Source organism: Bufo gargarizans, chromosome 1, assembly GCF_014858855.1.
Source record: "Bufo gargarizans isolate SCDJY-AF-19 chromosome 1, ASM1485885v1, whole genome shotgun sequence".
Classification (NCBI taxonomy): domain Eukaryota; kingdom Metazoa; phylum Chordata; class Amphibia; order Anura; family Bufonidae; genus Bufo; species Bufo gargarizans.
This window is the reverse complement of record NC_058080.1, coordinates 355740998-355813086: the sequence shown is the minus strand read 5'-3', so window position 1 is coordinate 355813086 and position 72089 is coordinate 355740998.

The following is a 72089-nucleotide window of genomic DNA, read 5'->3' as shown; positions in this document are numbered from 1 at the left end:
CCCTTGCTCTTCACTTTATAGTGTTTCTGCTCATCAGGTTACTTATCTGTACTTGGTTGTGTTCTCCTCTCTTGGTAGGGTAACTGCAGGTTGCTCCCAGGAGGTGCTCTCCTACTACTGGGGTATCTCAACTGAGCTAATGCTTAGCCTCAGGAGCTTCAGGCTGACGAGGAAACTCCTCTAGTCCCCTGGAATACACTCGGTCTCCAAGCAGGCTGTACTCCTTCTAGCCTCTTGGTACAGCTAGGAACCAGGACTGTCCAGCTGCATGTCAGGAGGAGGCCCTCAGCATATCCTGGGCTGGTGCCTTCTCACTTCTGTCTCTACAGACTCCTGACTATGACCTAACCCCTCCCTGTCTGGGCCTGGACATTTATACTAGGGGCTCCCTATCTCCTTCTAGTGTCTGGAATGCTAAACTACACCCAACTAGGCCTGATAAACATATGACAGGGGAAACCATTGCATGTAAAAACACATAGAAAATGCATTTGTGTTCGGATCGGCTATCAGAAAGGTGTCCCTAACCTATCTAACCCTATCTTGCAACAAGCAGTAGAATTGTGCCGTAACTGCTGCTGTAGGGCAGCCTAAAGGGGCCAAAAAGCATAGACCTTATTTAGAGTAAACATATACATACCATTACGACACCCGCTTTGAACGCAGAAAACTCTACCCGATGAAGGTGCGGAATATACCGTACATATCAGCGACTTCTATATACCTTACCTCTTTGTCACGTGCCGTTGTTTTTGGAGGTAGCTAAAGTTGATGTTTTGAAAGAGCGGTCGGTAGTCAGAAACGATTTACCCCTATGTTGACGATCATATGAACATATTACAAGAAGGTCTGAACCCGGGAGCTGCAGACTTAAACAACAATGGTGAATGTGATGGAAGACTTAATGAAGTCCAACCATTCGCTAAGGGCCCTGCTCGGACACCAACTATTGCTGGTAGCAAATACTACACCTATACTTCCCCAGGCCACTGCTTAAATTATTTCTTATTATTAATAAAGGACCCAAAAATTAGAAGATGGCATATGCCGCTTAACTCTGATAATGGATCAGGACGTAATCGCCTGTAGTCGTGACAGGATTTCGTAATCGCCTGAAGACGTGACAGGACTTATTAACCTGTAGACGTGACAGGATTTCGTAATCGCCTGAAGACGTGACAGGACTTATTAACCTGTAGTCGTGACAGGATTTATTAACCGCCAGGCGTGAGAGACCCTAATGGCGGGGCCAGGCGCCAGCGAGGGAAGAAACGTAAACCTGAAGGAAAGCAGCTATGTTCATTAGGAGAACGGTATCAGAGCGGTGCACTGACTGCCCCAGAGAAAATACTGAGTAACCATGATGTAGCAATGAAAAGGAAAATGCGGCCTTAAGTGGAAGCCGAAGTGATGTATGAACCGCTGGGTGAACACAGCTGTGGATGTGAGTAGTGCCTGAAACATGGTATGGGCCCAGCTGTGAGCATGAAGAGCGCGGTATAACGCAGCTGTGAATGCAATCTGAAATGACAGGGTATCAATGTGATGCAACAGCAACGCATGAACGCAGCTCTAGTGGTGAACAGAGTATAAATTGTAAATGCAGACACATGGACATAGCTTTGAAGGTAACGCCTCCACATAATGCTGCAGGCTTTTTTTTTTCCTTCTCTGGGATGGTCACCACAGCACCACCCAAGAAACATAAACGTGTATGAACATGAACCTTGGAGCAACGACAATAAAGCAACATATAGTGCGCCTATACCCTAGCACAGAACCGCTGACACATGCGTGCCCATAACATACAGTTTATAGATAAACCACTCTTACCTATAGGAGCATCAGAACTCAAATGGGGGCGCCTCGACTGATCTGCATGGATCCCCACATGCAGATCCCTGGTATACATACCCCAACTCCTTGCATGTTTGGCGTTAGCTACGGATGTGCCCCTGCATGTTAAAAACACACTTTTTTTTTTTCCTAATAGAGGAAACCTGCGACCATACCTACACCAGGCGCCTGCTAGGCCAACAACTGTATGCAATGACCCCCAACGAGCCCCTAGACAGCCGAGCATTCACTAGACCGTTAGCACCCCACTCTGCTTTGAACCAGAGTACTGCGCATCGCATGCCGCCCTGTGGGCACCATGCCATCAAATGCAATACCACCGCATTTTTTTTTTTTTTTACCATTGATATAAAAACACAGCGTGCATGACTTAAACCAACTAACAACCATCATTCAACCGTTTAGCGCCCGACTCTGCTACATCTCAGAGCGCTACATGTCGCGGACCGCAGCGTTGGTCCCGTGCAAACCACTCCAATCCTACCGTGAATACCAGCGCCCTGCTAAGACATTCTGCCATCGCCCAGCCGTAAGGAGCCTCCACACCATGCTGCTGTATCCTAGAGCCGACTCACAGGTAGTGAAATCAGCTGAATCGTCGTCAGCCTAGGCCTACAGGAGCCTATAAATAGCCTAGTACCCAACCAGCCTGGGCTCACAGGTGCAAGTAAGTAGCCGTGTAATCAGCCTCTCCTCTTACAAATACAGCAAAATACTTTTGCTTAACACTAAAGTGCACAGTAAAATGTAACATCACTGTCCCTTGTGAGTAGAAGTAACACGCTACCCAATTGACCCTTGTGTAGTGCCCACTCCTACCTAGTGGGACACTACAATACTGCATACTGTGGGGTGCTGGGGTGCACTGTAACACTAGGGTGAGCCGAGCCCTGGTCTCCTTCCTGCAGAGCGGTGCCCACTTCCAGCCTGAGCCCAGCTGCCCAGAGCGCTGATCCTGAGCCGCTGGAGTCTTCAGAACTGGAAGCATTTACAGTCCTTCACTGTACTCTACCAGATGTGTGGATTTTTTGTGTGTGTGTTGTGGTGGAGGGCGTGATTGCCTGATAAGGTGTGGGAAGGCGGGATCCAGGGGGCCCAAGTAAATTTTTGCCCAGGGTCCAATCAATATTAAAGACGGCCCTGGAAACAGGGCAGACTCCTCCCAGTATAACCAAGTCAGCGAAAATACCGGGAGACATGGCGGGAGAACGGAGCGGCGCCCTGGAATAATAGTAACTGCAATGAGATCCCGGGGCACCACTAAAAACAGCCTGATCGTTATCTTACAATGTTTGGACCGATGAAAGGTCCTCTTTAAAACTGTCCACTGTTCCTGCTGTGACCAAGTCTATTCCACAGTTTTACAGTTCTTACGGTAAAGAAGCTTTGACGCTTCCGGAGAGTGAACTTTTTCCTCTCCAATCGGAGGCAGTCTTGTCTTTTGAGTGCATTTTAAATGGGACAGTTTTTCACTGTATTTTTTGTATGGCTTATTTATTTATATATTTGTATAGGTTAATCATGTGCCCCCCTTAGATGTCTCTTCTCAAGACTAAATAAATGTCATTCTTTTAATCTTTCTTCATAACTAAGACCCTCCATGCCCCTTATCATTTTAGTCGGTCTCCTCTGTACTTTTTCCAGCTGTAGTGCGTCTTTTCTATGGACTGGTACTCGGAACTAAACTGCATGTTCCGGATGAGGCCGCATCAACGCTTTGCAAAGTGGTAATACTACATCCCTGCACCGTGAGTCCATCCCTCGTTTAATGCATAACAATGTCCTGGTGGCCTTATAAGCAGCTCATTGACATTGCATGCTGTAATTTAATCTACCATCCACAAGGACACCCAAATCTTTCTCTATAAGTGACTCTCCCACCTCGGACATATGAAGCAAAGAAATTATTACTACCAAGATGCATAACTTTGCATTTGTCCACATTGGACCTAATTTGCCAAGTTGATGCCCAATCACTCAGAGTGTCAGCTTGTAGTATATGGACATCTTACATAGACTGTACAGTTCTACATAGCTTAGTATCATCTACAAAATTAGAAATGGTGCTATTAATCTTGTGCTCGATATCATTGATAAATAAATTAAATGATAAATTGCCCAGCACTGAACCTTGGGGTACACCCCTTATAACCCGGGACCATTCTGAATAGGAATCATTGACCACAACTCTCTGGACACGGTCCTTCAGCCAGTTTTCAATCCAATTACAAACTAGTCAAAATTTGCCAGGGGTATGAATAATTATGGGCAGCACTGTATCTAATGCCGTTACCACTCATTCCAGCATTACTTATCGTGAAGGTAGAAGTCTAAAAGATCAGCTTGTACACGGTCATTATACTGCCTCTTTGGGAATGGGTACATGCAGTGGTGTATCTTGGTTTTGTGCTGCCCTAGGCGAGACTAAACTCGGGCACCCCCCTAATATAAATTTGACCCACCCCTTCCTGTCACGGCCAAACCCCTTCCTCTGTAAACCCCACCCCTTCCTCTTTAGGCCCCACCCTTTCCCGTTTTGCATAACAATATTAAGAAATTTATTGCGATAACGATATATATCGCGATAAATACCCGTTTAAAAGAAAAAAAACACAAGGGGACGTTATATTGTATGGGGCAGTCTCATGGAGACGTTATACTGTATGGGACAGCTTCAAGGAGACGTTATACTGTATGGGGGCAGCCTCAACGAGACGTTATACTGTATGGGGCAGCCTCAAGGAGATGTTATACTGTATGGGGGCAGCCTCAAGGAGACGTTATACTGTATGGGGCAGCCTCAAGGAGATGTTATACTGTATGGGGGCAGCCTCAACAAGACGTTATACTGTATGGGGGCAGCCTCAACGAGACGCTATACTGTATGGGGCAGCCTCAACGAGACGTTATACTGTATGGGGCAGCCTCAAGGAGATGATATACTGTATGGGGGGTGGGGGCAGCCACAAGGAGACATTATACATACTGTATGGGGGCAGACATAAGGATACGTTATACTGTATGGGGGGTGGGGGCAGGGGCAGCCACAAGGAGACACTAAACTGTATGGGGGCTGCCACAAGCAAATAGTGCATAAATAAAGGTGGTATGTGTGTCAGACTGTCTATGGTGGCCCTGGCCTCTCCTTAAGGCTGCCCCATACAGTCGGGGCCACCATAGACAGTCTGACATACCACCTTTATTTATGACACAGTGCAGAGTGCACTATTTGCTTGTGGCATCCCCCATACAGTTTAGTGTCTCCTTGTGACTGCCCCCATAAATAAAGGTGGTATGTGTGTCAGACTGTCTATGGTGGCCCTGGCCTCTCCCTGAGGCTGTCCCATACAGTCTGAATGGGGCAGCCTCAAGGAGAGGCCAGGGCCACGAGACAGTCTCACATACCACCTTTATTTATGAGTCTCACTCTCACTCTCACAGTGCACTATTTGCTTTTTAACTCTCATCTCTGCCTGGACTGGACCTGGACATTCCTCGCAGGGCAGGCCAGGAGTCAGGCAAAGTGGATTCTGTTCTGTGACTGTGTGAGGAGAGAGGTATGTAGAGACTTTTCCCGTGGCTGCCGCTTGTGTTGTGAATATTCTGGCCCACTGCGCAGGCGCAGTAGTTGAAAATTCCGGAACACCTGAGGTCGGGAGAAAGTCAGGAGGACTCGGGAGGAGGGTCCCTGCTTCACTATGCGGCGCCGGCCGCATTGGCAAGTGCCGCCCTAGGAAAATGCCTTGTTTGCCTCGTGATAGATACACCTCTGGGTACATGGTTAGACCAGATACCATTAGGCATGTTCCGTTGTGGAACGTGCAAAGCATGTGAATATATTTCTACATAAAAAACATTCACCTGCTCCGTTACCAATCAGATATTTTCAGTTAAGGGGTTTGCTAACTGTAGAACTAAGCCGTGGTCTACATTTATAAAGGAACAAAAACACGTCCCACGGCGCGAATTACCGTCAGCCAGTCACCAGGATCAAGAAGAAATCTTTTTATTGCAGCGATACAACGCGTTTCGGGGAATCACTCCCCTTCATCAGGTACACAGAGCTAAATACAGGACCTTTCATGATGTCATGACCATGTGATCCTGTGTGGGAGGAGTCAGGCTCCAGACTGCTGCTAGACATTTGTCAATGTTTGTGTCCAAAAGACTATATTGGTAAAACAGTCAGAGAGCTTAGAAGGAGGGTGTGTGAATATATAAATGACATCTATAAGAAAAATACCACTCCTGTAGCTATCCTCGTGCTCTGAGATTCTTGGTTTTGAAAATCATCCCCCAGTCATCAAGAAAAGGTGACTGGGATAAGAGAATTCTCCAAAAAGAATCAGAATGGATGGTCTCAATCCCCCAGTGGTTTAAATGAGAGATTAACCTACAATTGTTTCTTGTGATGGTTGGTTGTTTTCTTCTCTTCATATAACTTTTGCTTTCCGTTATAAGAATAATTTGCCTTATACAGGTCCTTCTAAAAAAATTTGCATATTGTGATAAAGTTCATTATTTTCTGTAATGTACTGATAAACATTAGACTTTCATATATTTTAGATTCATTACACACAACTGAAGTAGTTCAAGCATTTTATTGTTTTAATATTGATGATTTTGGCATACAGCTCATGAAAACCAAATTTCCTATCTAAAAAAATTAGCATATTTCATCCGACCAATAAAAGAAAAGTGTTTTTAATACAAAAAAAGTCAACCTTCAAATAATTATGTTCAGTTATGCACTCAATACTTGGTCGGGAATCCTTTTGCAGAAATGACGGCTTCAATGCGGCGTGGCATGGAGGCAATCAGCCTGTGGCACTGCTGAGGTGTTATGGAAGCCCAGGATGCTTCGATAGCAGCCTTAAGCTCATCCAGAGTGTTGGGTCTCTCAACTTTCTCTTCCCAATATCCCACAGATTCTCTATGGGGATCAGGTCAAGAGAGTTGAGCACAGTAATACCATGGTCAGTAAACCATTTACCAGTGGTTTTGGCACTGTGAGCAGGTGCCAGGTCGTGCTGAAAAATGAACTCTTCATCTCCATAAAGCTTTTCAGCAGATGGAAGCATGAAGTGCTCCAAAATCTCCTGATAGCTAGCTGCATTGACCCTGCCCTTGATAAAACACAGTGGACCAACACCAGCAGCTGACATGGCACCCCAGACCATCACTGACTGTGGGTACTTGACACTGGACTTCAGGCATTTTGGCATTTCCCTCTCCCCAGTCTTCCTCCAGACTCTGGCACCTTGATTTCCAAATGACATGCAAAATTTGCTTTCATCCGAAAAAAGTACTTTGGACCACTGAGCAACAGTCCAGTGCTGCTTCTCTGTAGCCCAGGTCAGGCGCTTCTGCCGCTGTTTCTGGTTCAAAAGTGGCTTGACCTGGGGAATGCGGCACCTGTAGCCCATTTCCTGCACACGCCTGTACACGGTGGCTCTGTCCACTGCTTCCGCAGGTCCCCCAAGGTCTGGAATCGGTCCTTCTCCACAATCTTCCTCAGGGTCCGGTCACCTCTTCTCGTTGTGCAGCGTTTTCTGCCACATTTTTTCCTTCCCACAGACTTCCCACTGAGGTGCCTTGATACAGCACTCTGGGAACAGCCTATTCGTTCAGAAATTTCTTTCTGTGTCTTACCCTCTTGCTTGAGGGTGTCAATGATGGCCTTCTGGACAGCAGTCAGGTCGGCAGTCTTACCCATGATTGCGGTTTTGAGTAATGAACCAGGCTGGGAGTTTTTAAAAGCCTCAGGAATCTTTTGCAGGTGTTTAGAGTTAATTAGTTGATTCAGATGATTACGTTAATAGCTCGTTTAGAGAACCTTTTCATGGTATGCTAATTTTTTGAGATAGGAATTTTGGGTTTTCATGAACTGTATGCCAAAATCATCAATATTAAAACAATAAAAGGCTTGAACTACTTCAGTTGGTGTGTAATGAATCTAAAATATATGAAAGTCTAATCTTTATCAGTACATTACAGAAAATAATGAACTTTATCACAATATGCAAATTTTTTTAGAAGGACCTGTACTAGCCGGTGATGCGAGAAGCATCCAAATCTTTTTTGGTGCCATGGATTTTGCCATATTACTATTATCTTTGTTCTTTCTTTTGCAAACTCACATCTATCTAGTGGGCTTTTCCTGGTCAGTGTATTTATTTTTATGGTAAAATGATGACTACATTTTTCCCCCCATTTGAGAACAGTATGATATTTAATTATTTGTAAGCATCCCTACTGTATTTATCATCTATCATTGACTCTGACTCTTGTCTTCTTGTATATTTTAGACCATATGTTAAATTTGGTTTGGAAGTGTGCATATGTTTACCCCCATTATGGTCTATGTGCCGTATATCTACCTCCATTATGGTTTATTTTCTTTCAACTCTATGGAGGTTTCATTGGATTGTTGCATAGCCGGGCCGTCTACCGTAGGAACGCGATTTGTAGGGTTGGTATTTCCCACTGGCCAGCCGAGGAGTGTCAGGATCCGGACAATAAGTGCGCAATGCGTTTCACCGCTTGCATTCTATGGCTTTGACCGGAAGTTGAGATTGTGCTCCACAATGTGCGTTCCACGACTCCAGACGAGTTCTCCCCGCTGGAACACGCACTTTTGATGGCTCTCTATTTAAACATGGGGGTTTTGTACACATTATGCCTGCACCATCATTTATCGCTAGCTCAGTTATCCACACAGTGGCGTACCAGTACACGTAAGAAACGGACTGCAGTGTCGTTATTTGAGGCTTTAGTACTTGCTTCTTTAATTTTTTTTAAGTAGATTTTGTTTCAATCTTTTGTTCTAGGTGGAAGTGGTCATCTATATCCTCTGGAACTCTACCTTGTATACTGTCATCAACTCCCCTATTATCAATCTGTGCCATGAGCTATATAATAACCTTTTGTTTATATTGTACTGTTATCTATACCCTATATTTATTTAGCTTGGGCCATGGTGGCCTTTTTTCTTTTTTCCCATACAGACCCCCTGAAGAACTCTGTAGGGGGGAACGCGTCAGGGTATAAGGGAAATTCAACTAATTAGAGCATATCAAGGTATTCCAGGGTAGGCACGAGGACGGAGGGTCTTCACCATTAGGAGACGCTTCTGGGCTTTAGGGGAGAGAAACAGGGTCTCATTAGGGGGAAAAAAAACTTTGGGGTTGTTCTCCCCCTGTCTTTGCTGCTGACCTCCCTTATTGAGTTTTAGCATCAGTCTAGAAATTGTATCACTGACTGCGGTGCATATAAGGACATTGTGGCCAGTGTCCATAGGTCTTTTGACTGATTATAATAAAGATCAATGTTTTTAAGGATCTTTTTGGGGGATTTTGTTTAATTTATTTGTAGAAATAATGAAACTCATGTATATCATTGTGTAAAACTATTTACTGGTTCTGATGCATGATTTTTCTTTGCTTTACAGATCACAAAGGGGGCTCCCTAGGGGCAAAACCTGAAATCTTCCTTGCTGCTGGTACTGCTGAAGGACATCAGGGGTCGCTCCTGCCCTTGGTATGCCAGACGTACTGATGTGGCAGAGCTCCACTGCCCTCTAATGGAGGACCCTGGTGGTGACCTGTTGGTAAGACTGGCTATTGCTGCAGCTACGTCACACTTTAGGTTGCCGTAACCTCCTGCCAGGGCAGGAGGACTCAGGATCTCCGGCTGCAGGGGTTGTGGTAATCAAGGTTGCGTCTGTGGTGATGGGAACTGGAGACCTTTTGAAGCGATGGACACCATTTTCCAGGGAAGCTCGCAATTATCCACAGTGGGATGGTAGGAAAACACTGTAGTTACTTGTTACCCCAGCTGGGAGGTAGGTGGCGGTGGTAGACCTAACAGCAGTAGTTCCGGCTGCAGTTGTTGCTTGTCTTGGAAACAGAGGACTCCCTCTGTGGTCTCTTGGAGGCAGCGCACACAGCCTATGCCTGCTGGATGCTCCTGCCAGTGTTCAGCTACTGGCATGGAGACTAGGGGCTTGTTTAATAGGATCACCCTGGTGGAAAATCGTCCCATAGTAGAACCCATGGGGGTGTACTCCACATGATCGCCTGCATATAAACTATGGTGGGCCTGGGGAAGGTAGGGGTGCTTGACAGACATTACAGCGGACACCTCGGGCTTTTTTTCCAGGTTCTGCTGCACTTGGGAGACTCAAACTTCATTCAGGGCGGCCTCATACTGGCTTGCTCAGGGGGCAGATCCTGGTGGGCAGGGCTGCTGTATCCCGCACTTGGGCTGGGCGGTCCCTTGTTTTCCCGCTCTGGCTTTGCAAAAAGAACATATGCCATCACTGGTAAAGATGGCGGATTAACCCATCGGTAGCCAGTGCACACTTTGCGATGCCTGTCACTCCGCAAAATATAAAAAAATCAAGATGGCTGACATAAAATCATTATTTATAATAGAAAGCTCTGTTAAAATAATTATTTATTCTTCTATAGTGTATATTTATTCATCTATAGTAAGTGCTTGTGGTAGGAAGCCTGAATACTACTTATTTAGTATGTTTCGCTTTACTTATTTGAAACAGCACTATATTCTGCTTAAGTGGTAACTTTGGATGGGGTGTCTTTGGCTGTTATTCCCCTCCTGACACTCAGTAACATTTATCTTCACCCGAAGAACTCCTCTTGCTGATTTCTGTTATGGTGGCCCGAAGACCTTTTCTTCTGGCCCTTATGGCTTCCAGTCATTTTTCTTTATGGCCAGCAGAGCTTATGGTGCTCAGAGCTAGAACTCCCACTAACTGGAAACTCCTGCCACACCCTTCCAGCAGGAAGCAGGACTGTTACACTTCTGTTCAAAGGGGGGAGAATAGAATTGTAAGTTCCATTCTCTGTAACTATAGCTCTGCCTTTTGCACTGCCGCCTGCTGGTGAACCAGGCATATTTCATGAACATAACAGTTGCATAGTAATCATAGCATTGCATAATGTACAGGACCTGGACAGAAATACATACGGTAGATGGCATCGGTACTAGCCCATTAGAGACAGTAGCAGGATGGAGGAGTGATAACACCACTCTGGGGTGTTACATTTGCAAAAGTTTAACTGGAAAGAGACCCAGAGAGAGCTATTATACTGCCTACTCTTCCCTATATCCAGACTTGGGAAAACCTGTAAGGAATGTGTCTAATTTTGTACAGTACACCATCTGCTTCAGTAAAGTACAAGTGACCTGTATCCAGCCTAATCATTGTACTGCAACACCACCTGTATTGTCACTCCCACAACCCCTCCTGTCCTCTCACTCTCCACTTCTGGGCTTGCTGCAGAAGAAGTGGTACACCTTGTAGGTACAGGGACACAGAATTCAGGGTGCCCTGTGTGGCTGGCACTGTTTTTGGTAGGCCAGTTTAATTGGAATTAGTGCAACAGTTTTGCCCAGATGGCTCCTTGTAAGGAGTATCCTTATCTGAGACATTTATACCGTAGCATATCTGATAGGTTTAGCACTCCAGAGCGGGGAAGGTGATGCTTGTGTTTTGTTTGCTTGTAGTTAATGGGAATGGTGAAATGTGAAGCCATTTCTGTAAATGACATAAACTAGAAAAGGGATAGCCATATGCATGTGCACTCACCTTGTCTTTCTCTTGGGTGTGCTGAACAGCAGAGCAGGGAGCTATTATTCGCCCAACTGGATAAAAATTGCCAGAAGTGAACACCAACCTGACAAACATTTAGGGCAGATACTACCATTATTGTATAAATGTTTTAGATGGTGTAACAACTCTGGGTGAAGATTGCCGTCTTCTCACCTTAGTTGGTTGGCACACCACAAGAAGCCATTCCAACACTGCAGATTTGGGTGCAAACTAAACACAACCAGCTTTATTGTTGCTTTTACAGCAGTAAAAACATAAAACATAAACCCTAGGCCGTTTGGCCACTAACTACACATTAGTTTCCCCTCTCTATCGGGATCTGGGTCTACCACCCAGCTCCCCAAAACACAACTCAGTGTGCCTATCCCCATACAGGATCAGAAGGTCCTGGCTCCTGCAGGCCTTGGCACTACCTGTTTTTTCCCCAGACTGTGATCCCTGATTGAGGAGCTCAGCCCATACTTCATCAAGTTCCTCAGCTGGCTGCTAATTATCTTTATTACCAGCCTGGGTGATACACACAGAGGGAAAACCCTATTTCCCAGCCTTTCTTATTCTACCCCAGCTTTAATGGCCCTCATATGGTCCTCTGGCAGCTCCACTGCTACAGTGGAAATTCCCTTTTGGGCACTAAAAATTGATGTGAAACGCATTGGGGCGCCAGAGCATGTTGCGATTTATTTACACTGTTTATTTATTAAACTGATATATGATGTTAGCAGATGCAAGCAGAGGCTGTAGTCTACATCTGCACTGTGCTCTTCATGCATTGTTAACTTCCACCATAACACATAAGAGAAGCAACTCCACAGCTTCTGCTTCCCCTTGTGTCTAATTAGCTGCTAGGTGTCCAGATTTACGCCCTCTAGCTTTTTAGGTGTGTTCTGGGTCCGTTCCAGTTCAGTGAATTCAGAAAAGCTTTAGTAACCATTAACTGGCAAAGCTAAGAAACTATCAGACATAAGGAAATTAGTTGTTATTAAGCTGTTACACAAATAGAACAATGGTGAATACTGAAAATGTCTGATATTCCTGGCTAAACGTGCAGCAAGTCACCAGCAAACATTTACATGGCTGTTGCACTGAAAGATAATCTACTTTCCAGGAGAAAACTCTGCAGCTTATACAGTCAGCTCACTGCCCATAAAGCACAGAAGGTTTAGCATAAGTGACAAGCTCATTATGGAAACAATTTATAAATTCTGCTCCTGTTCTCTTCAGGCCAGTTTGAATGACATTGGGTGACCTTCTGGCATGGCACCTAGCTGTCCCACCAATGAGAGAGGTCTGTACAAAAAATAGCTCTGCTGATCCTCTGAAGCCACAAATAATCATTGATCACATTTTAGAATTTAGAAATGTGCAGTGTGAAGTCTACATGCTCGGCATTAAATGTTAAATGATGTAGAAAAGAGCCTGCTGCATAATAGCATTCTACCTGGAATGTGCCATTTTATGAGAACTCCAGTAGAAACCCGTTATACAAAAAAATTAATGAAGTGAAATGTCTGCATACGTAAGTAGACACCATTTTCTTTTTTCGACTTAGCAGCCTTTTAGTCATTAGCTGCTTGCAGTGAAATGTGTCACTTGATGCCCATAATGAAGGGGTGGAGTATACTCTGTTACACAGCGGTTAAAGATTAAGGTCAGATTGTAAGTGATAAGTACATTTTACTTTCACGCTTCAATTTTCCAGTTTGGGCACACAACCATTGCCTTTCCAGAGAGACAGGCATTATCCATCATATTAAAATTGACTGTTATATTCCATGCAGCTAAAGCCATAGAGAAGACAGCACGAGATATACATTAATGAGCCATAACACTGAAGGTACCTGCACACAAGTGTGTGGATTTCTGTGCGTTACTGCACTAGATCTGCATAACAAAAACGCATGTGTAATCAGATATTGATAACATATCCTTAGTATAGGTTTTCAATATTCTTCTCCTGAGAAAACCCATTTAAGGTGCCTATACACCTTCCCAAATCCCGCATAGAGATACACACTCAGCTGAGATGAGTGTGTAGATGTTTTCAATGCGGAGAAAGGAGAAAACTGCTTCCAAGCACCCTGATGAAATTCAATATGCCCTGTCCTTTACTCCTCCAACAATTAGACAAGAACTTGTACATAAACTGACAGAATGGAAATGCTATTGTTGCAATAAATCTGATTATTAGTGTTGATCAAGCACCAAAGTGCTCGGGTGCTCGGGCCGAACACCTCGGGATGCTCGGGTGCTCTCCCGGCACCTGAGCACAATGGAAGTCAATGAGAGAACGTGAGCATTAAACCAGGCACCCCCTGCTCTGAAGAGGGGAGGGTGTCTGGTTCACATGAAAAGGTCAGAAATTGATGGAAACACACCTGAAATGGTTCGGGAACAGCATGGGGAGGATGTCTGGATGCATCTTGGACGCCCAGGTTGCTGCTGGGAATGATGTTGTCCGAGTAGTATGCAACTTTTACAGACTGACAATAATATGCACAAAACTAAAGATAAAATCGATTTTACAGGGAAAATTGTTAGTAAACATTCTTTGCTGTATATTTACTTGTATATAAAGTGCAAGTGCTGCCAAAAATTACAAGAAAGAGGCACTTTGATACAACCTGTATATCACATAAAGGAGGGCCTCATTCACATTGTGGTACAATTGTTCAGGTAGTGGGGCTCCTACACTCATAACGCCTATGCACTATGCAAGTGAAAGGGCTGCCAAAAATTACAAGGAACCAGCATTCCAATAAACCCTTTATTACACATAAAGCAGGGCATCATACACCCTTGAAAAATTATGATTGATGGCCTGCTGGTGAGCTGGCCCTGTAAAAAATTATATGCAAGGGCCTACAGGTGAGCTGACCCTGTAAAGAAATTATATGCAAGGGCCTGCAGGTGAGCTGACCCTGTAAAACATTATATGCGAGGGCATTATATGTGACGAATAAGCATGTTGATATGATGGAAGAGGAGGATGAGAAAAGGAAGATTCAACCATATAACCTTGTTTGTGGTGGAAGGGGTGCATGGTAATACAGTGTATTCAGTACATTATAAACAACACATTTAAAGTGCCTTTATGTTAATCAGCTTTCCTCTGGTGGAGTCAAGAAGTCATGCTCAATCCAGACCTTGTTCATTTTTTATAAGAGTCAACCTGTCAGCATTTTCAGTTGACAGGCGGAAACGCTTATCTGTTATAATGCCACCAGCAGCACTAAATACCCACTCAGACAAAACACTGGCGGTAGGGCAGGCCAGCACCTCCAAGGCGTAGAGCGCCAGTTCGTGACACGTGTCCACCTTGGACACCCAATAGTTGTAAGGCACTGAGGGATCATTGAGGACGCTGACACAGTCTGCTATGTACTCCTTCACCATCTTCTAAAAATGTTTTACCTCCTTGTGACAGTAGGCCACGCTTTAGGGCGAGGGTGCTGGCGGGGTGTCATGAAACTGTCCCAGGCTTTGGAGAGTGTTGCCCTGCCTCTGTTGGAACTGCTGTGTGTTCCCCTTGTCTCCCCTCCTCGGTTGCCCCAGGAACTACAGACTCTGCTGCCAGCGTTGTCAGATGGAAATTTTTGGAGCAATTTTTCAACAAGGACTTTCTAGTATTGCACCATTTTGCTCGTCCTCTCCACCAGAAGAACTAGAAATGAGAAGTTCTCTTTGTAGTGGCAGTCGAGAAGGGTGAACAACCAATAATCTGTGTTGGAAAAATACTAGTGCTTCTGAATAAATTATTATGCTCCCGGAGTCAAAACCATAAAAGCAAATTGCCAAAGGGGAGTAAGAAGGGAGCTAAAACATAACCTTTACTTAGAGTAATAAAAAAAAGAAAACAGCACCATGGTCAGTAGATAATATACATATATATTAGTATAAAATGAAATCAGAACGACCTTACCAAATCAGATGTACCCCGAAACAGTAGGTCCAACATGGGTTAGGGCTTAGGACTAGTTCAGTGTACAGACACAGTAGGGAATCAATTTCCCTAGTTATCCCTATGCAAGGGGAGGGGGCATTGCTGATGTAACGCTACCTGTCTATACAGAGTACTTGCCCCGCAAGGGGTGACCCCGTCCGGATACCTGACCCTAGGATTGGACGGTACCCCTATTGTGCCCTAAAGGATAGTTACCGATGTGTCACGTTTCAAATTATTTCTCATCAGGGGAGGTAATCCAATAAGGTGAAAAAACATTGTAAAAAGAGGATACATTGGTATAAGGAACGGTTCAAATCATATAATTGAATTTAGAACACATAAATGAACAGATAAATAAACGGACAAGGAGCCTACCTTAGGTCAGTGGACCAAAAGGACAAATCAGCGGGACATCAGTGGTCCCTTTGGAATGGTACACCCCACTAAGTGAACGGGGAGCATTGGTGGAGCAGGTGTATACACCCTGGCAGCTGCATGCCGGTTCAAGATGCAGGGTGCCATATTTAAATAGACATTGCGTGCCCTGGATCACTCAATCCTGCCAACCCAGTCATGTGATCAGGGCACATGACCGGAATGACGAGGTTATATTCCAGGGTTATATACTGCTCCCATATTCAGTTATTAAACAAACACCCGTTTGGGCAAAATAAGTTTATTTGGCAGCCTTTGCTGCATATGTCATTGTGAGATACACCCTTTATACATTTGAGTTATATTCCTATATTTGAAATACTGTCATTTGGTGCATAAATCTTTAATCGAGGGCTAGTGTGGGTCAGGCCGTGTGAGATACACCGTGTATATACAGGGCTTATATTCTAATAATAAAACACCCTTTTTGGGGCAAAATGCACAACATTTCAGGCCTTGCAGCACCTTTACGTTTGAAATGCCAGGGTTTTATACTGCTGCCATATTCAGTTATTAAACAAACACCCGTTTGGGCAAAAAAAGTTTATTTGGCAGCCTTTGCTGCATATGTCATTTTGAGATACACCCTTTATACATTTGGATTATATTCATATATTTGAAATACCGCCATTTTGTGCACAACTCTTTAATTGAGGCCTAGTGTGGGTCAGGCCATGTGAGATACACCCTGTATATACAGGTTTTTTTCCTCTATTAATAAAACACCCTTTTTGGGGAAAAATACACAATTTTTCCTCCCTTGCAGCATCATGACGGTTCAAATTCCAGGGTTATATACTGCTACCATATTTATTTATTAAACAAACACCTGTTTGGGCAAAAAAAGTTTATTTGGTAGCCTTTGCTGCATACGTCATTGTGAGATACACCCTTTATACATTTGAGCTATATTCTTATATTTAAAATACCGCCATTTGGTGCACAAATCTTTAATTGAGGCCTAGTCTGGTTCAGGCCGTGTGAGATACAGCCTTTAAATACAGGGGTTTGATTCAGGTATTTGAAATACAGCCATTTGGGGCAAACAAATCTTTAATTGAGGCCTAGTCTGGTTCAGGCCGTGTGAGATACACCCTTTAAATACAGGGATTTGATTCAGGTAATTGAAATGCAGCCATTTTGGGCAAACAAATCTTTAATTGAGGCCTAGTCTGGTTCAGGCCGTGTGAGATACAGCCTTTAAATACAGGGGTTTGATTCAGGTATTTGAAATACAGCCATTTGGGGCAAACAAATCTTTAATTGAGGCCTAGTCTGGTTCAGGCCGTGTGAGATACACCCTTTAAATACAGGGGTTTGATTCAGGTATTTGAAATACAGCCATTTTGGGCAAACAAATCTTTAATTGAGGCCTAGTCTGGCTCAGGCAGTGTGAGATACACCCTTTAAATACAGGGGTTTGATTCAGGTATTTGAAATACAGCCATTTTGGGCAAACAAATCTTTAGATGTGGCCTAGTCTGGTTCAGGCCGTGTGAGATACACCTGTGGAGAAAGGGAGGTTTCTGCTTACTTTTACTTGTTCTATGGGAATTTAACTCTGTTTGTGAGTTCCTGCCCTGCTATTGCTACCATGTGGCTAATAGAGTCTGGCCTCTGTCCTTGGGAGATAAGTGGATCACTTCTCAATTGTCTCCAGGACAAAAGACTGTGTATAACTGGTTTTGGGCAGAAAAGGCATGAGTACGGCCAGGCCCAAGAGACTTTTTACAACTAATTTGTGCTATGTTGGGATGTTAAATGTCTATGTGTATTGTAAAGGGTGGGACATTGCATACGTTGAGTAGTAAGGTCTGTTCCATTGTCTCTCTGCGTGTATTGGCAATTGCCCTCTGTCCTGAGAGATAATTGAATTACAACTCGGTTGTCTCCAGGACAGAGGACATTGTGTATTATCATGCCTGTGGTGATTATGTTAACCATGGTGTACCATGATTATATCACAGGCAGAGGGGAGGATTCTATGTGGGTTGTAGCCGTTGCGTTATTGGTTAATATATATTTGTTGTGGGTGTCTCCCTTGCATTGGAGCAGGGAATAAAAGAAATGATTCAACTGCTAATAAAGTGTCACTGAATTTACCCCTTCATGTAGTCTCGGCGCATGTTTCGGGGACTGGGATCTTCTATTCGCTTTATTGCTGATTATCGGCTGTTTGTTCGGGAGTAAGCTGCATAAGGGCTCATCTGTATTATATGGGATCCTTTACAACACCCTTTACATACTGTCCCGTGTAAATAAACGAGGGGGCACACTCAAGAGGGAAACACTGACTGGATGTGTCAAGTTATTTAATGTATTAAAAATATATTAAAAACAAACCCTTAAAATACACATAAAACATACATCAAATGGTAAAATATGTGATATGCAGCAATAGCAAATAGAAACAATATCTCGTTTGTGGTCAATATAGCAGCCGACGCACTGCTGTATGTGTAGAGGGACAAACACAATAGTAACAGCAGTGTCCAAATTCCAATTGAGATGAATGTAGCAATTCTATAGTAGATAATGTTCCAATTTAGATGGTATGGTATGGACGTCAGAATCGACAACTCTATAGATAGTGCTCCAATTAGAAAATATGGTGTGAATGTCAGGGTCGACAGCTCAAATGTCCCGTACCTTTCCACAAATGAGGCACTATACCACTTAAGGTAATGATTCCGCGACTTATATGGGGCGCAGATTTTATGCCAGTGTCCGGTACTCAAAATATGTGGAGATGCGTGTAACAACCTCCAAGTTACTCACAATTTCTAGCCGCTGTAGTGTTCCAGTCTCCCCCTTCCTTGCTGCGTAACTGCAGCGTTGATCTCCCAGATAGCCGTGGCGTCCCACGTGACCTGGTCTCTTGGGTTCCGGGTTGGCGCTTGTATGACGTCACTACTATGCGGCAGTGGCTTTGCGGCGGTAACTTTGATTATGGAGGTGAATCGTTGAACTTTCAAAGTATGCTAGTATATAGCTTTTATTCTTCGCTTAGAATCCACGCACTCTGAATTGCCAGACGCGTTTCAGGGTCTTGCACCCCTTCCTCAGTGGCCCTCAGGGTGAGCACCTATCCATACAAAACAGGGGTGAGCCGCTGTACTCCATTCTTTACATACTGTCGTTCTATTCTACAATTAATTAAACAACCATTTAGGGCAAGATCCTAAATTTGAGAAATATGAGGAGAGCGTCAAATAAGGGACGTGGCCCAGGTCGTGGTGTGGCTGGTGGAGCTCCTGTTGCAGGGAGAGTATGTGGTCGATCTGTGCCAGCTACACGCACAAGTGAAAACCCTTCCTCAGGTGCGGGTAGGCGACAGAACCTGCAGCAGTATTTGGTCGGGCATAATGCGGCTCGACGAATGGTGAGGCCTGAACAAGTACAGGCGATAGTAGATTGGGTTGCTTACAGTGGATCCAATTCCTTCACACTGTCTCACACCCAGTCTCCTGCTGAAAGACCACAGTTGGCACCTGCAGCCGATATCCATCAGTCTTTCACCTCACCCCCTTGCAAATCAGACAAGCAGTCTGAGCCCCAAGTCATGCACCAGTCTCTTCTGCTTTTTGATGACTCTGTTAGCAGGGTTTCCCAGGGACATCCACCTAGCCCTGCCCCAGAAGTGGAAAAGATTGAGTGCACCAATGCCCAACCGCTTATCTTTCAAGATGAGTACATGGGAGGACCATCGCTGCAAGTCTCGGATGATGACGAAACACAGGTGCCAACTGCTGGAGCTTTCGAAAGTGCGCAGACCGACAAGGAAGGCAGGGGAGAAGACGGGGTGGAAGATGATGTGGAGGACGATGAGGTCCTCGACTCCACATGGAATCAAGGTCATGCGAGTGACCTATGTAGTTTGGAGGAAGAGGTGGTGGTTGCACAGAGCCACCAGCACAGCAGAAGAGGGAGCAGGGTGAAAAAGCATAGTGGCCATCCTCTAGAAAGTACGCCTGCTACTGCCCACCGCAGCAAGGGACCGAGCACACCAAAACCAGCTCCAAGGAGTTCCCTGGCATGGCAGTTCTTCAGACAATGTGCAGACGACAAGACACGAGTGGTTTGCACGCTGTGCAATCAGAGCTTGAAGCGAGGCATAAACGTTCTCATCCTGAGCACAACCTGCATGACCAGGCATTTAAGTGCTAAGCATGAGCTGCAGTGGAGTAGACACCTCAAAAACCAAGAAAGGTCTCTGGCTCCTCCTGCTTCCTCTTCTGCTGCAGTCGTGGCCTCTTCATCCACCTCTGGAGTGACAGTGCAACCTGCCACCCCACAAACAGAGGATCTTCCAGCAACACCAACACCTGGATCACCAAGCATCTCCACAATGTCCCACGGAAGCATTCAGCTCTCCATCTCCCAAAAGCTGGAGAGGAAGAGGAAGTAACCCCCTACCCACCCGCAATCCCTAGCCCTGAATGCCAGCATTTCTAAATTACTGCCCTTTGAAATGCTGTCATTCCGTCTGGTGGAGACGGATAGTTTTAAAGGCCTTATGGCGGTGGCTATCCCACAGTACGTCGTGTCCAGCCGCCACTACTTTTCCAGGCGTGCCATCCCTTCCCTGCACAACCAAGTAGGGGACAAAATCAGGTGTGCGCCTCACTACGAATACGTGGACTAGTAAGCACGGTCAGGGACATTATATCTCCATAACAGCATACTGGGTAAATGCAGTGGGCCTGAGGCGGATAGCAGTTTGGCGGATGTCCTTACACCACTGAGGATTGCAGGGCGCTTCAGTTTGCCTCCTGTTGCTTCCTCCTCCTACTCCGCTTTCTCATCCTCTACTGATTCCTCATCCGGTCGGCTTAACACCTTCACCACCAACTTCAGCACAGCCAGGGGTAAACGACAGCAGACAGTTTTAAAACGTATCTGTTTGGGGGACAAACCCCACACAGCGCAGGAGCTGTGGACCGGCCTCGAACAACAGACCGATGAGTGGTTTGTGCCAGTCAGCCTCAAGCCCGGCCTGGTGGTGTGTGATAATGGCGGAATCTCGTAGCAGCTCTGGGACTAGCCGATTTGACACACATCCCTTGCCCGGCGCATGTGCTGAATTTGGTGGTGCAGAGATTCCTTAAAAATTACCCCGATATGTCAGAGCTGCTGCATAAAGTGCAGGCCGTCTGTGCGCGCTTTCGACGTTCTCACCCTGCTGCTGTCGCCTGTCAGTGGAGTTTCAGCTGCAGCACGCACGGGTGAGTCGCTCGGTGGAACAGCACCACTTCACCACCAATGACTGAGCCTCCATGCGAGACCTGTGTTCCTTGTTGCACTGTTTCGAGTACTCCACTAACATGGCCAACGCCGTTCTCAGCATTACTATCCCACTTCTATGCCTCCTGGCGATGATAAAAGAGGATGTGGCACAGGAGGAGGAGGCTGGGGGGATACAGAGGACACAGGGTATACACCTCCCACAGAGGACAGCTTTTTGTTGCCTCTGGGCAGCCTGGCACAATGAGCGATTACATGCTGCAGTGTCTCCGCAACAACTCCCGAGTTGCCCACATTCTAACTTGTGCTGATTACTGGGTGGCCACGCTGCTGGATCCCCATTGCAATGACAATGTACCATCCTTAATTCTGTCACTGGAGCGTGATCGTAAGATGCGCGAGTACAAGCACACGCTGGTAGACGCGCTGCTGGTTGCATTCTCACCTGACTGCGGGGGCACAGTGGAAGCACAAGGCAGAGGAAGAGGTCGCCAACGCAGCTGGGGCACCGCCAGCACCTCAGAAGGCAGGGTTAGCACGGCTGAAATGTGGAAAAGCTTTCTCAGCATGCCACGACAACCAGCACCACCAGCTGATATGGAACGTCTTAGCAGAACGCAGCATTTCACCAACATGGAGGAGCAGTATGTGTGCACACGCCTACACGTACTGAATGACGGATCTGCCTCCTTCAACTTCTGGGTCTCTAAATTGGGCACATGGCCTGAGCTTGCCCTTTATGCCTTGGAGGTGCTGGCCTGCCCTGCAGCCAGTGTATTATCTGAACGTGTGTATAGCACGGCATGGGGCGTCATCACAGACAAGCGCAGCCGCCTGTCCACAGCCAATGTGGACAAGCTCACGTTCATTAAAATGAACAAGGCATGGATCCCTCAGGACTTATCCGTACCTTGTGCAGAATAGACATGTATACCGGCCTTAACCAGCCATTGTTATACTGCAGCGCTATTGCTCATTGTTGTATTTTGGATATTTCACACTCTTTTGGAGTGTACCTTAATTTAAAAAAAAAATATTAAAACCAAAAACCTGTGTTGGCTACCTCTTCCTCCTCCACCGCCGCTTCCACCTACATCGCTACGTCCACCGCCTGCTCAAACTCCTACTCCATATGGAACTCCACCTCCTAAATCCAAATTTTTTTTTATTTGTATGTATTTTATTTAATGTCATTTCACTACTTTGTCAGTTACATTTTCGGGTGAAATTCACAAATTTTTGGGTGTGAAGTACCACTGCTATACATAGTAGACCGGAATTTTTTTTTTAATTGTCAGTTACATTTTCTTGTGAAATTCACCAATTTTTGGGTGTATAGTACCACTGCTATACCTAGTAAACAGGTTAAAAAAAATATATTGTCATTTAGATTTTTGTGTGTATAATACCACTGCTATACCTAGTAGACCGGTAAAAAAAAAAACATTTTCTGTTGAAATTCACCAATTTTTGGGTGTGAATTACTAATGCTATACCTAGTAGACCGGTAAAACATAAAAAATAAATTGCCATTTAGATTTTCGGGTGAAATTCACCAATTTTTAGGTGTGATGTACCACTGCTTATACCTAGTAGGCTGGTTAAAAATAAAATAAAATTGTCATTTACATTTTCAGTTGAAAGTCAACAATTTTTGGGTGTGAAGTACCACTGCTATACCTAGTAGACCGGCTAAAAAAAAAAAATAATAATTGCCAGTTACATTTTCTGGTGAAATTCAAAAAAAATTGGGTGTGAAGTACCATTGCTATACCTAGTAGACCAGTAAAAAAAATAATAATAATTAGTTACATTTTCAGTCGAAATTCAACAATTTTTGTGTGTGAAGTACCACTGCTATACCTAGTAGACCGGTACAAAAAATAAAAAATTATTGTCAGTTACATTTTCTGTTGAAATTCTACAATTTTGGGGTGTAAAGTACTACTGCTATACTTAATAGACCGGTTAAAAAATAAATAAAAAAATTGTCATTTACATTTTCTGATGAAATTCAACAAATTTTTGAGTGTGAAGTACCACTGCTATAGAGAGTTTAAACAATTAAAAAAATTGTCTGTTACATTTTCAATTGAAATTCTAAAATTTTGGGGTGTGAAGTACCACTGCTTTATGTAGTAGACCGGTAAAAAATAAATAATATAATTGTCATTTACATTTTCAGTCGAAATTCAGCAATTTGTTGGGTGCGAAGTACCACTGCTATAACTATTAGACCCTTTTTGGGACACATTTGTCAGTTACATTTTAGGGTCAAATTCACCAATGTTTGGGTGTAATATACCCCTCCTCTACCTAGTTGACAGCTTAATAAATTTCAATATTTTTTTTTTTTTTTCATTTTTGGGTGACTCTACCAAGTAGACAGGTTAATTTATTTCTGTAATTTTTCTGTTACATTCTTGGGTTGACATTATACAATTTTAGATGTGTATAAACCCCTGCTTCTTTAATTGATGCGCACCACCTCCTTTGATTCAATGCTTAAACTTAAACAAGTTGTACCACATTTGCACTTCAATAATTTGGCCCACATTTCCGCTATACTCTTTTGGCCAACATTTGCGCCTCAATAGCTTTTCCCACATTTCCACTTGACTCTTTTGGCCCACATTTGGGCTTCTGTAATTTGTACATTTGCGCCTCAATAGCTTTTCCCACATTTCCGCTTGACTCTTTTGGCCCACATTTGGGCTCCTGTAATTTGTACAACATTTGTGCCTTAATAGCTTTTTCCACATTTCCGCTTGACTCTTTTGACCCACATTTGGACTTCTGTAATTTGTCCCACATTTGCGCCTCAATAGCTTTTCCCACATTTCTGCTTGATCCCTATTTTCTAAAATAAATTTATCTCCCTCAGGGTTCCACGCTCCCTCTTTGGCATGGAACCCTGATTCACCTATAACCGTGATCAACATGGTAGGCTCAGAAAAGAACATCAAAAGTTGATAGAGAAGGTATCCAAATGGATGGTGGATGTCACTGGGGCACCTCTATATACCGGTAGGTGTCAGGAACATACATTTAAAAAAAATCGTCAATTACATTGTCAGGTGACATTTTTCACATTTTGCCAGATAGAAACCCCTGCTCTGCATAGTTGACAGGGAATACAATTTAAGACATTCTTCATTAATTGATGCGCGACACATCCTTTCATTCAATGCTTAAACTTTAAAAAGTTGTCACACTTTTATGCTTTAATAATTTCTCCCATAATTCAACTCTATAATTTAAATTTGAAAAAAATTAATCTTCCCTTGGATGTGGGCTCTCTTTCTCACGCTCCCTCTCTGGCGTGGAACCCTGATTCCCCGCCACCCGTGATCACCATAGTAGGCGCAGAAAAGAACATTGAAAGTTGATAGAGCAGATATCAAATTGGATCGTGATCATCTCAGGGATGTGCGACATGGTGGGGCAGTAAGTTTGCACATGCCTACACGAACTGACTGACAGGGGTCAGTCCCTACAACTTCTGGGTCTCAAAATTGGGCACATGGCCTGAGCTTGCCCTTTATCTCTTGGAGGTGCTGGCCTTCCCTGCACCCAGTGTATTGTCTGAACGTGTGTTTAGCATGACTGGAGGGTTATATTTCCCAATGTTTTGGGGTGTACCCCTAATAAAAAAAAAAAATATTTAAACCAAAAAGCAGTGTAGGCTACTACCTCCACCGCCGTTTCCACCTACACCGCCACATCCACCGCTTTCTCAACCTCCTACTCCATATGGACCTCGTCCTCCTAGATCAAGTTATTATTTTTCATTTTTACGTATTTTATGTTATTTAAAGTAATTTCCCTATCCACATTTGTTTGCAGAGCACTTGCCATGCTCTTAACCACATTTTGCAGCCCTCTAGCCCTTTCCATGACATTTTTACAGCCATTTTAGTGCTCAAAAGTTCGGGTCCCCATTGACTTCAATAGGGTTCGCTTTCGGGGTCAAGTTCGGGTCCCGAACTCAAACTTTTTTCTCAAGTTCGGCTGAACCTGTCGAACCCTAACATCCAGGTGTCCACTCAACTCTATTGGTGATCATGACATCCAAAAAAGGTAAGGGCACATTGTCCGACTCACACGGAAAGCAGAGACCAATCTGGTTGGTATTCGAGTCCTTAACAAAAGTCTCAAAAGCCCTCTTAGTGCCGTGCCATATGATGAAAATATCATCGATATACCATAGCCACAGTCCTATAGGCTCGGTATATAGTGCTCTTTCCTCTGTAAAGACCACAGTGGCTTCACACCAGCCCAGGAACAAATTTGCATAGGATGGGGCGCAGGGGCTCCCCATTGCCGTGCCCCTAAGCTGGTGGTAGATCTTATTATTGAATACAAACACATTTCTGGTCAAAATTCAAGAAGTTGAAGAACAAGAATACTGCGGGCACGGTACTGACAGTAATCCATGTTGTCTAAAATGCGTACAACACGTGGGTCGCTGGAAAGGCAGCCTAACATGAAGTCAGCAATGTGTGCCAGAGTACCAATAAGCAAGACTTCGCTGTCATCAACAGGAGGATGACTCTCAATCTCCTCATCTTCTTGCTCCTCTTCTGCCCACCCACGCAGAACAGATAGAATTAAACTTCCATGGGAACTACCCTCTGTAGTGGTTGAAACCGTCTGCTGCTCCTCCTCTTAATCATCCAATTTGCGCTGAGAAGAGGAACTGAGGGTGGTCTGGCTATCACCCTGTCTAATGTCTTCCCCCATTTCCACCTCTTCCACATGCAAAGCGCTGTTCTTAATTGTGAGCAGCGACCATTTGAGTAGAAACAGAAGTGGGATGGTTACGCTGATAATAGCATTATCACTGCTCACAGTCTGTATTGATTTCTCAAAGTTTCTTAAAACCTCAAAGAGGTCAGACATCCATGCCCACTCCTCACTTGTGAATAGTGGAAGCTGACTGGAAAGGTTCCACTTCACCAGTAGCTCAGGCAAATTGAGGTAGGTTTTGAGAAGCCCCTGAACACTAAGTTTAAGTCATGGGCTAGGCATGGGAAGTGTGTGAGCTTGCAGAGCTCCAAAGCCAAGTTATGGCCATTATCAGACACAACCATGCCTGGTTCTAGCTTGAGTGGCAAGAGCCACAGCTCAGTCTGGTCTCTTATCCCCTGCCACAGCTCTGCGACGGTGTGCTGTTTGTCCCCTAAGCATATCAGCTTCAGCTCGGCCTGTTGCCGCTTCCCCACTGCAGTGCCGACTGATGGCTGACTGGTGCTGCACAGGGATAATTCGGAGGTGGAAGTGGAGGAGAAGTGAGGGTTAGAACCACTAACGTAGGTGCTGGCGGAAACCCTGATCGACATTGGGCAATCCTTGGCGTCGGTAGCACCTGTGCCATCCCAGGGTATGAATCAATCCCGGCCCCCACAACATTCACCCAGTGTGCTGTCAGGGAAATGTTACATAGTAACATAGTATATATGGCTGAAAAAAATACATTTGTTCATCCAGTTAGTCCTGTTATCCTGCAAGTTGATCCATAGGAAGGCAAAAAAAAAAAAAGTGAAGTAGAAGCCAATTTTCCCCACTTAAGGGGAAAACAATTCCTTCCCGACTCCATTCAGACAATCGGATAACTCCCTGGATCAACGACCCCTCTCTACTAGCTATAGCCTGTAATAATATTACACTCCAGAAATACATCCAGGCACAGCTTGAACTCTTTTAGTGAACTTACCACCACCACCTCCTCAGGCAGAGAGTTCCATAGTCTCACTGCTCTTAACGTAAAGAATCCTCTTCTATGTTTGTGTACAAACCTTCTTTCTTCCTTGTACAGAGGATGTCCCCTTGTCACAGTCAAAGTCCTGGGGTTAAATCGATGATGGGAGAGATCTCCGTACTGACCCCTGATATATTTATACATAGTAATTAAATCTCCCCTCAGTCATCTTTTTTCTAAAGTGAATGTGGCTCGTGGTACAGGTAGTATTTTTGAAAATACTACCTTTGAGGTCCTTGCCCTAAGATTTTGAACTAAATCCCTAAAATTATTTTTAAGGACACTCCACTTACCTCTAACTTTGTCATTGGTTCTGATATGGACTATGACTCCTAGATCTTCTCCAGCCCCTCCCGTTCGATGATCCCGGTCTTTGTGACAAATCGCCCTATCTGTACACCTAATAATTGAGTCTCCCACTACCAGCACCTTTCTGGCCTGCCCTGCTCTCCTGGTCCCCTGCTCACTGGAGCCTACATTCTCTTGACTGGCAGAGGAAATGTCCGGCTGCAGCAGTGATCTCTCTGTACTGACATCCTCCTCATCTGCCAACCTTGCAAACTTTTTGGGGTGTGTCAGATCAGGGCTAGCCTCCCTGGCACTCTTCCCTCTACCCGATTTCTGTTACCCAGCTAGCTACCTCCCTTTCCTCAGCCTCCTCGCTACCACCCTCCCCCATCTACCCCAAAGAGTGCTTTCTCAGTGAGCAGCAAACTGTTTTCCAAATTGTCAACACCTCTCAGTGTTAAAACTCGCCCGTTTAGATACTAGATGTGTGATTCCAAACGGGCAATTTGCTCACATTTTGAACAAATATATGCACCCTCAAACAGCTATTCCAGGACTGCTATGGCATTATTTGCTTATTTAGCATCCCTGGCCAAATGCACTTGTCCATGTGTCCGTGGTTAAGTGGACCTTCCCAGTAACTGCGTTGGTCAGGGCATGTGTGATGTTACGGGACACATGTTGGTGTAAGGCAAGCATGGCACACCTTGAAAAATAGTGGCGGCCGGGGACTGTGTAATGCGGGCCTACCGCCGATATCAGGCTGTGGAAGGCCTCAGTGTCCACAAGACTAAATGGCAACATTTCCAGGGCCAGTCATTTGGAAAGTTGAGCATTTAGTGCTAAGGCCTGTGGGTGGGTGGCTGGGTATTTGTGCTTGCATTCTAATGCCTGGGGAAAGGGCATTTGTACGCTGCGCTGGGAAACGGAAGTGGATGTGGTCGCTGATGGTGCTTACGAAGGTCCAAGTGCAGGGTGGGAGGCATCCTGGCCTGCGCCTTCGACAGGGGATTCGCCAGCACGTAACACAGGGGAAGAGGAGGCAGTGGTGTGACCCACAGACACAGATTGTGGACCCAGGCATTCGGCCCACTTATTACGGTGCTTGGATGCCATGTGGTAGATCATGCTGCTGGTGGTGAGGTTAGACAGTGAGGTTAGATACTGGGGGACACCTACCCCTTGGCAAGGGAGATTTACGCAAGAAGGTGCTCCATGGAACAGTTGCAGGCCTGTTTGATGTGGCCCACCTTCTCCCTTTTGCCACCCCACTGCCTCCTCCAGCCTGTTGCGGTGCAGCAGATCCCTCCCCCTCTGTACTGCTTTCCTCGCTCAGCTTGCCACCGTCCCATGTTGGGTCAGTGACTTCATCATCCACCACCTCCTCTTCCACTTCCTCACTCTTCTTATTCTCCTGACTTGTTGACCTAACCACAACCTCAGTGATTGACAACTGTGTCTCATCCTCTTCATTAACCTCTTGAGACAGTAATTGCCATTGACTTATTGGCAACTGTATATCATCATCATCCACATCATTAAATAGTAATTGTTGTTCCCCACCGTCATCTTCTTGTGACTGTAGATGCTCAAGAGTTTGGGAATCAGGGCACATGCTTGAAAAGAGGGCCAAATCAAGGAATGGCGCTGAAAAGAGCTCCTCGGAATATCCGAGTGTGGGATCACTTATTTGCCTAGACTCTCCATGGTGGGAGAAAGGAGGATCAGGGTGAGGATTGTGTAAGCAGACTCTTGGCTACTGAGACTGGACTTGGTGGAAGACCGGAAGCATTATCTGCTGCAATCCAACCGACCACCTGGTCGCACTGGTCTGACTTCAAGAGTGGTGTCCTGCGCCGACCTGCAAACTGGGATATGAAGCTAGGTATTGAGGATGATTGTTTTTCTTGTGCTCTGGCAGCAGGCACAGTTTCACTGCGCCCAGGGCCACAGCCTCAGCGTGCACCATCAGCATTACGGCCACTGCCCTGTCCCTTTCTGCTCACCTTCGTCATAGTTAATGTTATATGTGCTTAAAAGTCTGTCACACATACAGAAGCGTAGAATTCCGGAATAGCCCATGCACCGCTCCCTGAGGTTCCCGATACCCCTAATAGGCCCAAGCCTGCTCCGCCAAGCACACATACTGGTGCAGCACAGGCGGCTGGAGCTCCCACTCCGCCGCCCAGAAGAGACAGCCCCAGGCCAAGCCACTTTTATCTGGAGGTCCCCCTAGAGATAACCATCCTCAGTACCAAGGCAGTACCAGGAACTGCCACAAGAGGTCAGTGGAGCTCCATCACAGCAGCTGCAGCCACCTACATCATGCCTCTAACTGCTACCATAATAGAGTCAGATAAGGACTGCCCTGTGGACATTGCCACTAGAGACTTTCAACCGCTGAAACAACAGCGAAGAAGACTCCCAGTCCGTCCTGTAGGCAGCAGCGGGCCATCTGCCAGGCAGATTTTACCACAGTTGCCCCTGACTACTATAGCAGAGCCAGAAAAGAGCCAGTCTGTGACTACTATCACTGACACTACATAAATCTCTGGGCCTACTGCTACTGTACAGCCTGAACCCATCAAACAGGAGCACTGCCCTGATGTGTGTGAGGATAAGGAGGAATCTACTGATACTGCTCCATGCACTCCGGAACCACCACAGAATCCAGAGCTTCTTGCTATGAAAGACCAAGGGCCTATCCTTTATTGCTGTCCTGAGAATCTGTCACCCACCAGGAAAAGGCCAAGGCTTACAGAGGATTCTCCAAAGAAAGGTGATCCTGCAATTCCAAGTTCTGCCACAAAAAGCCACCAAGAGATTGCAGATGAAGTTTCTGCTGGAGTTACAGCTGCTGAGAGCACCAGACAGCTTAAAGATTAACTTTTGCCTCCTCAAATATGGGATCCAGGAGGAAGATTTCCAGACTTTCCTGTGAGGAAAACTACCCATTGTGGAAATTACCCACTACCTTGCGTTAATTACAATTAACTTTATTGTTCCATTGGATTACAATTAACTCTTATTGTTCCTGTGGATTACAAGTGACTTATGGACTTATTGTTCCTGTCCACAGTCAAGCACTTCAAGAAAAAAGGACTCAAGTGATATTTGAGCGTATTATTGCACTGATATTTGCATAATGTTTTTGCACAAATTTTTCCAGTTTACCTTTTATGTAATGTTCAAGATAACATGCCCATTGTGTGTATTCTTTCCTAGATGCCGCAATGTGACCTTCTTGCACTATTTGTGACAATTGCACTTAACATTGCACTTAACAAAAAACTTAGCAACTTACAAATAGAGATTTCGCGAACATAAAATTTTCCGTTCGCGAAGAGCGAACGGGAATTTTCGCAAATGTTCGCGAACGGGCAAACCGGGCGAACCGACATTGACTTCAATGGGCAGGTGAATTTTAAAACCCACAGGGACTCTTTCTGGCCACAATAGTGATGGAAAAGTTGTTTCAAGGGGACTAACACCTGGACTGTGGCATGCCGGAGGGGGATCCATGGCAAATTACATAGTTGACGCAGAGTTGGATTTTAATCCATAAAGGGCATAAATCACCTAACAGTCCAATTTTTTTTTTAACAACGTGGTTTAAAACATCCAGTGTGTGTATACGATCAGGTATGATGTTGTATCGATCAGGTAGTGTAAGGGTTACGCCCGCTTCACAGACATTGACAGACCAAACTCCCCTTTTAATGCACCGCAAACCATCACAAACAGTCCATTTGCCCAACCGCAAACTTCCCATTTGCACAAGGTTGGATACCAAGCTAGCCATGTCCCGTTGATGTAATTAAAGGTTTCTTCCTCCACCCAGCCACGTACAACACCAAGGGTCCCGGAAAGGTGAATTGAATTGATTTTTCGAATGGGGAGATGGTTGAAAAAACGCTGGCTCCCTCCCCTTTGTTTGAATCCACGGTCACTGTGTCTGTGCCGTGCAATTTACTGTCCCACCCTATATGAGTGCTATTTTCTATAGTTCTCTCTTCTCATCAGTTTAATCCCTGTTACGTCCCCAATCTGGGGTCCATTTATTAAATAGATTTTTCGAACGGGGAGATGGTTAAAAAATTGCTGGCTCCCTCCCCTTTGTTGAATCCACGCCACGGTCACTGCGTCTGCGCCGTGCAATTTACTGTCACACCCGATATGAGTGGTATTTTCTGTAGTACTATTCTCATCAATTTAATCCCTGTTACGTCCCATATCAGGGTGGGATTGCCTTTTGTGAAAAAAAAATTTAGGCCGGGTATCTTCGACTGCCTTCACAGTGACAGACCAAACTCTGATACACCAAACTGAATTGATTTTAGGAACCGGGAGATGGAAAAAGCAGCTTGGTCGGTCCTCTTACTCCCAAGTTGGGGCACTGCGCGTGCACGGAGCAATGTGCTGTGACACCCTATATGAGTCGTGTCTTAACTAGTCCTATTCCTATCAGTTTAATCCCTGTTACGTCCCCTATCCGAGGACGTGTGTCGAATTGATTAACCATTGTCGAATTAACAAACCATTACGACATCCTGGAATAATTTAGTTCTGAGCTTTGTACTTGATTTGTAATGGAATTGTTGGGGATTTTTTAAAATTGTCTGCATTATTTCTAATAAACTATTAAGAGACTTTATTATGATTTTAAAAAAAGATAAATAAAAAAATTTGTTTTTTCTATGAAAAAACATCCAGCCGTCCTGATCGCTTTTGGTCTGATCATAATGAAGCAACGACCTTATCATCTGGGGTGTGGCAACATTGCCAACACACTCATAGAGGTGATGATCGCTTCATTGTGATACGCAAGCCCCTTCACCACAACAAGGTAACGATCACAAAAGGGGAATTGACACTTGTATGTGCCTTTTTTTTGTTTTGTTTTTGCAGCCACAGTGCAGCACCAGAGGCCAGAAAAATTAGGCATGTATACATGCCTGAAAAACAATGTTATTGTGACAGCCGCTGTTGTAGCAGCGGCCGGAAAAATTGATGTTTTCAAGGCAGAAAGGTGACTAAAACATTGCGGCTTGAACCCTAGTTGGTGGCGGAGAATTCACGAAAGTCATCCGGTATGCAGGCATTAAATACACCATTTTGAGGCCAAGGCATGTCATCAGGCCTTTTGTTAGTTAAATGTATCCCCTACTGTCAGTCCCTTCGGGATCCATGCCTCATTCATCTTAATGAAGGTGAGGTAATCAACATTTTTTTGACCGAGGCGACTTCTTTTGTCAGTGACAATGCCTCCTGCTGCACTGAAGGTCCTTTCTGACAGGAAGTTCTATCGCCAGAAGTTCTATCGCAAACTGGGATAGCTCAGGCCACAGGTCAAGCCTGCACACCCAGTAGTCAAGGGGTTCATCGCTCCTCAGAGTGTCGATATCTGCAGTTAAGGCGAGGTAGTCTGCCACCTGTCGGTCGAGTCGTTCTCTAAGGCTGGATCCCGAAGGGCTGTGGCGATGCGTAGGACTGAAAAAGCTCTGCATGTCCTCCATCAACAACACATCTGTAAAGCATCCTGTCCTTGCCGCCGTGGTCGTGGTAGGAGGAGGATTACTTTCACCTCTTCCCCAGTTAGATTCCCGTTGTGCTGTGACTTCCCCCTTATAAGCTGTGTAAAGCATATTTTTTAGTTTGGTTTTGAACTGCTGCATCCTTTCTGACTTCCGGTAATTTGGTAACATTTCCGCCACTTTCTGCTTATGCCGGGGGTCTAGTAGCGTGGCCACCCAGTGCAGGTCGTTCTCCTTCATTCTTTTTATACGAGGGTCCCTCAACAGACATGACAGCATGAAAGACTCCATTTGCACAAGGTTGGATGCCGAGCTACTCATTTCCCGTTCCTCCTCCTCACTGATGTCATTGGCGGTCTGTTCTTCCCACCAGCCACGTACAAGACCACGGGTCCCAGATAGGTGACAACAGCGAGCACCCTGGGATGCCTGCTGTGGTTGGTCCTCCTCCTCCTCAAAGCCACATTCCTCCTCTGACTCCTCTTCCTCATACTCCTCTTGCAGCGTTGCCGCAGGTCCGGCAAGCGATGATGACAAGGCTGTTTCTGGTGGTGATGGTGACCACAACTCTTCCTCTTCCCGCTCATCTACAGCCTGATCCAGCACTCTTCGCAGGGCATGCTCCAGGAATGCTGGTCCGGTGTGGCTCTCTGCTTTCAGGCAAGTCAACCCCAAGACAGCGTGACACTATCGTATCCGGGATGTGGAATAGCCCCTGGGGAGCTGGGGGGTTCAGTTGATGTTTAGCCAGACACCGCAGCAGAAGAGGACTCAGCCGAGGAGGTTATAAAAGAGGATGGAGTAGGAGGAGTAGAGGAGGTGGCAGTAGGCCTGCCTGCAAGTCGTGGCAGTGTCACCAACTCCGCTGCAGAGCCACGCATTCCATGCTTGGCAGCCGTCAGCAGGTTGACCCAATGCGCAGTGTAGGTGATATACCTGCCCTGACTGTGCTTTGCAGACCAGGTATCAGTGGTCAGATGGACCCTTGCCCCAACACTGTATGCCAGAGATGCCATGACTTTCTTTTCAATCACAGAGTAGAGGTTTGGGATTGCCTTATTAGAATAAAAAATTTGTCCGGGTACCTTCCACTGTGGTGTCCCAATAGCCTTTTTTGAAGGCCTCAGACTCCACCAGCTGGTATAGTAAAAGCTGGCGGGCTAAGAGTTCCTGTGACATTGGCTTCTTACGCTCAAACATTTCCTTAACAGACACCTGACTGTGGGCAGATGAGATGGAACTGCTGAAGGTGAGAGGCGGAGTGGAGGGTGGTTGAGAGGGGGCAAAGAGGACAGCAGTGGTTGACGTGGCTGAAGATGCTGGACCAGGAGGAGGATGGTGGCTTTGAGCTTGTGTGCTGCTTCTACTCGTCATCATGTGTTGATCCCATAGGCGTTTGTGATGTGCCATCATGTGCCTTCGCAAAGCAGTTGTACCTAGGTGGGTGTTGGATTTCCCACGACTCAGTTTCTTTTGGCACAGGTTGCAAATGGCATGGTTGTCAGAGGCAGACACACAAAAAAAAATGCCACACTGCTGAGCTTTGCAATTATGGCATTCTGGTGGTGGCAACAGCACGCGTTGATTGGCGTGCTGTCTGGCTGACCCCGGGTGCAGATACATGCTGTCTGACTGTGCCACTAGCTCCTTGCGATGACCTCCCCCTGCTTCCAACTCGTCTCCTCCTTCTCTCTGTCTCCCCTTCTGAACTTTCCCCCTCTTCTTCTTCCCTTCGAGCAGGCACCCATGTGGCATCCACGGACACATCGCAGTCATCATCAACCACTTCACTTGTATCTGACACCTCAGCAAAGGAAGCAGCAGCGGGTACAACATCATCATCATCACACTGTACGTCCATGTGTGTAATGCTGCCTGACTGAGACATATCCCTGTTATCTACATCCCCTGGCAATAATGGTTGCGCATCACTAATTTCATCCAACTGATGTGTTAATAACTCCTCTGAGGGATCAAGTGAAGTGGCTGTGGTGGCTGTGGTGGTGGTGGCGGCGGGCGGGAGAGTGTGTTGACCAAAGCTGAGCTGGAGGAGGATGGTGCGTCAAGGTTCTTAGCGGAAGCTGTTGAAGATTGGGTGCCCTGTGTAAGCCAGTCAACTATTTTCTCCGAATTTTTTAGGTTCAGGGTACGTGGCCTCTGAACACTGGGCATTATTCCAGGGCCAGTGGAAATCACAGCACCACGAACACGACGGCCCCTGCGGCGTGGCCTGCCTCTGCCTGTCATTTTTTATTAGATAAGTGTTACTATGCGTGCAAGGTACTGTGCCACTCTATATAAGTGGTGGGCAGTGGGCACAGTACAGTCTGTGTGGGCCTGGCTGACACACACGGGCTTGCAAATGTGATTAGATCACAGTTAAATTTAAAATAGATTTATTTTTTTCTGAAAGGTATTTGGGTGAATGACACCCTGTAACGGTATGAGTGCAGGCCGAACCAGCCACTAGCCAGTGGACACAATACAGTATGTGTGGGGGCCTGACACACACGGGCTTGCAAATGTGATTAGATCACAGTTAAATTTTAAATATAATTTTTTTTCCTGAAAGGTATTTGGGCGAATGACACCCTGTAACGGTATGAGTGCAGGCCGAACCAGCCAGTGGACACAATACAGTATGTGTGGGGGCCTGACACACACGGGCTTGCAAATGTGATTAGATCACAGAAAAATATTAAATATAATTTTTTTTTTATCTGCAAGGTATTTTCTGTCACACCCTGTATGAATGGTGTGCACTGTGCACACAGTGCTGTCTATGACTGACCCTGCAGCCTCTCACACACGGGCAGCCAGGCAACTGCAATATATATATGTGAAAAAAAAAAAAAGCAGACTGATGTACCAGCCCTGAAAAGGGCTTTTTGGGGTGCTGTCTGGATGCTGTCCTTACAGCAGATGAGTCTGTGGACACAGAACAATGCCCTAGCTGAATCAGCAGCAGCTACACTCTCCCTCCTCTCTCTGTGAAAGCAGATTCCGAATGATTCTAAAATGGATGCTGTCCTGGAGGTGGGAGGGTCTGGGAGGGAGGGTCTGCTGCTGATTGGCTTGAATGTGTCTGCTGACTGTGAGGTAGAGGGAAAAAGTCTACTCAATGATGATGTATAGAGGGCGGACCGAACATCGCATATGTTCGCCCGCAGCGGCGAACGTGAACAAGCTATGTTCGCCAGGAACTATTCGCTGGCGAATAGTTCGGGACATCACTACTTACAAATGTATGCCTTATTTGACAGCTCTTGTTCTCTCCTTCCTTTATACAGACTGCCTTTATGCGGACAGTTAATACTAATGGCCTACATCTGGAGTTATATATCCTAGGTACCCAGGTAGGACCAAGTGGTAAGTCCCGGCAGGTCCAGTAACTACACGGGTAACCCCGCTGCTTCGGGAATCGTAAGAAGTCATAGACCGCTTCTTCCTGTTAGTTTAATGTTCAGGATTGCTCCCATCCTGAGGTGTCTTATTTCCAGGAGTTTCATGGGATTATCATACCCTCCTCCTGTGACATTGTCAGAAGAGCATGGAGACGATAAATACCTCCCCTTCTGAGCCTTTTGTCTAAGGTATGGTACCTCAAACCTTAGAGCCACAATTTAGCTACCCCATAGTCACCATAGTGATCGTGCTATAAGCCAAATTTCTCAGGCTTTGGTGCAGGAAAGGGAATACAGGATAAAGCCACCCTTTCATTTGCGGGCATTTCATTACACCATGGTGGGACTACAGAGTAAAGACACCCCATGCTTTCTTTGGTGTTTTAGGGCCAGAAGACTTCAAAGTCAGTCAGTAATGTTTGCTTAGTGCAGTATTTGCTTCACTGGTTATACCAAGAGAAGGAAACTGTGTGTTGGACACCTTACTCTAGCGGGCAGGAACCTGGGGATAGCCGTTGTATGTTTGTCTTTGTATGTCATTATATGTAATTCATGAAGCACTTTGTACTTTATTGGGTACCCCAGAGCTGGTTCCTCTCCATCCTAAGCATAAGCAGAGGATGGCTTAACTCGAAGTAAGGGGGAATGTAACATCCCAGAGTTATGTTACTAAACTTTTTTTCCCCGCTACGATTTGTTGGTAACATGTGTCTTGTCATCTAATGTGATTTTATTTAATATTCCTCACAAATGTGCATTGAAAGCCTTGTTTGAATGTACTTTGCTGTAATTTCCATGTACACCAGCAGGTGGCAGCAATGTGTTAGCAGGGCCTTAGTAACAGTTTAGCATATCTAGACTGGAATAGTTTATTCCAGTTTATCTCCCCCCTCTTTGTGCAGAGTGGGCTCGCCCATGTCCTGCCTAATGGGGAGAGAAGGAAGTTCAGTTAGTGTGCCAGCCACCCCGGATAGGGGAAGGCTGTGCTGGTAGGAGCTCCCAGTTCTAGGGATCCCAACCCAGGATCGTGTCTCGGCTGAGACCAAAGAACTTCATGTCCAGTCTGAGCCCTTCAGCCTCAGCTGGTGACAAGCAAGCAGCACCTCCAGAACTCCAGGAAGAACCATTCTCTGTGAGCTAACTGTGAGTACTATCCAGAGACCAGGAGAAGCCAAATTCCTCCTCAGCTAGTCAGTCCCATACACAGCAGAAGATAGACAGAGCAGAAGAGATATATTCCTGACACATATTACAGAGCCAAAATCAGACTGCAAGAAAGCTCCAGGCACATGATAGAAGCAGAAGAGATAGTGATCCCTGCCATACATTAACAATATCTGCTGGGACCCAAGACTATTGCTGTATCTCGTGTGGATTAAAGCTGCCTCCAGTAAAGACAAGGTATTTGGGATGTGGAAACGTCACACAGGAGATATCCCGCAGATAATGTCAATGCTGTCACCAGCGACTAATAAAAAATTACAGGGAATGTTACAGGTATTTGGGATGAGGAAACATTATACAGGAGAGGTACCACCGGTGATGTCACTGTCCACAGCATCTACGAAAAAAGTACACTGTATGTCACAGATACATTTTTCAGCGCACACGTTACTCTGCACATGTGGCACTGGTAATGTCACTGTCAGAAGCGAATACCGTCTATTGAAAAAGTACACTGGATGTTCCAGATAAATTTTTTCAGCACACACGTTACACTGCAGATGTGACAATGATAATGTCATTGTCAGTAGTGGACACTGTTTATTGAAAAAGTACACTGTATGTCGCAGATATTTTTTAGAAGCTCACATGTTACTCTGCAGATGTGGCACTGGTAATGTCATTGTCAGAAGCGGACACAGTCTATTGAAAAAGTACTCTGTATGTCAAAGATATTTTTTGGATGCGCACACTTTACACAGGAGTTGTGACGCAGCTAATGTCACTGTCCAGGGAAAAAGTACACTGGATGTTACAGATATTTTTGGGATGCGCACACTTTACACAGGAGATGTGTCGCAGCTAATGTCGCTGTCTGCAGCGGTCTAACTATTGCACGCTATTTAGCGCAGGATGCGCTAAAAATAGATATTGCTCTCACACACAACAGTCCTTAAAAGGATTTTTGGGTGTGTAATGTTTTAGCAATTCAGCGCAGTTTGTGCTAAAAATTGATATTGCTGCTGCCACACACAACAATAGTCCTTAAAAGGACTTTTGGGTCTCTGAAAAGTTTTTCTGGTAAAATTATTCTTATATTACTCCCTACACTGTCTGTCCCTTCCTCAGCACAGCTTTACCTGACTTAGATTGAGCCAAACACGCATCATCGGGTGCGTTCCGGCCAGCCAATCACTGTAATGCCAGAAACCAACATGGCTATGGCATTACAGTGAGGGCAGTACTTACCTGCATGTTTATTGGCTGCGTGGAGCAAACAAACCTGTTCAACACCCGGGCACCTTTTTGGCTAGGGCTGGTGGCTGAACTCTGGTCAGTGCAGCCAAGATGAGGACGTTTTGGGCCTTCGTGCTGCACATGGGCCTAGTCAAAAAACCTAGTGTCTGGCATTACTGGAGTGAGGATGTCCTTTACTAGCCCCCTCTTTACAGTGCAGCCATGACATGTACCCAGTTTGAGGCTATCTGGAAATGCCTGCATTATGCAGATAATGCAGCATGTCTCCCCCAAGGTGATCCTGCCTATGACTTCCTGTACAAAATCAGGCCGGTCATCGATCACTTTGGGGCCAAAATATTTGGGGGCCTATGTACCTGGAAGGGAGGTCGCGGTTGATGAGTCTCTTATTGCTTTAAAGAAGAGACTCATTTTCCGCCAGTATGTTCCCTCTTTGTGGGCCAGGTATGGTGTGAAGCTGCACAAACTTTGTGAGAGTACCTCAGGGTACACTTACAAGTTTCGTGTGTACGAGAGGCAAGATTCCTGTATTGAACCCCCAGAATGTCCCCCCACTCTGGGTGTTAGCGGGAAACTTGTGTGGGACCTTAAGCATCCACTGCTAGATAAGGGTTACTACCTGTACGTGGATAACTTTTATACTACTATCCCCTTGTTCCAGTCCCTCGCCGCCAGATCCACGTCCGCTTGTGGGACTGTGCGGAAAAATCAACGCGGCCTCCCAACCCACCCCCTCCAGGTACCTATCCCCAGGGGTGCGACCCGTGCCCTTACCAGTGGAAACCTGTTGCTTGTTAGATATAAGGACAAGAGGGATGTCCTTGGACTGTCCACAATTCACGGTAAAAGCATCACCCCTGTCCCTGTGCGAGGTACCGCGGCAACGGTCCTCAAGCCCGATTGTATCGTTGACTACGATCGGTATATGGGAGGAGTTGATTTCTCTGATCAAGTCCTCAAGCTATATAATGCCATGCACAAAACCCCGGCATGGTACAAAAAAGTTGTGGTCTACTTGGTACAGGTTGTCTTGTACAACTCTTTTGTGCTGTCCCAGAGCGCTGACAGGGAAATTCCTTCAGTTCTATGAGGCAGTCCTCAAGGCCCTGATCTTTTCTGACTGGGAAAGAGCAGGCCAGAGTCCATTCACTATGGAGGCATGTGAGAGCCTGGCTGTGAGTTAATTGCACTGTTCAGACCCTGTTCACACACCACGGGCAAGTTAGTGGTAGGACCCCATGGGTGCTGAGACAATGTGACATGGTGCATGAGGGGTTCCGAGATGTTCCTGACTGGAAGATATTGGCAAAGTTCTCAGCTTTTAAAATCGGCCTGAGGAATTGGCTAGTATTGTCAGTTGCAGATCATTTTGGTGCATTTTTTGTAGTAAATTGTGTTTGTATATTTTTTCATCTGCACAATGTATCATTTTGTGTAAGATGTTCTTGTGGTGCATGGGGTCCACACCGGCATCCTCCATTGTACGCATTTTTTGCTGGGGATTGCCGTTGTCTGCGGACCGCATGCGGAGGAATTGCTTCCCCGATTATAGACACGCCACAGTGTATGGGTTTGGAGCATTTTCACCTGTTTAGGCCACTTTTTTCAGTGAGTTTTTTCATTTAGCCACTGACAAATCGGAAAAAAACAATGGTTCTCAGACTTGAGACACTAAAACAATTTTTTTCCCAAAAATATTATAAAAACTAAAAATAAATAAAAAAGTTGAGATATTAGGTATTGACACGTCCGTAAGAATCTGCTCTATAAAAATACCCCATGACCTAACCCCTCAGATGAATACGGTCAAAAAAAATTAAAAAACGGTGCGAAAAAAGGTATTTTTTTGTCACCTTACATCACAAAAATTGTAATAGCAAGCGATCAAAAAGTCATATGCCCCCAAAATAGTGCCAATAACCGTACTCTCATTCCGCAAAAAATGGGACCCTACCTAAGATAATCGGATAAAAACTAAAAAAAAAATGAGTCTTAGACTATGGAGATATAAAATGTTTTTCTTTGTTTATAAAAAGACAATATAGTGTAAAACATAAATAAATTTATAAAAAGTAGAAATATTAGGTATTGCCCTGTTCGTAAGAATCTGCTCTATAAAAATACCCCATGACCTAACCCCTCAGATGAACACAGTCAAAAAAATTAAATAAAAATGGTGCCAAAACAGCTATTTTTTGGCAAAATTTCTATTTTAATCAAATTTTTTTCCAGTAACAAAGCAAGGGTTAACAGCCAAACAAAACTTTATATTTATTACCCTGATTCTGCAGTTTACAGAAACATCCCATATGTGGTCGTAAACTGCTGTATGACCAAAGGGCAGGGCGCAGAAGGAAAGGAACACCGTATGGCAGATTTTGATAGCCTTATTTTCGGCACCATGTCCCATTTGAAGCCCCCCTGATGCACCCCTAGAGTAGAAACTCCATAAAAGCGACCACATCTAAGAAACTACACCCCTCAAGGTATTCAACACTGATTTTACAAACTTTATTAACCCTTTAGGTGTTCCTCAGGTTATGGCAAATGGAGAAATTTCAGCTGTTGTACTTTTGGTAACCTTTCCTCACAAAAATGTAATATAGAGCAACCAAAAATCATATGTACCCTAAAAATAGTCCCACCAAAACTGCCACCTTATCCCGTATTTTCCAAAATGGGGTCACTTTTATGGAGTTTCTACTCTAGGGGTGAATCAGGGGGGCTTCAAGTGGGACATGGTGTAAATAAACCAGTCCAGCAAAATCTGCCTTCCAGAAACCACACTGCCCACCTTTCCCTCTACGCCCTACCATGTGCCCGTACAGTAGTTTACGGCCACATATGGGGGGTTTCTGCAAACTACAGAATCAGGGAAATAAATATAGCGTTTTGTTTGACTGTTAACCCTTGCTTTGTTACTGTATAAAAGGGATTTAAATGAAAAATTTGCCAAAATATTGAAATTCTCAAATTTCATCTCCATTTGCCAATAACTCTTGTGTAACACCTAAAGGGTTAACAAAGTTTGTAAAGTCAGTTTTGAATACCTTGAGGGGTGTAATTTATTAGATGGGTTCACTTTTATCGATTTTCTACTCTAGGGGTGAATCAGGGGGCCTTCAAATGGGACATGGTTTAAATTAACCAGTCCAGCAAAATCTGCATTCAATAAACCACACGGCGCACCTTTCCTTCTATGCCCTACTGTGTGCCCGTACAGTAGTTTACGGCCACATATGGGGTGTTTCTGCAAACTACAGAATCAGAACAATAAATATAGCATTTTGTTTGTCTGTTAACTCTTGCTTTGTTACTGGGAAAAAATGGATTAAAATTGAAAATTTGCCCAAAAAATGAAATTCTCAAGTTTTATCTCCATTTGCCAATAACTCTTGTGCAACACCTAAAGGGTTAACAAAGTTTGTAAAATCAGTTTTGTATACCTTGAGGGTGTAGTTTCTTAGATGGAGTCACTTTTATGGAGTTTCTACTCTAGGGGTGCATCAGGGAGGCTTCAAATGGGACATGGTGTAAATAAACCAGTCCAGCAAAATCTGCCTTTCAGAAACCACACGGCGCACCTTTCCCTCTACACCCTACTGTGAAAATTTTTTATCGAGCGGACACCTGGATGTTCGGGTTCGGCCGGAAAAAAGTTCAAGATCGGAACCCGAACTTGAACCGAACTTGACCGCGAACCCCATTGAAGTCAATGGGAACACAAACTTTTGAGCACTAAAATGGCTGTAAAAATGTCATGGAAAGGGCTAGAGGGCTGCAAATGGCGTCAAAATGTGGTTAAGAGCATGGCAAGTGCACTGCAAACAAGTGTGAATAGGGAAATGACTTCACATAACAAAATACATAAAAATAAAAAATAATATTCTTGATCTAGGAGGACGAGGTCCACATGGAGAATGAGGCTGAGAAGGCGGTGGATGTGGCGGTATAGGTGGAAGTGGCAGTGGAGGAGGTTTTTTTAAATTAGGGTACACCCCAAAACATTGGGAAATATAACCCTCCAGTCGTGCTAAACACACGTTCAGACAATACACTAGAGGCAGGCCAGCACCTCCAAGGCGTAAAGGGCAAGCTCAGGCTGTGTGCCCAATTTGGAGACCCAGAAGTTGCAGGGGCTGACCCCTGTCAGTTAGTTCGTGTAGGCGTGTGCATACTTACTGCCCCACCCACTATGTCGCACGTCCCTGTGATGATCACGATCCAATTTGATATCTGCTCTATCAACTTTCGATGTTATTTTATGCTCCTACCATGGTGATCACGGGTGGCGGGGAATCAGGGTTCCAGGCCGGAGAGGGAGCGTGAGAAATTTAAGGGAGATTACTTTTATTTAAAAAATTGGGGATCAAGAAGAAATGTGGGAAACGTTTTTGAGGCGCAAATGTGGGACAAATTACAGAATCCCAAATGTGGGCCAAAAGAGACAAGCAGAATTGTGGGAAAAGCTATTGAGGCACAAATGTTGGCCAAAAGAGTATAGCGGAAATGTGGGACAAAGTATTGAAGCTTAAAAGTGGTACAACTTGCTTAAGTTTAAGCATTGAATCAAAGGAGGTGGCGCGCATCAATTAAAGAAGCATTTCAGAAAAAAAATTCCCTGTCACCTATGCAGAGCAGGGGTTTATTCACGTCTAAAATTGTATAATGTCAACCCAAGAATGTAACAGAAAAATTACTGAAATTAATTAACCTGTCTACTTGGTAGAGCAGGGGTCTTTGACAGAAAACAATTGTTTATTGTCACCCGAAAATGTAAAATTTAAATTTATTAAGCTTTCAACTAGGTAGAGGAGGGGTATATTACACCCAAAAATTGGTGAATTTGACCCTAAAATGTAACTGACAAATGTTTTTTTTAATTTTACCTGTCTAATAGGTATAGCAGTGCTACATCACACCAAAACATTGCTGAATTTCACTATAAAATGTAACTGCCAATTTTTATTTTTTTACCGGTCTACTAGGTATAGCAGTGGTACTTCACACCCAAAAATTGCTGAATTTCACCAGAAAATGTAACTGACAATTTTTTTATTTTTTGTTTTGTTTTGTTAACCGGCCTACTAGGTATAGCAGTGGTACATCACACTCAAAAACTAGTGAATGTCAGCATAAAATGTAAGAGACAATTTTTTTTATTGTTTAACCCGTCTACAAGGTATAGCAGTGGTACTTCAAACCCCAAAAATGTTGAATTTCAACTGCAAATGTAACTGACGAAATATATATTTTTTGTTAACTGGCCTACTAGGTATAGCAGTGGTACATCACACCCCAAAATTAGTGAATTTCACCATAAAATGTAAGAGACAATTTTTTTTTATTGTTTAACCCGTCTACAAGGTATAGCAGTGGTACTATACACCCAAAAATTGGTTAATTTCACCCGAAAATGTTAATGACAATTTTTTATTTTTTTTAACCGTCATACTAGGTATAGAAGTGGTACTATATACACCCAAAAATTGGTGAATTTCACCCAAAAATGTAGATGACAAAGTAGTTAAATTATATAAAATAAAACACGTACAAAAAATAAATAAAATGGATTTATGAGTTCCAAATGGAGTAGTAGTTTGAGGAGGCGGTGGACGTAGTGGAGTAGGTGAAAGCGGCGGTGGAGTAGGACGAGATAGCCAACACAGGTTTTGGTTATAATTAAATTTTGTAAAATTAAGGTACACTCCAAAAGAGTGTGAAATATCCAAAATACAAACATGAGCAATTGCGCTGCAGTATAACAATGGCTGCTTAGTGCCGGTATACATGTCTATTCTGCACAAGGTACGGACAAGTCCTGAGGGATCCATGCCTAGTTAATTTTAATGAACGTGAGCTTGTCCACATTGGCTGTGGACAGGTGGCTGCGCTTGTCTGTGATGATGCCCCCAGCATGGCCAGCACCTCCAAGGCATAAAGGGCAAGCTCAGGCCATGTGCCCAATTTGGAGATCCAGAAGTTGAAGGAGGCAAAACCGTCATTCAGTACGTGTAGGCGTGTGCACACACACTGCTCCACCATGTTGGTGAAATGCTGCCTCCTACTAAGACGTTCCATATCAGCTGGTGGTGCTGGTTGTTGTGGCGTGCTGACAAAGCTTTTCCACATGTCGGCAATGCTAACCCTGCCTTCTGAGGTGCTGGCGGTGCCCCAGCTGCAATGGTGACCTCTTCCTTGTCCTCTGCCTTCACCTTGTGCTTCCACTGTGCCCCCGCTGTCAGGTGGGAATGCCACCAGCAGTGCGTCTACCAGCGCGCATTTGTACTCGCGCATCTTAGGATCACGCTCCAGTGAGGGAATTAAGGACTGTACATTGTCCTTGTAACGGGGATCCAGCAGCATGGCCACCCAGTAATCAGCACAAGTTAGAATGCGGGCAATTCGGCGGTCGTTGCGGAGACACTGCAGCATGTAATCGCTCATGTGTGCCAGGCTGCCCAGAGGCAATGAAAAGCTGTCCTCTGTGGGAGGTGTATCGTCTGTGTCCTCTCTATCCCCCCATCCACGCACCAGTGATGGCCATGAGCTGGTCTGGGTGCCACCCTGCTGTGAACATGGTTCCTCCTCCTCCATCTCCTCTTCATCCTCTATAACTGTGCACTGGCTGGACAATTGTGTTCCTTGTGTTTGTGGGTGCAGGAACCCACCCTCCGAGCCACTTGGGAATGACTGGCCGGAAACCCTACAAGATGATCCCTCTTCCTCCTCCTCCTTCAGTGCCACATCCTCTTCCATCATCGCCAGGAGCGTTTTTTTTCAAGGAGGCATACAAGTGGGATAGTGACGCTGAGAACGGCGTTATCGGCACTGGCCATGTTGGTGGAGTACTCGAAACAGCGCAACAAGGAACACAGGTCTCGCATGGAGGCCCAGTCATTGGTGGTGAAGTGGTGCTGTTCTGCTGAGTGACTCACCCGTGCGTGCTGCAGCTGAAAATCCACTATCGCATGCTGCTGCTCGCACAGTCTGGCCAGCATGTGCAAGGTGGAGTTCCACTTTGTGGGCACATCGCATATGAGGCGGTGAGCGGAAAGGCCGAAGTTACGCTGCAGCACTGACAGGCAAGCAGCAGCAGGGTGAGAACGCCTAAAGCGTGCACAGACAACCCGCACTTTATGCAGCAGCTCTGACATGTTGGGGTAATTTTTAAGGAATCTCTGCACCACCAAATTCAGCACAAGCGCCAGGAAGGGATGTGCGTCAAACCGGCTAGTCCCAGAGCTGCTACGAGATTTCGCCCATTATCGCACACCACCATGCCGGGTTTAAGGCTGACTGGCACAAACCACTCATCGGTCTGTTGTTCAAGGCCCGTCCAACGGCTCAAGAGCGGTTTGTGGTTTGTCCCCCAAATAGATAAGTTTTAAAACTGCCTGCTGTCGTTTACCCCTGGCTGTGCTGAAGTTGGTGGTCAAGGTGTTACGCTGAAAGGATGAGGAGCTGGTAGAGGATGAGGAAGCGGAGTAGGAGGAGGAAGCAACAGGAGGCAAACTGAAGCGCCCTGCAATCCTCGGTGGTGGAAGAACATGCGCCAAACTGCTATCCGCCTCAGGCCTAGCCGCCTTTGCATTTACCCAGTGTGCTGTTATGGAGATATAACAGCCCTGACCGTGCTTACTGGTCCACGTATTCATAGTCAGGTGCACCTTGCCACAGATGGCATTGCGCAGTGCACACCTGATTTTGTCCCCTACTTGGTTGTGCAGGGAAGGGATGGCTCGCCTTTAACCTCCTCCGGACCGCCTAACGCAGGATCGCAGTCCGGAGGCGGTCGATTCATTCCTCGGCGACGCATCTGTGCGTCATCTCGCGAGACGCGAGATTACGCACACAGCCGCCCCACGCATTCGCATTGCGGGCCGGCAAAAGTTCAAGTAGTATTTCGTCACCAGCCTGCCAGCCAATGATCATCGCTGGCAGGCTGGTGATTTTCAAAAAATCTAATCAGAAGCCATGTAACACTTTATATTTATAAATATAAGGTGTTAAATGGCTTCTGTGCTTCTCTGCTGGTCCTTTTTGTCGGTTGGTCCAAGCACAGGAGCACACACATTACTGTAAGTACACACCAAACACTACACTTAGCCCCCAGATCACCCCCCCCATCACCCCAATTAACCCCTTGATCACCCCTGTCAATCACTAGTGAAAGGGAAAAAAGTGATCAGTGTAAACTGTCACTTTTTTTTTCACTAGTATTGACGGTTAGGTTTTAGGATAGTTTAGGCCCCTTTGTTAGGTAGTTAGCGTCGGTTAGCGCCGAGCCCACCGCACTGCAGTCACTGATTAGCGTATCGCTAATCAGCATTGGTACTTTTATAGTATCTGTAAGTGATCAGAACTCATCACAGTCAGATAGATAATAGTATTAGTGTCACCTTAGCTTGTCCTCCACCCAAAACGCAGTGTTTGCCCGATCAGGCCTGATCGGTCGCCCACACGTGCGTTCACCCACGCCCGCCCCGCCCCGCCGCATTGACAAAAAATTTTTATTTATTTTTTGATCACTGTACAATCACTTTACAAGCGCTGCGGCGATAAAAAAATCAGTTTTGATATTTTTTATCAATCGCAGCGACTTCCGGTACTTCGCTACTCTCCCATTTGTAAGACAGGCTTGCTTTTTTTCTTGGGTAGTCTCAGGGAATACCCCCTAAATTTAGTTGACCAAATGGCAAATAAGGGGTATTCTTCTGAAGAGGCTTCTGACCCAGTCTGATCAGGAATGGGAACCCTCATCTGACGAATCCAGCGGGTCAGAATACGAACCTGTAGAAAGCAGTGGCAGTCTGACCCAAAGTTTGGACGATGAGGTTGAGGTCTCTGATACCACCAGGCGTACCCGGCCCCGTGTTGCTAGACCACAGGTTGCGCAGGATCCGCTTCAAGGGCAGCAGAGTGGGGCTGGCGCTGTCGGATTACGTGGTGAGGCATACAGCAGCAGCGCAGCCCATCCTGGACCTGGACCTAGTAACAGCACTGCCGTAGAACATGGTGAAGTGGCGAGTACCAGAAGGGCAGTTGAAGCTGGTACGGTGGCACGTGCATTAGTTCCCCCGTCGCAGCCACCGCACAGACAGGCCCGTAGAGCCCCTAGAGTCCCTGAGGTGCTGGCAAACCCTGATTGGCAGCCTCCAACTTCAGCCACACCAGTAGTTCCCCCATTCACCACCCAGTCTGGAGTTCGGGTTGAGACAGCTCAGATCGGATCGGCACTGGGGATTTTTGATCTGTTCTTGACTGCGGAGCTCTTGGACTTAGTCGTGGCAGAAACAAACCTTTTTTTGCCCAGTCTTTCCGGTGGAAACCCGTCCAAGTTTCCGAATTTAAACTTTTCTGGGCCTTCTCCTCAACATGGGCCTAACAAAAAAGCATGAATTGCGGTCATATTGGTCCACGAACCCAATTCATCACATGCCCATGTTCTCTGCTGCCATGTCCAGGACACGATTTAAGACCATTCTGCGTTTCCTGCACTTTAGTGACAACAGCACCGCTCGTCCCAGAGGCCACCCAGCTTTTGACCGACTCCACAAAATTCGGCCCCTCATAGACCACTTTAACACCAAATTTGCAGATTTGTATACCCCTGAGCAAAACATCTGTATAGACGAGTCCCTTATACATTTTACCGGGCGCCTTGGCTTCAAATAATACATCCCAAGCAAGCGCGCCCGGTATGGGGTCAAATTGTATAAGCTCTGTGAAAGGGCCACAGGCTATACGCACACATTTGTCTATGAGGGTAAAGATCAGACCCTGGAGCCGGTCGGTTGCCCTGACTACCTGGGAAGCAGTGGGAAGACAGTCTGGGACTTGGTGTCACCCTTATTTGGCAAGGGTTTATGTGGACAATTTTTACACAAGTGTGCCCCTCTTCAGGCATTTGTTTTTAGAACAGATTGGCTGCTGTGGCACCGCGCGACCTAGGGTTTCCCCCAACGGCTCGTTACCACCCGTCTTGCAAGGGGGGAGAGGGCTGCCTTGTGTAACGAAGAACTGCTCGCGGTGAAATGGAGAGACAAGCGTGACGTTTACATGCTCTCCTCCATTCACACAGACACGACAATACAAATTGAACAAGCAACCAGTGTCATTGAAAAGCCCCTCTCGGTCCACGACTATAATTTGCTCATGGGAGGGGTGGACTTCAATGACCAGATGTTGGCTCCTATTTTAGTGTCCCGCCGCACCAGACGCTGGTATAAGAAGGTGTCTGTATATTTAATTCAATTGGCTATGTACAATAGTTTTGTTCTGTACAGTAAGGCTGGGAGAACAGGATCCTTCCTCAAATTTCAGGAAGAGATCATCAAGAACCTCTTGTATCCAGGAGGTTCAGTGGCCCCATCCACCAGTGTAGTGAGCCGTCTACACGAGCGACATTTCCCCAATGTCGTTTCTGGTACCTCAACCCAAGGGCCACCCCGAAAAAGATGTCGTGTCTGTAGCAGGAGTGGAATAAGGCGTGACACCCGCTATTTCTGTCTTGACTGCCCTGACCACCCTGCCCTATGCTTAGGGGAGTGTTTCCAGAAGTACCACACACAGGTACACTATTAGCATAGGGATTGCATCTCACAGGACAGGCACACAGGGCTCTTAGGGCCCTTTCACACAGAGCTGCTGCAAACCTCTCCTTTCACCTGGGACAAAGTGCATAATGTACTTCGCCACATCTCTGGGTGATTTGTGCTTTGCACATTGTCCCATGGGGAAGGAGAGGATTGTCCTATAAAAAGGTAAAAAAAAAGCAAAAAAATAAATAAAAATCACCAGTAAGCAAAAAAGTTAATGTTCTGTTCCAAAAGTTCAATAAAGTTTATAAAGGTTAATGTTCTGTTCAAGTTAATGTTCTGTTGCCGAGGCTTATGAGCTGAGGGGCGGTGTTCATATGCTTTGGCAAACACTTTGTATATATAAAAAAAAAAAAAAAAACAGCAATGATTTATTCATCCACATCAATTGATGTGAATGGAGAAATCGGGTTTGCCAGGGCATACGGGCTGAGTGGGTTTGGATGTTGGGCGGAGCTCCTATGTCCTGGCAGACGCCTTTCCCCTCTTTTTTTTTTTTTGGCAGAGATTTTTTCATCCACATTGATCGATGCAAATGAAGAAATCTGTGCCGTTCATTTTTTATTTCCGCCCAGAGGCTGAACGGAAAAAAATAATCTCATTACCTGTATGCTCAATATAAGGAGAATAGCAGAAACGCTTAATGCTGGCCATACATGTAATGATTGCGGAGACCCTCAAATGCCAGGGCAGTACAAACACCCCACAAATGACCCCATTTTGGAAAGAAGACACCCTAAGGTATTCGCTGATGGGCATAGTGAGTTCATAGAAGTTTTTATTTTTTGTCACAAGTTAGCGGAAAATGATTTTTTTTTTCTTACAAAGTCTCATATTCCACTAACTTGTGACAAAAAATAAAAACTTCCATGAACTCACTATGCCCATCATGAAATACCTTGGGGTGTCTTCTTTCCAAAATGGGGTCACATGTGGGGTATTTATACTGCCCTGGCATTTTAGGGGCCCTAAAGCGTGAGAAGAAGTCTAGAATCCAAAGGTCTAAAAATGCCCTCCTAAAAGGAATTTGTGCCCCTTTGCACACCTAGGCTGCAAAAAAGTGTCACACATGTGGTATCGCCGTACTCAGGAGAAGTTGGGCAATGTGTTTTGGGGTGTTTTTTTACATATACCCATGCTGGGTGAGAGAAATATCTTTTTAAAATGACAACTTTGTATAAAAAAAAGGGGAAAGTTGACTTTTAGAGAGATATTTCTCTCACCCAGCATGGGTATATGTACAAATACACCACAAAACACATTGCCCTACTTCTTTGGAGTACAGCGATACCACATGTGTGACACTTTTTTGCAGCCTAGGTGGGCAAAGGGACCCAAATTCTAAAGAGCACCTTTAGGATTTCACAGGGCATTTTTTACACATTTGGATTCCAAACTACTTCTTACACATTAGGGCCCCTAAAATGCCAGGGCAGTATAAATACCCCACAATTGACCCCATTTTGGAAAGAGGACACCCCAAGGTATTTCGTGATGGGCATAGTGAGTTCATGGAAGTTTTTATTTTTTGTCACAAGTTAGTGGAATATGAGACTTTGTAAGAAAAAAAAAATCATCATTTTCCGCTAACTTGTGACAAAAAATAAAAACTTCCATGAACTCACTATGCCCATCAGCGAATACCTTAGGGTGTCTACTTTCCGAAATGGGGTCATTTGTGGGGTTTTTCTACTGTCTGGGCATTGTAGAACCTCAGGAAACATGACAGGTTCTCAGAAATTCAGAGCTGCTTCAAAATGCGGAAATTCACCTTTTTGTACCATAGTTTGTAAACACTATAACTTTTGCGCAAACCAATAACTATACACTTATTGCATTTTTTTTATCAAAGACATGTAGAACAATAAATTAATAGAAAAATGTATATATAAATGTAGTTTTATTTAAATAAGTGAAAGTGAAAAATGTAATTTTTTTGCCAAAAAATCTGTAAATTTCGATTAATAACAAAGAAAGTAAAAATGTCAGCACCAATGAAATACCACCAAATGAAAGCTCTATTAGTGAGAAGAAAAGGAGTTAAAATTAATTTGGGTGGTATGTTGTATAACCGAGCATTAAACCATAAAAGTAGTGTAGTGCAGAATTGTAAAAAGTGGTCTGGTCATTAAGGGGGTTTAAGCTAGGATAGCTGAGGTGGTTAAAAGTAGTGGCGACTGGGCACGATGTACTGTGGGACAGCCACCGCCATATGGCCTTTAAAACTATCCGTCTCCACCAGACGGAATGACAGCATTTCAAATGCCAGTAATTTAGAAATGCTGGCATTCAGGGCTAGGGATCGCGGGTGGGTAGGGGAGTACTTCCTCTTTCTCTCCAGCGTTTGGATATGGAGAGCTGAACGCTTGCGTGGGACATTGTGGAGATGCTTGGTGACACAGGTGTTGGTGTTGCTGGCAGATCCTGTGTTTGCGGGGTGCCAGGTGGCACTGTCATTCCAGAGGTGGATGAAGAGGCCACGACTGCAGCAGAAGAGGAAGCAGGAGGAGCCAGAGAACTTTCTTGTTTTTTGAGGTGTCTACTCCACTGCATCTCGTGCTTTGCACTTAAATGCCTAGTCATGCAGATTGTGCTCAGGTTGAGCGTGCAAACCACTCGTGTCTTGTCGTCAGCACATTGTCTGAAGAACTGCCATGCCAGGGAACTCCTTAGAGCTGGCTTTGGTGTGCTTGGTCCCTTGCTGCGGTGGGCAGTAGCAGGCGTACTGTCTAGAGGACGGCCTCTTTGTGTCACGGATGGTGTAACAAAAAACACGAAGTTACAAATAAGGATCCGACTGGCTTGATCCGAAACTAAGGAACAAAAGGGTGACCCCTATTTAAGCCCTGAAACTCTCCCCATAGATCTCTATGATAGAAAATTGCATGCCCTCGTGCCTCGACTGTATGACACCTGAACACCCTATAATAGTGAGGGGACACGACCACCGGCTCCCTACACTTAATACGGAGGGAGTCAGGGTCACCCAGGATCAAGCAAACAGGAAAACACAAATCAATGAACAGACTTATCTGTAGAAGGATCAGTTGTAGCATCCAGCATGTACACACTCCAGGAAGTTGTATAAACCGCAAAGTGATGCAGTATGGGAAGGGATTTAAAGGGATGCAATCAGTGCAACTACATGACAACTGAGAGAGGCTAACAAGATGACAAAACGAAAGCAAAACAAAAGAACCTCAAGCAGGAAGTTCTGAAGAACGTCTGTCAGAGCTTCTCAGATGTCTGGTGGTGACACTTTGCTTTTGCACCCTGCTCTCTTTTGCTGTGCTGGTGGCTCTGTGCGACCACCGCCTCTTCCTCCGAACTACATAGGTTACTCGCATGACCTTGATTCCATGTGGGGTCGAGGACCTCATCGTCCTCCACATCATCTTCCACCCAGTCTACACCCCTGTCTTCCTTGTCGGTCTGCACACTTTCGAAAGCCCCAGCAGTTGGCACCTGTGTTTTGGCAACATCCGAGACATGCTGCGATGGTCATCCCATGTACTCATCTTGAAAGATAAGTGGTTGGGCATCGGTGCACTCAATCTCTTCCACTTCTGGGGCAGGGCTAGGTGGATGTCCCTGGGAAACCCTGCTAACAGAGTCATCAAAAAGCAGTAGAGACTGCTGCATGACTTGGGGCTCAGACTGTTTGGCTGATTTGCAAGGGGGTGAGATGAAAGACTTATGGACATCGGCTGCAGGTGCCAACTTTGGTCTTTCAGCAGGAGACTGGGTGGGAGACAATGTGAAGGAACTGGATCCACTGTTAGCAACCCAATCTAATATCGCCTGTACTTGTTCAGGCCTCACCATTCGTAGAGCCGCATTAGGCCCGACCAAATACCGCTGTAGGTTTTTTCGCCTACTCGCACCTGAGGAAGGGGTTTCACTTGTGCGTGTAGCTGGCACAGATCGACCAAGTCCTCTCCCTGCAACAGGAGCTCCACCAGCTGCACCACGACCTTGGCCACGTCCCTTATTTGACGCTCTCCGATTTTTTAAATTTAGGATCTTGCCCTAAATAGGTGTTTAATTAGTAGTAGAATAGAACGACAGTATGTAAAGGGTGTATCTTACACGGCCTGAACCAGACTAGGCCTCAATAAAATATTTTTTTGCCCAAATTGGCTGTATTTTAAATGCCTAATTCAAACCCCTCTATGTAGAGGTGGTATCTCTTAGGGCCTGAACCAGTGTAGGCCTGCAGTAAATATATCGTTGCACAAAATGGCTGTATTTCAAATGGCTGTATTTCAAATGCCTAATTCAAACCCCTGTATGTAGAGGTAGTATCTCACAGGGCCTGAACCTCTGTAGGCCTGCAGTAAATATATCTATGCCCCAAATGGCTGTATTTCAAATGGCTGTATTTCAAATGTCTAATTCAAACCCCTGTATGTAGAGGTAGTATCTCACAGGGCCTGAACCAGTGTAGGCCTGCAGTAAACATATCTTTGCACAAAATGGCTGTATTTCAAATGCCTAATTCAAACCCCTGTATGTAGAGGTAGTATCTCAGAGGGCCTGAACCTCTGTAGGCCTGAAGTAAATATATCTTTGCACAAAATGGCTGTATTTCAAATGGCAGTATTTCAAATGCCAAATTCAAACCCCTGTATGTAGAGGTAGTATCTCAGAGGGCCTAGGATCACGCAATCAGGAAAACACAAATCAATGAACAGATTTATCTGTAGAAGGATCAGTTGTAGCATCCAGCATGTACACACTCCAGGAAGTTGTATAAACCGCAAAGTGATGCAGTATGGGAAGGGATGTAAAGGGATGCAATCAGTGCAACTACATGACAACTGAGAGAGGCTAACAAGATGACAAAACGAAAGCAAAACAAAAGAACCTCAAGCAGGAAGTTCTGAAGAACGTCTGTCAGAGCTTCTCAGATGTCTGGTGGTGACACTTTGCTTTTGCACCCTGCTCTCTCTTTTGCTGTGCTGGTGGCTCTGTGCGACCACCGCCTCTTCCTCCGAACTACATAGGTTACTCGCATGACCTTGATTCCATGTGGGGTCGAGGACCTCATCGTCCTCCACATCATCTTCCACCCAGTCTACACCCCTGTCTTCCTTGTCGGTCTGCACACTTTCGAAAGCCCCAGCAGTTGGCACCTGTGTTTTGGCAACATCCGAGACATGCTGCGATGGTCATCCCATGTACTCATCTTGAAAGATAAGTGGTTGGGCATCGGTGCACTCAATCTCTTCCACTTCTGGGGCAGGGCTAGGTGGATGTCCCTGGGAAACCCTGCTAACAGAGTCATCAAAAAGCAGTAGAGACTGCTGCATGACTTGGGGCTCAGACTGCTTGGCTGATTTGCAAGGGGGTGAGGTGAAAGACTTATGGACATCGGCTGCAGGTGCCAACTGTGGTCTTTCAGCAGGAGACTGGGTGGGAGACAATGTGAAGGAACTGGATCCACTGTTAGCAACCCAATCTAATATCGCCTGTACTTGTTCAGGCCTCACCATTCGTAGAGCCGCATTAGGCCTGACCAAATACCGCTGTAGGTTTTGTCGCCTACTCGCACCTGAGGAAGGGGTTTCACTTGTGCGTGTAGCTGGCACAGATCGACCAAGTCCTCTCCCTGCAACAGGAGCTCCACCAGCTGCACCACGACCTTGGCCACGTCCCTTATTTGACGCTCTCCGATTTTTTAAATTTAGGATCTTGCCCTAAATAGGTGTTTAATTAGTAGTAGAATAGAACGACAGTATGTAAAGGGTGTATCTTACACGGCCTGAACCAGACTAGGCCTCAATAAAATATTTTTTTGCCCAAATTGGCTGTATTTTAAATGCCTAATTCAAACCCCTCTATGTAGAGGTGGTATCTCTTAGGGCCTGAACCAGTGTAGGCCTGCAGTAAATATATCGTTGCACAAAATGGCTGTATTTCAAATGGCTGTATTTCAAATGCCTAATTCAAACCCCTGTATGTAGAGGTAGTATCTCACAGGGCCTGAACCTCTGTAGGCCTGCAGTAAATATATCTATGCCCCAAATGGCTGTATTTCAAATGGCTGTATTTCAAATGTCTAATTCAAACCCTTGTATGTAGAGGTAGTATCTCACAGGGCCTGAACCAGTGTAGGCCTGCAGTAAACATATCTTTGCACAAAATGGCTGTATTTCAAATGACTAATTTAAACCCCTGTATGTAGAGGTAGTATCTCAGAGGGCCTGAACCTCTGTAGGCCTGAAGTAAATATATCTTTGCACAAAATGGCTGTATTTCAAATGGCAGTATTTCAAATGCCAAATTCAAACCCCTGTATGTAGAGGTAGTATCTCAAAGGGCCTAGGATCACGCAATCAGGAAAACACAAATCAATGAACAGACTTATCTGTAGAAGGATCAGTTGTAGCATCCAGCATGTACACACTCCAGGAAGTTGTATAAACTGCAAAGTGATGCAGTATGGGAAGGGATTTAAAGGGATGCAATCAGTGCAACTACATGACAGCTGAGAGAGGCTAACGAGATGACAAAACAAAAGCAAAACAAAAGAACCTAAGGCAGGAAGTTCTGAAGAACGTCTGTCAGAGCTTCTCAGATGTCTGGTGGTGACAGTACCCCTCCTTCTATGAGTAGACTCCGGACACTCAGAGCCCACCTTCTCAGGATGGGACCTATGGAAAGCCCTGATGAGACGAGTGGCCTTAATGTGGCCACATCCTCTCCTCAGGACCATAACCCTCCCAAAGAACGAGGTACTGGAGAGAACCGCGGACAACACGAGAATCTACAATCCTAGAGACCTGAAATTCAAGATTACCATCAACCACAATCGGAGGAGGAGGCAAAGACGAGGGTACAATGGGTTGGACATAAGGTTTTAATAAGGACTTATGAAAAACATTATGGATCTTCCAAGTCTGAGGAAGATCAAGACGGTAGGCAACAGGATTGATGACGGACAAGATTTTGTAAGGCCCAATAAACTTAGGACCCAACTTCCAGGAGGGAACCTTCAATTTGATATTCTTAGTAGACAACCACACCAGATCACCAACATTCAGGTCCGGACCAGGCACACGTCTCTTATCCGCCACACGCTTATATCTCTCACTCATGCTCTTTAGATTATCCTGAATCTTTTGCCAAATAGATGACAAAGACGAGGAGAATCTGTCCTCATCAGTTAAACCCAGAGAATGTCCCAAACTGCGGATGAAACCCATATGCACCAAAAAATGATGACTTATCAAAGGACTCCTGACGACGGTTATTTAAAGCAAACTCAGCAAGGGACAAAAAATCCTCCTGATTCTCCACCACAAAACAGCGCAGATATGTCTCCAGATTGGCGCGCTCCGTCTGGCCATTTGACTGCGGGTGGAAAGCAGAAGAGAATGACAACCGAACCCCCAAGCGAGAACAGAAAGCCTTCCAGAATCTGGAAACAAACTGCGTGCCCCTATCAGAGACTATGTCTGAAGGAATACCATGCAATTTGACAATGTGATCAATAAATGCCTGCACCAGCGTCTTAGCATTGGGCAAGCCAGGAAAAGGAATGAAATGCACCATTTTGCTAAAACGGTGCACCACCACCAGAATCACAGTCTTCCCCGAGGAACGAGGCAGGTCCGTAATGAAGTCCATGGACAGATGTGTCCAAGGACGGGAAGGAATGGGTAACGGAAGGAGAGGACCTGATGGCCGTGAATGAGGGACTTTGGCACAAGCGCAGGTCTCGCAGGCTTCCACAAAACCCTCAACCGACTTACAAAGCGCCGGCCACCAGAATCTTTGAGAGATGAGATCCACTGTGGCTCTACCCCCGGGTGCCCAGCAAGGACAGTATTGTGGCGCTCCTTAAAAACCTTGTGTCTTAAAGCGAGAGGCTTAAACAACCTCCCAGGAGGACTAAGATCAGGAGCCTCTGCCTGGGCTGCCTAAACCTCTGCCTCCAATTCAGGATAAAGAGCAGAGACCACCACACCTTCAGCCAAAATGGGACCCGGGTCTTCAAAACTCCCACCTCCCGGAAAACAACATGACAGGGCATCCGCCTTCACATTCTTAACCCCAGGGCGGAACGTGACAACAAAATTAAACCTTGAAAAGAACAAAGACCATCTGGCCTGTCTAGGGTTCAGACGCTTGGCTGACTCCAAGTAGGCCAGATTCTTATGGTCAGTAAACACGGTAATAGGGTGTCTGGCTCCCTCTAGCCAATGGCGCCATTCCTCAAAAGCTAACTTGATGGCCAACAACTCCCTATCTCCCACATCGTAATTTCTCTCTGCGGAGGAGAGTTTCTTCGAGAAAAAGGCACACGGTCGCCATTTGGCAGGAGAGGGACCCTGAGACAAGACCGCACCCACACCCACCTCAGACGCGTCCACCTCAATTATGAAGGGCAGAGAGATATCAGGTTGTACCAAGATGGGAGCGGAAGCAAAACTCTCCTTGATACTAGAAAAGGCCTTACGCGCCTCTACCGACCAGGAGAAAAAATCTACCCCCTTTCTAGTCATATCAGTGAGTGGTTTAACAACAGAGGAATAATTCAAAATAAACTTCCTGTAATAATTGGCAAAACCCAAAAAACGCATCAGCGCCTTCTGATTCTCAGGAAGCTCCCACTCAAGCACAGCGCGGACCTTCTCGGGGTCCATGCGAAAACCAGAAGCGGAGAGAAGAAACCCCAGAATTTGAATTTCTGGAACCGCAAACACACATTTTTCCAGTTTAGCGTACAATTTATTCTCCCGCAGGATGAGCAAGACCTGACGTAGGTGGTCCTTATGAGTTTTGAAATCAGGAGAAAAAATCTAAATGTCATCTAGATACACTAATGCAAATTTCCCCATTAAATGATAAAAAATGCTGTTCACAAAATGCTGAAATACGGCTGGAGCATTCATCAAACCAAAAGGCATAACCAAATTCTCAAAATGGCCCTCAGGGGTATTGGGATTTACTTCAGGGAGATCACGTCAAACTAATCTTATTGATTTTTTTGATTGGGTGACTAAAATAATAGATGGAGGAGGTGCAGACATCACTTATCTAGACTTTAGTAAGGCTTTTGATACTGTCCCACATAGAAGGCTTATCAATAAAGTGCAGTCATTGGGCTTGGACTCCCATATTGTTGAATGGATTAGGCAGTGGCTGAGGGACAGGCAACAGAGGGTTGTAGTCAATGGAGTATATTCAGACCAAGGTCTTGTTACCAGTGGGGTACCTCAGGGATCTGTTCTGGGACCCATATTGTTTAATATCTTTATCAGCAAAATTGCAGAAGGCCTCAATGGTAAGGTTTGTCTTTTTGCTGATGACACAAAGATTTGTAACAGGGCTGATGTTCCTGGAGGGATACACCAAATGGAAAAGGACTTAGGAAAACTAGAGGAATGGTCAAAAATCTGGCAACTAAAATTTAATGTTGATAAGTGCAAGATAATGCACCTGGGACGTAAAAACCCAAGAGCAGAATATAAAATCAGTGATACAATCCTAACCTCAGTATCTGAGGAAAGGGATTTAGGGATCATTATTTCAGAAGACTTAAAGGTAGGCAGACAATGTCACAGAGCAGCAGGAAATGCTAGCAGAATGCTTGGGTGTATAGCAAGAGGAATTACCAGTAGAAAGAGGGAGGTGCTCATGCCGCTCTACAGAGCACTAGTGAGACCTCATTTGGAGTATTGTGGTCAGTACTGGAGACCATATCTCCAGAAGGATATTGATACTTTGGAGAGAGTTCAGAGAAGAGCTACTAAACTGGTACATGGATTGCAGGATAAAACTTACCAGGAAAGATTAAAGGACCTTAACATGTATAGCTTGGAAGAAAGACGAGACAGAGGGGATATGATAGAAACTTTTAAATACATAAAGGGAATCAACAAGGTAAAAGAGGAAAGAATATTTAAAAGAAGAAAAACTGCTACAAGAGGACATAGTTTTAAATTAGAGGGGCAAAGGTTTAAAAGTAATATCAGGAAGTATTACTTTACTGAGAGAGTAGTGGATGCATGGAATAGCCTTCCTGCAGAAGTAGTAGCTGCAAATACAGTGGAGGAGTTTAAGCATGCATGGGATAGGCATAAGGCCATCCTTCATATAAGATAGGGCCAGGGGCTATCCATAGTATTTAGTATATTGGGCACACTAGAGGGGCCAAATGGTTCTTATCTGCCGACACATTCTATGTTTCTATGAAGGCCGTCTTCCATTCGTCTCCTTCTCTGACCCTGACCAGGTTGTATGCCCCTCTTAGATCCAACTTGGAAAAAACTTTAGCCCCAACAATCTGGTTAAACAGGTCCAGGATCAGAGGAAGTGGATAAGGGTCACGAATTGTGATACTGTTCAGCTCCCTGAAATCCAGACATGGTCTTAAAGAACCATCTTTTTTCTTAACAAAGAAAAAAACAGCGCCAATAGGTGACTTCGAGGGTCGTATGTGTCCCTTTCTCAGACTCTCAGAGATATAAGCACGCATAGCAACCCTTTCAGGTTGGGAGAGATTATATAAACGAGATTTAGGCAGCTTGGCGCCTGGGATGAGATTAATAGGGCAATCGTACTCCCTGTGAGGGGGCAACTCCTGAACACCACTCTCAGAAAACACATCCGAAAATTCAGAGAGAAAAGATGGTACAGTCTTAGTAGAAACCTCTGAAACAGATGTTGTGAGGCAATTCTCTCTGCAAAAGTCACTCCAACCATTTATTTGCCTCGCTTGCCAATCAATGGTGGGGTTATGTTTAGTGAGCCAGGGTAGCCCCAACACTAGAGGAGTAGGCAACCCGCTTAGGACGAAACATGACACATCCTCAACATGAGTATTACTCACAATCAAACGGATATTGTGAACTATGCCCTTTAACGATTTCTGAGAAAGTGGAACGGAATCAATAGCAAAAACAGGTATATCCTTTCCCAAAGTTCATACCTGAAAACCATGTGTTATAGCAAATTGATTATCAATAAGATTGACAGCTGCTTCACTATCTACAAAAATCTCACAAAAAATGTTCTTGCTCTCTAGCAGGTAGGACAAAACGGGAACTACAAGCAAACGGAAAACCTTCAATTTCCGCATCAACCTTGCCAATAGTAACAGATGGAATGTTTTTAGAGGATTTTTTCTTTTTGTTTCTTTATTACTCAAAAAAAACCTGCCTGAATCTCCTAGAGGGACAAACATTTGCCAAATGATTTATACCTCCACAACAGAAACAAACCCTCCTCTGAGAGCTGAATCTTCTATTGTCAGAGGCAAGCAAACCCAGCTGCGTAGGCTCCTGCTCAGAGGGGAATGAGAGAGACTGAGACCCCTGCGCACTGAATGAGACCGCCGCACTGTCCTTGGACTGAGTATGACAGGAAGGAGTGATCTCTCCTCTCTCTCTAAGACGCCTGTCAATACGAACGTCCCAAGACATGGCAGTGTCCAAGGAGGTAGGTCTCTCATGAAAGGCAAATGCATCTTTCAATCCCTCTGAAAGACCATGGCAAAATTGATTTTGGAGTGCAGCATCATTCCAACCAGTATCAGCTGAACGGTACATCTCTGCGGACTATTTACCCTGGCATAAAAGACGTAGTCTAGACTCAGCCAGAGCAATACGATCCGGATCATATATCTGACCCAGGGCAAAAAAAAAAATCATCCACTGAACGGAGGGGTCGTGCCCCCACCGGCAGCAAAAAGGCCCAAGACTGAGCGTTATCCTTGAGCAGCGAGATGATGATCCCAACCCTCTGCTCCTCATCACCAGAGGAATGGTGAAGTAGGCGAAAATGCAGTTTGCAAGCCTCTCCAAAACAAACAAAATTCTCACTACCCCCGGAGAACGTATCCGGGAGCGAGATCTTAGGCTCAGAACAAACTCCATGAACGCAAGCTGAACCGGTCACCTAAAATTGAGATACAGTTTTACGGAGATCTGCTACCTCCAATGAAAGACCCTGCATGTGTTCAGTCAAAAGTGAAACCGGATCCATGCTTGAGACTGTTTTGGCGGTGTATAGTGTCACGGATGGTGTAACAGAAAACAAGAAGTTACAAATAAGGATCCGACTGGCTTGATCCGAAACTAAGGAACAAAAGGGTGACCCCTATTTAAGCCCTGAAACTCTCCCTGTCTTCTCAGCCCATGCAAAGATCTCTATGATAGAAAATTGCATGCCCTCGTGCCTCGACTGTATGACACCTGAACACCCTATAATAGTGAGGGGACACGACCACCGGCTCCCTACACTTAATACGGAGGGAGTCAGGGTCACCCAGGATCAAGCAAACAGGAAAACACAAATCAATGAACAGACTTATCTGTAGAAGGATCAGTTGTAGCATCCAGCATGTACACACTCCAGGAAGTTGTATAAGCCGCAAAGTGATGCAGTATGGGAAGGGATTTAAAGGGATGCAATCAGTGCAACTACATGACAGCTGAGAGAGGCTAACAAGATGACAAAACGAAAGTAAAACAAAAGAACCTCAAGCAGGAAGTTCTGAAGAACGTCTGTCAGAGCTTCTCAGATGTCTGGTGGTGACACTTTGTTTTTGCACCCTGCTTTCTCTTTTGCTGTGCTGGTGGCTCTGTGCGACCACCGCCTCTTCCTCCAAACTACATAGGTTACTCGCATGACCTTGATTCCATGTGGGGTCCACCTCATCGTCCTCCACATCATCTTCCACCCAGTCTACACCCCTGTCTTCCTTGTCGGTCTGCACACTTTCGAATGCCCCAGCAGTTGGCACCTGTGTTTTGGCAACATCCGAGACATGCTGCGATGGTCATCCCATGTACTCATCTTGAAAGATAAGTGGTTGGGCATCGGTGCAGTCAATCTCTTCCACTTCTGGGGCAGGGCTAGGTGGATGTCCTTGGGAAACCCTGCTAACAGAGTCATCAAAAAGCAGTAGAGACTGCTGCATGACTTGCGGCTCAGACTGCTTGGCTGATTTGCAAGGGGGTGAGGTGAAAGACTTATGGACATCGGCTGCAGGTGCCAACTGGTCTTTCAGCAGGAGACTGGGTGGGAGACAATGTGAAGGAACTGGATCCACTGTTAGCAACCCAATCTAATATCGCCTGTACTTGTTCAGGCCTCACCATTCGTAGAGCCGCATTAGGCCCGACCAAATACCGCTGTAGGTTTTGTCGCCTACTCGCACCTGAGGAAGGGGTTTCACTTGTGCGTGTAGCTGGCACAGATCGACCAAGTCCTCTCCCTGCAACAGGAGCTCCACCAGCCGCACCACGACCTTGGCCACGTCCCTTATTTGACGCTCTCCGATTTTTTAAATTTAGGATCTTGCCCTAAATAGGTGTTTAATTAGTAGTAGAATAGAATGACAGTATGTAAAGGGTGTATCTTACACGGCCTGAACCAGACTAGGCCTCAATAAAAGATTTTTTTTGCCCAAATTGGCTGTATTTTAAATGCCTAATTCAAACCCCTCTATGTAGAGGTGGTATCTCTCAGGGCCTGAACCAGTGTAGGCCTGCAGTAAATATATCGTTGCACAAAATGGCTGTATTTCAAATGGCTGTATTTCAAATGCCTAATTCAAAACCCTGTATGTAGAGGTAGTATCGCAGAGGGCCTGAACCTCTGTAGGCCTGCTGTAAATATATCTTTGCCCCAAATGGCTGTATTTCAAATGGCTGTATTTCAAATGTCTAATTCAAACCCCTGTATTTAGAGGTAGTATCTCACAGGACCTAAACCAGTGTAGGCCTGCAGTAAACATATCTTTGCACAAAATGGCTGTATTTCAAATGCCTCATTCAAACCCCTGTATGTAGAGGTAGTATCTCAGAGGGCCTGAACCTCTGTAGGCCTGAAGTAAATATATCTTTGCACAAAATGGCTGTATTTGAAATGGCAGTATTTCAAATGCCAAATTCAAGCCCCTGTATGTAGAGGTAGTATCTCAGAGGGCCTGAACCTCTGAAGGCCTGCAATCAATATATCTTTGCACAAAATGACTTTATTTCAAATGGCTGTATTTCAAATGCCTAATTCAAACCCCTGTATGTAGAGGGGGTATCTCGCAGGGCCTGAACCAGTGTAGGCCTGAATTCAATATTGGTGCACCAAATGGCGGTATTTAAAATCTCAGAATGTAACCCAAATGTATTAAGGGTGTATCTCACAATGACATCTGCATCAAAGGCTGCCAACTTAATTTTTTGTGCCCAAATGAGTGTTTGTTTAAAAACTAAATTTGACAGCAGTATATAAGCCTGTAATTTCAGGCCTTGCAGCATCAGCACGTGTGAAAATAGTGTTTTTTCAAACCCCAGAAAATGATGGGTGTATTTCTACCTTAAATTGCACCTTGACTAATACAGATGTTGTAGATTGCCCAAAAAGTATTTTTTTGCTAACAGATATATAGGTATATAGGTATATGAAAGCTGTATATATTAAACTTGAATTTAACACTTGCAGATCAAGATTGAACAGTCGAACCACTATCATAATCATACCGTAATTTTGTGATATCTTTTCAACACGTGTTATGTACATGGACTATCTGCAGCGGAGGCGGCAGTATTATTTGAAGAAAAGTTGAAGTTAATAAATAAGTTATTTCAAGCATTTGGTGTGCTCTTTAAACCTACTGTTTCCATAGAACGGCACTAGAGGAATTACAGAGTAATAGACAGTCAGAGATATCAAAATTCTTCTAATGCCACAGCGCAAAAGGCACTTCATAGTGCTGCGCCTGCCACACCAACGGGTAGGTGTTCCGCAGTATGGCGCTTTTTTGAGGAAAGTGCGGATGACAGAAGAATAGAAGTTTGCAACCTGTGCCACACCAAAATGAGCCGGGGCGTGAACACTAGCAACCTCACCACCAGCATGATCCGCCACATGTCATCCAACCACCGTAATAGGTGAGCCGAATGCCTGGGTCCACAATCTGTGTCTGCGGGTCACACCACTGCCTCCTCTTCCCCTGTGTTACGTGCTGGCATATCCCCTGTCCAAGACGCAGGCCCAGATGCCTCCCGCCCTGCACCTGGACCTTTGCAAGCACCATCAGCAACCACATCCACTTCCCTGTCCGAGCACAGCGTCCAAATGTCATTACCCCAGGTATTTGAATGCAAGCGCAAATACCCAGCCTACCCACCCACCCACAGGCCATAGAACTAAATGTGCAGCTTTTCAAACTACAGGCCCTGGAAATGTTGCCATTTAGTCTTGTGGACACTGAGGCCTTCCACAGTCTGATGTCGGTGGCCGTCCCTCATTACGCAGTCCCCATCCGCCACTATTTTTCAAGGTGTTCCACGCCCGCCTTACACCAACATGTGTCCCTTAACATCACACGTGCCCTGACCAATGCAGTTACTGGGAAGGTCCACTTAACCACGGACACATGGACAAGTGCTTTCGTCCAGGGACGCTACATTTCTTTGACGGCACACTAGGTGAATGTTTTGGAGGCCGGGAGTGACTCGTACTTTGGGATGGCACAGGTGCTACCGACGCCAAGGATTTCGGGCCCCAATTCCATCAGGGTTTCCGCCACCACCAACGTTAGTGGCTCCAACTTCCACTTCTCCTCTTCCACTTTCACCTTATTATCCGCGTGCAGCACCAGTCAGTCATCAGTCGGTAGTTGGAAGCAGTGTAGCACTGCAGTGGGGAAGCGGCAGCAGGCTGTACTGAAGCTGATCTGCCTAGGTGACAAACAGCACACAGCAGAGCTGTGGCAGGGGATAAGAGACCAGACTGAGCTGTGGCTCTCGCCACTCAACCTAGAACCAGGCATGGTTGTGTCTGATAATGGCCGCAACTTAGTGGCAGCTTTGGAGTTGGGCAACCTTAGACACATCCCATGCCTTGCCCACGTATTAAACCTTGTGGTTCAGCTGTTTCTAAAAACATACCCCAATTTGCCTGAGATACTGCTGAAAGTGCGCCACATGTGTGCACATTTCAGCAAGTCACCGACGCCTTCAGCTGGTCTGTCAATGCTGCAGCAGCGCTTGAAATTGCCAGCTCACCTGCTGTTGTATGTCGTGAGCACGTGCTGGAACTCCACGTTCCACATGTTGGCCAGGCTTTGTGAGCAGCAGAGGGCAGTTGTAGAATACCAGCTGCAACATGGTCGTCGTCTTTCAGTGAGCTTCCGCTATTCACAAGTGAGAAGTGGGCATGGTGAGAGGAACGAATAGTTTTCACTGAAGAATATCAACAATTCACTAGGCACATACTATATTGGGGTCGTTTCATAGACGACGTCTTAATACTATGGGATAGCACAGCAACACTTTTTCTTGATTTTGTCAAGAAACTTAATAAGAATCCACTAGGCCCCAAATTTACTGCAGAAATAGATCAAAGAACAATTATTTTTTTAGACCTCACTATTGTCCTGGAAGAGGATGGCAGTTTCAAAACAACCATCTACAGAAAACCCACTTTTGGGTAGTCATCATCCCACTACCCTGAAAAAGGGTATCCCTATTGGACAGTACCTCCGAGCAAAAAGGAATTGTTCCACAAATGAAGAGTTTGAAAGAGAGTCTAAGTTACTATACGACAGGTTCCTTTCTAGAGGGTACCCCAAAAAAACGCTACATTTAGCATACAATCGGGCCAAAAAGAGCAATAGAACTACCCTACTCTCTAGTAATACACAACAAACAGAAAATAACTAAGTAGTACGTTGGGTCACGGTCACTAGTGGAGTACCTCAGGGGTCAGTATTGGGCCCTATTCTCTTCAATATATTTATTAATGATCTTGTAGAAGGCTTGCATAGTAAAATATCAATTTTTGCAGATGACACTAAACTGTGTAAAGTAATTAACACTGAAGAGGACAGTATACTGCTACAGAGGGATCTGGATAGATTGGAGGCTTGGGCAGATAAGTGGCAGATGAGGTTTAACACTGACAAATGTAAAGTTATAAACATGGGAAGGAATAATGCAAGTCACCCGTACTTATTAAATGGTAAAACACTCGGTAACACTGACATGGAAAAAGATCTAGGAATTTTAATAAACAGCAAACTAAGCTGCAAAAAACTGTGTCAGGCAGCTGCTGCCAAGGCAAATAAGATAATGGGTTGCATCAAAAGGGGCATAGATGCCCGTGATGAGAACATAGTCCTACCACTTTACAAATCACTAGTCAGACCACACATGGAGTACTGTGTACAGTTCTGGGCTCCAGTGAACAAAGCAGACATAGCAGAGCTGGAGAGGGTCCAGAGGAGGGCAACTAAAGTAATAACTGGAATGGGGCAACTACAGTACCCTGAAATATTATCAAAATTAGGGTTATTCACTTTAGAAAAAAGACGACTGAGAGGAGATCTAATTAATATGTATAAATATATCAGGGGTCGGTACAGAGATCTATCCCGTCATCTATTTACTCCCAGGACGGTGACTGTGACGAGGGGACATCCTATGCGTCTGGAGGAAAGAAGGTTTGTACACAAACATAGAAGAGGATTCTTTACGGTAAGAGCAGTGAGACTATGGAACTCTCTGCCTGAGGAGGTGGTGATGGTGAGTACAATAAAGGAATTCAAGAGGGACCTGGATGTATTTCTGGAGCGTAATAATATTACAGGCTATAGCTACTAGAGAGATATTGTTGATCCAGGGATTTATTCTGATTGCCTGATTGGAGTCAGGAAGGAATTTTTATTCCCCTAAAGTGAGGAAAATTGGCTTCTACCTCACAGGTTTTTTTTTGCCTACCTCTGGATCAACTTGCAGGATGACAGGCCGAACTGGATGGACAAATGTCTTTTTTCGGCCTTATGTACTATGTTACTATGTTGCATAGGAAACTTCGATGGGCAACATGATAGGATACGCCAAATACTGAGACGCCATTGGCATATACTACTCGCGGATGAGGAATTGAAAGAGATCATTTTCCCAAACCCAGCCGTCACATACAGGAGAGAACTGAACATTAAAGACAAGTTGGTGCATAGTCACTTCACATATGCTGACAAACAATCCAAACCTACCTGGCTGAGCAATTAGGGGTCCTACCCATGTGGCGATTGCATATTCTTTAAAATGATGACACCAAAAAAGGAATTTGTGAATCCTGTAGACAATAAAAAATATCAGATTAGAGAATACATAAACTGCAAATCCATGGGAGTAATATATGCCATCCAGTGTGGTTGCCCCAAAATATACGTGGGCAAAAAGGCACAAGAACTGAGGAGGCGTATCTCCAAACACCTCAGTACTATAAATACAACAGGTGATACGCCTCTCTCAAGACATATACAAACTATACACAAAGGAAATACCCAGACCCTAAAAGTATGGGGTATTCAAAAATTTAAGCTTGGCCCGAGGATGGGCAATCTGGATAAAAGATTACAACAAGAGGAAACCAGATGGATATACCGTCTTGGTAGCCTGGCTCCACATGGGCTAAATGAAGGCTTCACATTTGCATCATTATACCCCTATATGCCAATTGTGTTAAAACGTTGCGAGTTAACACACAAAAGGAGTTGCAACCCTCCCCCCCTCCCTCTCCCCTCCTTTCTACTTTGGGTAGAGGAAAGTATAAGTAAATGAAAAAATAAAATAAAATAGAATAATATACAAAACCATTACTTACCCATGGAATATAGGAAGGTGAGAGGTATCCTTGAGGGATGACACTAGAACAATCTGAAAAACAGATAAAGCATATGGGGTTAGAGTTGGGAAGTCATATAACTCAGCCATCATATGGGAGTGTAAAAATCTCAGGTAGTAAAACAGTAAAATAAGAAGTAGTAAATATTAATATCATATACACTCACCTAAAGAATTATTAGGAACACCTGTTCTATTTCTCATTAATGCGATTATCTAGTCAACCAATCACATGGCCGTTGCTTCAATGCATGTAGGGTTGTGGTCCTGGTCAAGACAATCTCCTGAACTCCAAACTGAATGTCAGAATGGGAAAGAAAGGTGATTTAAGCAATTTTGAGCGTGGCATGGTTGTTGGTGCCAGATGGGCCGGTCTGAGTATTTCACAGTCTGCTCAGTTACTGGGATTTTCACGCACAACCATTTCTAGGGTTTACAAAGAATGGTGTGAAAAGGGAAAAACATCCAGTATGCGGCAGTCCTGTGGGCGAAAATGCCTTGTTGATGCTAGAGGTCAGAGGAGAATGGGCCGACTGATTCAAGCTGATAGAAGAGCAATGTTGACTGAAATAACCACTCGTTATAACCGAGGTATGCAGCAAAGCATTTGTGAAGCCACAGCATGCACAACCTTGAGGCGGATGGGCTACAACAGCAGAAGACCCCACCGGGTACCACTCATCTCCACTACAAATAGGAAAAAGAGGCTACAATTTGCACAAGCTCACCAAAATTGGACTGTTGAAGACTGGAAAAATGTTGCCTGGTCTGATGAGTCTCGATTTCTGTTAAGACATTCAAATGGTAGAGTCCGAATTTGGCGTAAACAGAATGAGAACATGTATCCATCATGCCTTGTTACCACTGTGCAGGCTGGTGGTGGTGGTGTAATGGTGTGGGGGATGTTTTCTGGGAACACTTTAGGCCCCTTAGAGCCAATTTGCCATCGTTTAAATGCCACGGGCTACCTGAGCATTGTTTCTGACCATTTAATTAATCGAGTATTAGGTCGCACTACTGTGTGGGGTGACACAGGATGGGTGCTCACAGCCAACAGATTCACCCAATCTATAAGCTGAACAATATTAAAAATTAAAAAATGGGCTGGGCACTCTCTATATCTGGAATCAATGGTACTTTATTTAATACTTAAAATATCAATATTAATCACAATGTTAAAAGTTCAATTAAATTATAATATACACGAATAATACAAAATAATACAAGGGTCTGGCCAGACTAAAAAAGTACCTATGAACAAGTACAACCACTCAGTTCCTAAACACAATGGTTTTCCTGTAAACTAATCCTCGAATTGTATGTGAATCTCCACTTGAAGGTCGGATTTTCACATAAAATTCGAATATATTCGCTTTAAAAATTTGCATGAAAACTTTGCATGGAAAATTCAATAAAAAATTTGCATGGAAATTCAAATATATAATCACAAGAATTCAATTATAATCGCAAGAATTCGGATATATAGTCACAATAATCTCGAATATTCGATCCAAAGAATCTAATCCAATGTCCAACACCTTTTCAATATATGTTAGTCCAATTTTCGCTGTAGATTTAATTAGTCTCTTTAGTCACTGATACATCTGTCGGTTATATATTGATTATATTTTCATCGCTAAGTGCTTATTTTGTCTACTCACATACCAGGTGCACGTAGGCGGCTCGGATCAACAGTCCGCGGCGTCCCGCTTGGCAATCAGAAAGATTTCTTCCGCTAATGCTTGTACGTGTGAGTATCAACTTATATTAGAGCAAGCACAATAACGCGATGTATCCAAAGATTTTCGACAGATTATCCTTTGTTCTGACCCTATGGGTTTTAACTTACTGGCGCCAGTGATTTCCTTCTAATCCACAGCTGTGCAGTCTAAATAGATTTCCTCCAAATAGGTTCAAAGCTGCAAAGATTGAAAGGTTGATGTTCCTTATGTTGAATCGGGGGGGGTCCAGGTCCAGACGCGTTTCGGGGCTCTTAGTGGCCCCTTCCTCAGTGGTTGACCTCCCCTCCATAATGTCTCTCCTTTTATACTGAGTTCTAGTGATTTGCAAAACAGAGAATGGATCTGGTTTTCCTCAAACTCCGTACTGGATTTCAATTGTAAAATCTCTCTGGATAAAGTAATGTTATTTTCTCCAATAAGGATATCATATTTCACAATATTTATCACTCTATAGGCTTAAATGCAGAGTCTACATCATATAGCACCATAAAACGCACCAAGAGTAAAAAACCGCATGTGCGGTAATGATGCGTTTTTGCTGCGTTTTCTTTAAAAATCATATTTTTAGTCATATTAATGTGTGTGTACTATAAATACACATAAGTATATAAAGATATAGACATCAAATGCATAATATCTTCTTATTGATCTTCATTATATAGACTTATACAGATCCATAAATGCTAATGCAGCAAAAACCGCAGATGATCATAAAAAAACGCATATTATTGCGTTTTTGCTGCGTTTTCATTAATAAACCATTGCTTGAGTTATGTTGTACATAAATACTTCATAATATATATAGTTATCCTATACAAAAATATTTAAAATTGCACAAAAAAATTATTTATATATATAAAAAATTATTTATATATATAAAAATATATAAAAAAAAGCCCTCATGTCAGATATAACGATATGGAGAGATCTGTATTCTCAAAAACCTTATCTTATAAAAATATATTCTAAAAAATCATAAAAATATTGCGAAAATCTCGCTATAAAAACTTGCGAAAAATCTTTTGCAGACCTCGATGTTAAAAGGCATTTGAATAAAATCTATATAACATATTGACCTCAATGTTAAAAGGCATTTGAATAAAATCGCTGTAGCTGGGACCTAAAAGGCCATTTAAAAGGCCATTACTCGCTGTTGTAAGTTATATATTAAAGGTGAGTGTCAATGGCAGAGGGGGACCGGCCACCTTAAATATGGAAAGGTCCCTAGTCGGCCACTGGCACTCACCCCTGGTCCAGTCTACAGAAAACCAAATAATTCAAACTCGGAGTTCAACCCCATTGGAAGTAGTGTATCGAACTCAAAAATCTTTTGTGTCTCTGCTCTTGACATCCTTCCTATGTGGTCTCCTCCCCTCCAATCTCTATGTACCTTTTCAAGGGCTGCATACTTAAGGCCTGAAGGGTCCTGGTTATGCTTATCTTTAAAATGACTAGAAAGGGAGTGATTCTCGAAGCCCTTTTTAATCTTAGCAATGTGCTCCGCTATTCTCTTTTTTAATAATCTTTTTGTTCTCCCAATATATTGTAATTTACAGGGACATTCGATAATATAAATAACGTCACTTGTATTACAAGATAAGAATTCTTTAATCGTGTGTCTATATCCATTTGAGGTTGATATTATTTCCATTGTCTTTTTTGAAAACGCTGTGGACTTGCAATTGTTGCAATGTCCACACCTAAAAAAGCCCTTGATGTCAGCCCATTTTTGTATAGTCTGTGCTTTTTCCATCCTCGGTTTAATAGATGGAGCTACCTTAAGGCCCAAATTTGGGGCCTTCGTGAAAGAGATCAGTGGGAATTCTGGCATCATGGATCCAATAATCTTATCCTTCTGGACCATGTGCCAGTGTTTCCCAATGATTTTTTGAATTTTCACATGTTGTTCATTATATGGTAATATCATCCTAACCTGATCATCAATCATCCTTTTTTTAGGTATAATACTATCATCAAAAAAAGAGCTCCTATCCATATTACGAACTCTATCGAGGGTTTCATCAAGTATTTTTAAGGGATATTTTTTTGCCCCAAATTGTTTTTTCATTCTTATTGCCTCAACCTCAAATTGTTGGTCCTCTGTACAATTCCTTTTAATTCTTCTAAACTGCCCCTGAGGTATAATGAGAAGCCATTTTGGAAGATGGCAACTATTGTATAATATAAAACTGTTCCGGGCTGTAGGTTTAATAAAAGTACTACATTTTATTGCTCTATCTTCAATTTGGATCTGTAGGTCTAAAAACTCAAGTTTCGTTAAACTAATTGTGGAGGTAAATTTTAAATTGAAATGATTATTATTAATATCAATTAAAAATTGGTCCAAATTTGCTTGGCCTGATTGCCAAATAAAAAATACATCGTCGATGTATCTCTGCCAGAGCACCAGGTCTGACCCCAGTCTGGGGGTGATGGTACTTTCTTCCCAATTGGCCATAAAAAGATTGGCATAACTGGGGGCAAACCTGGTGCCCATGGCAGTGCCCTGAGTCTGCAAGTAAAATTGACCATTAAAATCTAAATAATTATGCTTAAGAATAAAATCAATGCCTTC